A 71,273-nucleotide genomic window follows, 5' to 3' on the forward strand; every position below is an offset into this window, starting at 1 on the left:
AAATAATAGTATTAATAAGAGTAAAAGGAAAATCAGATTTGTTTAGTTGAAACAGTATTTCATATGTGAAATATACACGAATATTTTGTAAATAAAAACTAGCCATCAGATGTCTTTATACTTGTGAACCTGACCTTTGGCGATAATTTTTTAACGACAAGTCAATGTTTTGGCCTATTTACTAAATAAACTTCTGAAGCAAAGTTCCTTGTTTTGTAATGGAATGATGAACTTAATGGTAAATTCTGTCAGATATCTTTGTGGTGAATGCATCTGATTAACGTAATAAATGCAGTCCATTCAGAAGCAATCGCAATTAGTAAATTAAATTTAAAAATAAAGATATGTACATGGAAAAAGAAAAAAGAAATCAAGCTTTTTTTTTCCTTTTTTTTTTTTTTTTTGCTGTTAAATTGAATGCAGCCATTGACAAGACCTGCACACTTGATAGATAATTCTGCAGGCGTTTGCCACATTTTGACATAATACATTACTAGGAAACTTCCAGAAAACGGATCTATTTTGTCTGGAGTAACAATAATTAGCATTTGGAGTTAAGATTAGAATCTCTAGGTCTTTGTCTATTGTAACTATTTTACTTAATTTAGGTCTTAGGGTAGCTAATTCAGATACCCCGCTTCTTATTCTCCCACACTCAAGGACTGAGCCATCTTGGTGCTCCCTCCCTTTATATATATATTTTTAAAATAGCTCTATTGATATAAAAGCATGTACCTGAAAATTTACCCATTTTAAGCGTACAGTTTAATGACTTTTAGTAGATTTTCCAAGTAATGCAACTATCACCAACATTCAGTTTCAGAACATTCCATCCCCCAAGTGTCTTGCCACTCCTGCCTCAGGCAACGGATAATCTACTTTTGTTTCTATAGATTTGCCTTTTGAACATTTCCTGTAAATTGAATTATATGTTATTTGATTCTCCCTTTAAAAGACCCAGTCTTGGGGCGCCTGGGAGGCTTTAAGCCTCTGCCTTCGCTCAGGTCATGATCTCAGGGTCCTGGGATGGAGCCCCATGGCGGGCTCTCTGTTCAGCAGGGAGCCTGCTTCTTCCTCTCTCTCTGCCTGCCTCTCTGCCTACTTGTGATCTCTCTCTCTTTCTGTCGAATAAATAAATAAAATCTTAAAAAAAAAAAAAGAAAGAAGAAGAAGAAGACCCAGTCATCTCTACGTAATTTGAATGGAGCTCAGCCTTTTACCCTCAGTAAATAGTTTCTGAATAAAATGAGTCTTTGCTACTTTAATGTCTGGCTTTGTTTATCTTTGACAGTCATCCCACCCTTAATGCACACAAATATTGTAATCACTATAAGGGTGCCAACTGGGGAAGGAGTGCTACTGGCATCTAGTGGGGAGAGGCCAGGGATGCTGCTAAACATCCTTTTACACACAGGACTGTCAATTACTCAGCCCCAAATGTCAAAATGCTGACGTTGAAAAACTCTGCTCTTGACAAGCAGAACTCAAAGTTTTGAAGATTAGAAGCAAGAATTAAAAAAAAAAAAAAAAAAAAAAGCAAAACTTCTACTAGGGTGTCACGGGAATAATAAAGGAAGGGTCGACTCCTATTTCCATGGTTTGATTCCCATGCCCATGAATCCTGACTGTGGGAGAAACAGCACCTTTTTTTTTGTTTTTTTTGAATATTTTATTTACTTATTTGAGAGAGCGAGAGAATGAGATAGAGAGAGGATGAGTGGAGAAAGGTCAGTGGGAGAAGCAGACTCCCTGCTGAGCAGGGAGCCCTGTGTGGGACTTGTGGATCCTGGGACTCCTGGATCATGACCTGACCCGAAGGCAGTCACTCAACCAACTGAGCCACCACGTGCCCCATAGCACCATATTATTGGTGGCTGATTTATAGCATATGTTCACAAAACATGTGCTTTGGATCTAGCTAGTACAGAAACTGGTACTCAAGAGACCATTCCGCCATCTTATTATGCCAGTTGCTTTTTGTGCGATAAATTATATATAATATAAAATTTGCCAATTTAACCATTTTGATGTGACAGTTCAGTGGCATTAACTACAGTCACACTGCTGTGCAACTATCACGGTCAACTTCCAAAATTTTTCATTGCTCATAACAGAAACTGTAACCATCAGGCAATAACTCCCTCCCATCTCCCAGTCTCCTAGTACTTTTGAAAGCCTCTAATCTATTATCTGTCTCTCTGATTTGCCCATTCCAAATACCTCATATAAGCGGAAATACAGTATTTATGTTTTTGAGCTCAGCTTATTTCACTTAGCATACTGTGTTCAAGGTTCATCATGTTGTAGCATGTGTCTGAATTTCATTCCTATGACTGAATAATATTCTATTGTATGTATCTACTACATTTGATTTATCCAATACTTGGGATGTTTCCACCTACTGGCTCTTGTGACTAATGCTGCAATGAATAGGAGTATGCACATATCTGTCTCAATCCCAGTTTTCAACTCTCTAGGGTATATACCCAGGAGTAGAATTGCTGGGTCATGTGATAATTCTATGCTTAGGCCAGCTGCTTTATAATGATAGGGGCATCACTTATCTATTGCATAGCAAATTATCCCTAAACTTTGGGGTTTAAAACATAAATGAGGGGTACCTGGGTGGTTCGGGCAGTTGAGCGTTTGCCTTTGACTCAGGTCATGATCTCAGGGTCTTGGGATCAAGCCCCAGGTTGGGCTCCTTGCCCAGCAGGGAGTCTGCTTCTCCCTATCTCTCTCTCCTGTGTGTGCGCTTTCTCTCTCTCTCTCTATCTCATAAATAAATAAAATCTTAAAAAAAAAAAAAAAACAGTAAATGAGACAGGGACCTTGAGAAAAAGCCCCTAGATACCTGGAACTCTCCTGGGTGGTTGTTATTACTTCTCTTGTAGACCAACCTGTAGGATGTTACCGCTTTTTCCTGCAGAACAAAGCACCGGCAAAAGAAACAAGCCTAAACCAGGTTCAGACTAGCCTGAGATAAAATTGGCAGTGAACTTTCCTTTCACTGATTTTTTTCCCTTATTATTACGCTAAAACACACACCCAGAGGTGGAGAAAACATGCAAATGAAACATAGGATAGAGGAAGAAGCAAAGTTTTGTCAACTGGGCCCCTGTCCCCAATTCTCTGGAATTCCCTGTCTCTACGTGCTTAAACATCACTCCTTTCCCGCCTTAGCCCCTTTAAAAGTTTCCCTGGTTATTATTCAGAGAGCAAGAGACCATTTTATTTGACCCCTTTGTCATGACTGTGTCTCCCTTCAGCTGCAGCTGTTGCCCTTACAGCAAAGCCTTGCCTGTGTTTTTAAATTTTGGGTCCAGCCTCATTTCTACCGTTGCTGGGTCCAAAGAACTGAGTCTAGTAACATAAACATTTATCTTCTTATTTATTTATTATGGATCAGGAATCCTGGAGCTACTTATCTGAGTGGTTCCGTCCCAGAGTCTCTTATGAGGCTGGAGTGGTGCTGGCGCATCAGCTTCCAAGGTGGCCCACTCAAACGGTCGGCTTTTCCCAGACTGCAGGAGTGTTTTCTGAGATGGTGATTGACTTCCCTTCGGGTAGGCGATTCAAGAGAGGAAGGCAGAAACTGCAGTGCTTTTTACCACCTAGTCTCAGAAGTTGGACACCATCTAACACTGTGTATTTTGGAAGTAACCGGATCTAATTCACATTTAAGGAGAGGGGAATACGCTCCATCTTTTGATGGGGTAAAGAATTTGTTAAAGAATTGTGAATACATTTTAAGACTACCATACCATCTGGGGTGCCTGGGTGGCTCAGTGGGTTAAGCCGCTGCCTTCGGTTCGGGTCATGATCTCAGGGTCCTGGGATCGAGTCCCACATCGGGCTCTCTGCTCGGCAGGGAGCCTGCTTCCCTCTCTCTCTCTCTGCACCAGCCTCTCTACCTACCTGTGATCTCTCTCTGTGAAATAAATAAATAAAATCTTAAAAAAAAAAAAAGAGTACCATACCATCTATTGAATTTTTAATGTCATATCATATTTTTAACTTTTGAAAGCTCTACTTGGCTCTTTTCCACTCCTTTTTATTTTATTTTTTAAAAAGATTTTATTTATTTATTTGACAGACAAGAGATCACAAGTAGGCAGAGAGGCAGGCAGAGAGAGAGGGGGAAGCAGGCTCCCTGCTGAGCAGAGAGCCCAATGCGGGGCTCGATTCCAGGACCCTGAGATCATGACCTGAGCCGAGGGCAGAGGCTTAACCCACTGAGCCACCTAGGCGCCCCTCTTTTCCACTCCTTAATGTCACTTTTTATAGTTCCCCTTTTATCAGGTTTTGGTGTATAATAAGCTTCTTTTAAAACATGGTAGCTTAAAACAACTATTTAGCTTACAATGTTGGTCACCAGTTTGGACTGGGATCATCTGGGAGGTTCTTCAGTTCTTCACTGGTCTCCATTGTGTGTCTGTGGTCAGCTGCGGGTTGACTTGGCAGCTTTGCTTTTAGGGCTTTGCTAGCTGTAGACTGGGTGCTGCTGTTCTCCTCCAGTTGTCTTATCCTCCACATGTCTCTCCCTTCTGTTCAGCAAGGTGGCCTGGGCTTGTTGTTCTGGAGAAGGCAGGAGTTCAAGAGAGAGCAGACACACACACGGCCTCTTAGGGCTCCAGCTTGGCATTGGCAAGGTTTTTCTGCTCCAGTCTATTAGCAAAAGTAGGTTATGAATTCAACTCGGATGAAAGAGGTGGTGAAATAGATCCCACCACTTGTTGGGAAGGGCTACAAAGTCATATTGCAAAGGATGTGAGTATAGGAAAAGGTAGAGAATTGGGCCCATTTTTTGAGATTTTATTTATTTATTTATTTATTTATAACACAGAGAGACACAGCGAGAGAGGGAACAGAAGCAGGGGGTTTGGGAGAGGGAGAAACAGGCTTCCTGTTGAGCAGGGAGCCCAATTCTGGGCTCTATCCCAGGAGCCTGGGGTCATGACCTGAGCTGAAGGCAGCCGCTTAAGGACTGAGCCACCCAGGGACCATTTTTTAGAATCAATCTGTAAAAGCACTCTAATGGTCTTAAGCGTACCTTGCTTCAAGCCTATCCACTCCTTGCTTGCTGATTTAAGTCCCTTAGTCTATAGCAGAACCAGCCTTTCCTTGAGATTTGCAGATGGTTGACAGATGTTTCAAAGACCATCTTCCCTGTCCAGGTGAAGCTGGAGGGCTTTAATGGGGAAGGCATGGGAAAGAGAGAGGAGCACCTGCAGAAGCAGGTGCCCAGGTGCTTAGTCATACGTTGAAATGACCCTGAATAGAACTGGGGGCATCAGCAGCAGCTGTTTTCAAATATAGTAGGCCTTATCTTCTAGGAAAGTTTGGAAGACCAGTGATCTGTCCTGTAAGAAATCTATCACAAACATACTTTGCCTTTTATAGTCTTTATCTAAAAAGGATAGTATCTGATGCCTTTGCAGGTCAGTTTTTCTTGCTACATTTGCTGCTTTTTACCTACCATTTTAATTTTTCCCCACAGACTGGTTATCTTTTGCTGTATACTGGACTTTTTAAAAATGAAAACGTATGTATGATAATAATCTGAGTTCTGTAGTATAGTACTTTCCTCCAAATGAGGTAATACCTTAATTCATTTCAATTTTCTTCTCAATTTTTAGTAATGACTGATGTACAAGAAAGGATTGCCTATAATATAAACAACAGGAGAAAGTACAACTTCTCTTCGCTTGTCTGGGAAGTGGACCCTGATTCGTGCCGGGAATCAAACAGTCGTTCACTAGTAGAAGCCCGTCGGGTTCGATGTCTAGCGTTTGAGGCTTTCATGATTCCCACAACTTTCACTCTTCCACAGGCATTAGAATAAGCAAAACTCAACGCTTCCTTTTCCCAAATGCGTGCTCTGTTTTCCGGCCTTGATACTATTCTCTCCACACGGAATGCCCACTTACCCCTAATGACAGTGAAAGAACTCTCAAGGACTGACTCCCAAGGATTCAGGTTAAAAATTCCAACTAATATGTTAGCTAACATCAAAATGCACACCAAAAAAACACAAACAATCAACAAAAACCCCAATTACCCTGGCGCCTGCGCAGAGCCACGGGGAAGGAGAGAGCAGACCTGCGCGGGGGCGGGGCGGCGCATGCGCGAGGCGACCTGCGGCCGGAGCCCGGAGCTCGGTCCCTCCTCCTCATGCGGTGGTTGTTACTCTAGCTGCGGGGCCCTCGCGAGGGTGATGGATTTTGAGAATCTTTTCTCCAAACCCCCCAACCCGGCCCTGGGTAAAAAACCGACCACGGACTTTGATGAAAGGTGATTCCCCCCATCTTTTCATGCTTTGATCGCAGGGGCCCTAGTCGGATTCCGCCTTTTGGTTCCATTCGGAGGCAGCCCGGGCCGCGTGTGGGCCACGCCGCTGGGTCGTGCGGGGAGTGCGTGGGCGAGCGTGTGGGGTCAGCCTGGCTGGCGCGGGGGTCGGACGTGGAGAGGTCGCTCTGGAGCCGCGGGAACGGTAGCCGGCAATGGGGCTCGGTTCGTAAGACGCCACGGCCAGAGGTGCCGGGACCCTGCTTCAGGGGACCCGCGGGGTCCAGGGAGCGATCGCAGGAGGCTCCCCTTTCCCTGCGCTCCTGACCCTGGAGACTCGGTTGGAAACCTCCATATGTTCCCACATGACTCTTCCTTCCACCGGACCGTCAGCTCGTAGGGGACAGATCATTTGTCATTTCTCACTGACACATGTTAAACACCTTTGTTTGTTTGTTTGTTCAAGAAAAACCCGAAACCCTAAGTTTATTAAGCAATGAGGGTAAATAGTAAATAATTTGCCTTTAGTTCATTTTGCATCAGAAGACCCTAAAGACCACATAAAGCAGCAAACATCGTTTGGATGTAACGTTTCCTTTAGGTTGAGAAAGGGACTGACTCTACTAGCCAAATGGTGCTAATTTATTAATCTCATTTAGAGAGGTGTATAGTGTAATTTATTTACACCCAGATATTCATTTACTTTTTTTCTGTTTGAAGTGCTAAAAACCAACTTCTAAACCTGTGTGTTTTCCCCAGTTTCCTTAAGCTGAAACGGAGACACACAGCCTTTTGTTCCTTTATTTCATTCGTTCTCTTAATCTGGTTGATTTTTACTTCCTGATATCGCTCAGATTTGTTCACTTATACCTTAATTGAAACTATTACCTTAATTCAGGCTGCCATCAAAAGTTTTACTTAAGTGCTTTACGTGAAATACGTCATTTAATCTTAACCTTGAAGAAAAGGTACTGTCCTTGTTTTTGCAGATGAAAAAAATTGAGGCACAGAGAGGAACATAACTTGCCAAGATCGCACAATTTAAGTGGCAAAGCTAGGACCAAGTTACCCATGATTTGATTTCTTTGTTTCTAAGGCAAGATAACTAACATAAAATAAGATCTATAAATACTGAAAAGAGAGAAAGAAATTAATAACTTACAGATGATATGATCCACCTACAAAGGAAAACAAGAGGAACGTTAATAAACTATTAAAATCCATAGGAGAATTCAGCAAGTTGAATGAATCATCACAAGACAATAGCCGCATGTTAGAAAACAATAGCATCTATCAATTTGAAAATGGGTGGGACAGAACATTCTATTCATAAAAACTGTACTAAACTACATAAAAGACACTTCTGAATTTTTGCCCAAATGTTAGATGTGGAATGGTATTGAAGTATGAAGAGCATCTGTGAACAGTTCCTTGTTCATATCCTTTGCTGTTTTTCTCTCCATTGGTCCTTCTCTTTAAAATTTTAGGAACTCTTATCAGCAGATATTTTACTTCATATTTGTTATTTGCCTTTTGACTGTGTTTATGGCATTATTTTCATTGCATAAAGGATTTTTTTGTTTGTTTTAAATAAGGTTACAGGAATCAATCTTTTATGGTTTTGAGTTTTTTCTTAGTAATTTTATGAGGGGATTACTTGTTTTTTTTTTTTTTTAAGATTTTATTTATTTATTTGACAGACAGAGATCACAAGTAGGCAGAGAAGCAGGCAGAGGGAGAAGAGGAAGCAGGCTCCCTGCTGAGCAGAGAGCCCATCCTGGGGCTTGAACCCAGACCCTGAGATCATGACCTGAGCCGAAGACAGAGGCTTTAACCCACTGAGCCACCCAGGCACCCCGGGGATTACTTATTTCTTGAGCACCTGCTATTATCCTAGGCCCTGGGGCTATAGCAATAAATAAACAAAAGAGATAAAAATCTCCATATTCATGAGATTTTATACCCCCCTCCCTCAGACAATGCATAAATAGATAGTATTTTGGGTGATAATAAATACCATGGAGAAAATGAAAGCTGGGTAGCAGGGAGGGAAGAGAGGATGGGATGGCAGGGAGAATGTAGATATTTTATTTTATTTTTTAAAAGATTTTATTTCTTTGACAGAGAAAGACTTCACAAGTAGGCAGAGCAGCAGGCAGAGAGAGGGGGAAGCAGACTCTGCTGAGCAGAGAGCCCAGTGCGGAGCTTGATCCCAGGACCCTGAGATCATGACCTGAGCCCAAGGCAGAGGCTTAGCCCGCTGCCATTGGCACTTATACCTACATTCAGGATACCTGGGTGGTATAATGAATGTAGGTATTTTAAAGAAGGTAGTTAAAGCCTTTGTAATATCACTGGTAAGTAATACTTGAGTAGGGGAGTGAGGCAGGTTGGTTTCTAGCAGAGAGAATATAAAGGTCCATATAAAGGTCTTGAGGTGGAGTGAGTGTGGGTGTGATTGGGTGATGGGAACAAAGTGGTCAGAGTGACAGCTGGAGTGGAGTTCAAGGAGCAGGACTTGAAGAGAAGTAGGACTTAAGAGGTACTGGGGGATATGGTCAGGGAGGCAGATCATGTAGGGACTTGTAGGTGCCGTAAGGACTTCCGCTTTTACCCTGAATGAGATGAAAGGCTATTAGAAGGTTTGCAACAAGAGTGACATTTTAGCAGGGTCATTGTGGTTGTGTTGAGAGTAGAATGTAACAGGGCAAGAGTAGTTTGGATCATAGTATTAGTAGTAAGAAGTGGTCAAATAAGGATATATTTTGAAGGTAAACTGGACTTTTCACAGATTGGATGGGGATATGGAAGGAGTATACATTACTACAAGGCTTGGGGTCAGTATCATTAGAAGGACGATTTGCTATTTAAAATAACAGGAGAGGGGCACCCTGGTGGCTCAGTTGGTTGAGCGTCTGCCTTTGGCTCAGGTCATGATCCCAGGATGAGTCCCGGGTCCTGAGTCCCGTGTCCAGAGTCTGATGTCAGGCTCCCTGCTCAGCAGGGACTCTGCTTCTCCCTCTCCCTCTGCCATTCCCCCCACTCATGCATGTATATATACACATATACATACATATATACACATATACATATACACACACACACACACACACACACACACACATATATATATATATATTTTTTTTTTTGGCAGGGTAGGAGGCTTTCTTTTTTCTTTTTTCTTACATATATTTAAAGGTTAGAAGATCCTTGACCAGTTTAGTGTTCCTCATGTACGTACCTATGCTTAACATACTATATTAAAATCGCTTTATTTTTTTTCTCCCAAGCACATAGAAAGTTCTCAGAAGGCAGGGACAAGGTCTTTTTCATTGTTGTATCCCAGGATTTAAGGCCTACAGCCTGGTATATGGTGGATACTCTGTATCTGTTGAATGAATGCAGTGATGAATGAATGGTGATTTATATAGCTCCTGTTACTAGACCATGAAGGTTATGTAATCTAAAATTTCAGCTTTCTGATTTACTTAGAAGCACATGTTGACATGTACTGCTCATCCTAAATTTGTATATTATTCCTTGGAGTATTTAGAGTAGAATTTGAGTTTGGAATTTCTTTGAGGGCAAGTAAAAGATAAGCCAAAGCCATTCATTTTAATGCTATGGTATGAACCATTTTCAGATTGAAAAAACTTCTTATGTTTATTTGATATTTTTGCTGCAGAATCGATGATGGAATAGATGATGCAGAAATTGAGGAAACACAAGAAGAGAAAAGAAAAACACAAGAGAAAATAAAATGGGAAGTAAAACTGGAATGTGAGCAAATACCCAAAAAAGTAAGATTAAGTTGGCATATTGAAAAAAATGGAGAGGAGTGGGTGTGAGAAATTTGTTAGAGGTCCTGTTTGTCCCAGTTTAGTCAGCATTGGAGACCTAGTTGGCTTATATCAAGGAAACCTAATAACACTTCAGAAAATTTATCATTCAGTCATTTAACATGAACTGTTTTAGTGTATTGCTTTTATTTTGATTTCCCCTGTTTCTGAAATGGGTTGTAAATGGTTTCAAAAACTTCTCTTTGCAAATTAGGTCGTAATTTTTAAGGATTTTGATTTGGTAATAACTTAACTAACCTTACTGATTTACAGCTTAAAGCTTATGTTACTTTGTTAGGACTGCTCTAACAAAGGACTGCAAATTAGTGACTTATACAACAGAAGTTGTCTTGCGTTTCTGGAGACTGGAAGCCTGAGATCAAAGTGTTGGCAGAGTTGGCTTCTTCTGAGGGCTGTGAGGGAGAATCTGTTTCATGCTCCTCCGGGAGTTTCTGGTGGTTTGCTGGCAATCTTTGGTGTTCCTTGGCATGGCTTCCAGAAGCATCACCTTGATCTTTACCTTCATATTTGAATTGTGTTCTCTCTATGTTCATATGTCTGTGTCTAAATATACCTTTTTTATAAGGACACCGGTCATAATGGATTACAGCTTACCCTAATGACCTCATCTTAACCAACTACACATGTAATGGCCCTATTTCCCGATAAGGCCACATAGTAAGGTAATAACTGTTATGAGTTCATCAGGAGAATTTGGGGAGGACACAGTCAACCCATAACAGCCAATATCTGCTCCTCTCTTGCCTCTCTTTGAACTTTTTTTTAATTGTGAAAAAAATTTTTTTTAAGATTTTATTTATTTGTCAGAGAGAGAGAGCGCGCGCACAAGTGTGGGGGAGCAGCAGGCAGAGGGAGAAGCAGACTTCCTCCTGAGCAAGGAGCCCTGATGCGGAACTCGATCCCCGGACTCTGGGATCGTGATCTGAGCCAGAGGCAGCCACTTAACCAAGTGAGCCACCCAGGCGCCCCTTTTATTGTGGATTTTAACACACCACAAAATGATGGGTTTGAATTGGCAGTGAGACTCAAAAGACACAAATAGGCTTTAATGTGATCCTCTTACACTTAGCTTCATAAAAGTGTACAGGACAGAAAGTACAGGAGATATGGCATCCTCATCTCCTCAGCAAGCCTCTCATCTACCCAAGTATATCACTTCTTTTACCCTTTAGGGCATGTATGGCTGTTGTGGACTAGAGCCAGGGTCTCAACCCTGAAAATCTGTGGCCTGGATTTTCCTCCATTTTTTTTTAAAGGTTTATTTATTTGTGAGAAAGAGCACATACACGTGTGAGAGAGCATATGAGTGGGGAAAGGGGCAGAGAGAGAAAACTCAAACAGGCTCTACGTTCAGCACGGAGCCCTACTCGGAGCTTGATCTCACGACCCCGAGATCATGACCCAAGCCGAAACCAAGAGCCTCACACTCAACCGACTAAGCCACCCATGCGTATTTTTTTTTTATACTGTTTTAGTCCTTCATGCCCAGTTAAAGGTCCCTACCTACAGGAGATAGGTAGGCGGAACACGCTACGGTTACTTAAAATAGATTCCAATAAACAGTTCTGTGACTAGGTGGACACCTGCATTATTCCTAAGTAGGCTTGCTTCGGCCCAGGCTCTTTACTCACAAGTTGTAAAACATCAATGTGCAGTATCACAGCTGACTAAAAAGAGAACACCCAGGGAGAGACTTCACTAATTCAAGAAAGAACATTGCCCGCAAAGCCTCTAATGCCTTTTTTCTTGGTTGTTAATCCTTTGTTTCCTCCTAGAAGTAACTAGAATCCTAACTTGCATTCTAATCACTTCCTTGCCCTTCTTTACAGTTTTAGTTTTACTACAAATGCTGTCAGCCTTAAAAATACAGTTCTTCCTTGCCAATTTTTACACTTTATAGAAATAGAATAGTATTGTATGTGTTCTTTCTGTTGACTTTTTCCCAACATTATAAGATTCATAGATGTATACTTGTCTGTTTATTTTCTAAGCTGGATAGTATTCCATTATTGAATATACTAGATTTCATTGTTGGTCGACATTTGGTCTGATTTCCATTTTTTTTTTTTAATTTTATTTATTTATTTGACAGAGAGAAATCACAAGTAGACTGAGAGGCAGGCAGAGAGAGAGAGAGGGAAGCAGGCTCCCTGCCGAGCAGAGAGCCCGATGCAGGACTCGATCCCAGGACGCTGAGATCATGACCTGAGCCGAAGGCAGTGGCTTAACCCACTGAGCCACCCAGGCGCCCCTGATTTCCATTTTTGGAGGTTATGGGTAGTGCTGCTGCGTTCTTTCGCTTGTATCCTGTTGCCCATGCACTCTATAGTTACCGAAGTGTAAAACTGCTGGGTCTTAGAGTATAAGCATCTTTACCTTTACCTTAATGCCAAACTGTCCTCCAATCCAAAGTGGTTCTACCAATTTTATTCCCAGAGGTGGTGTATGAGGGACTATATTTCTGCTGCTCCTCACTTGGTATTGTCATCCATCGTATTTTTCACCATCTGATGAAGTAGCTCATTGTAACTAAGTTTGCATTTTCTTGATTACTGTTGGGATGAAGCATCTTTTCATATGCTGGTCCATTTGGATTTCCCTTTTTTAAGTGCCTGTTCAGATGTTTTTGTCTTATAATTATTGGTTTGTCTGTGTTTTTTCTTTCCTCGATTTGTAGTTCTTTATTTTGGATCATAAGGGTTTTTTTCCTTTTATTGTGGGTTATGTGTTGCAAATATCTGCTCATTTTGTGGCTTTACACAATGGTATAATTTTTCATTAAAAGTTCATAATGTTCATATATTCAAATTTATTTAATGTTCTTTATGGTTAGTGTTTTATTCAAATATCCCAAGATAATAAAAATCTTTTACTATGATGTCTTCCAAAAGATTTATTGTTTTCTTTTCACATTTAAGTTTGCAGCCATCTGTAATTGATTTTTCCATTTGTAACTGTGAAGTAGGGGTGACAAATTTTGTTTTATTTTATTCCATTTTTTTCATGTTATCATATCCAGTTGTTCCAGCACCATTCACTGGGGGAAAGAATTGTCTTTCCCCACACTGGTCTGCAGTGTCACCATTGTAAAATCAAGTGCTCACGTTTGATGGGTTTGTTTCTGGAATCAGTTTGCCTTCTTTTTCTTTTTTTTTTTAATTTGACAGAGATCACAAGTGGGCAGAGAGGTAGGCAGAGAGAGAGGGGGAAGCAGGCTCCCTGCCAAGCAGAGAGCACAATTTGAGCAGAGAGCACAATGCGGGGCTTGATCCCAGGACCATGGGATCATGACCTGAGCCGAAGGCAGAGGCTTTAACCCACTGAGCCACCCAGGTACCCCAGGGATTCCATTTGCTTCTGCTGGTTTATCTGTTTAGCTCTCCCCCAAGACCTCACTATGTTAATTGTTGCAGCTTTATAATAAGTTTGGATGTCAGGCAACCAAATCCTCTCCCCTTGTTTTTCTTCCTTAAATGTCTTGGGTATTTTTTTAACCCTTTGTATTTCTTTTTTTTTCCCCCCTCTTTTTATTTTTATTTGCATTTATTCCATGCAGAATTTTCTCCCTGGCCATAAGTTTTTGTTTCTTTAGTCTCTTCTGGAATATCTTTTTCTTCTGTGCAAACTTCTCTTCTGGTTTAGGAACAATGTGCTCTTTTTCAGTAAGGATCATCTCGATGAGGCAGGGAGAGCTCATTATACGGGTTAATCTGATTGTGAGCCCTCTACACCTTAGCATCTTAGGGGCTTTGCTCACCTGGCTGTACTCAATGACCAGAAGGGGAATCGATATATAAACCCTTAAGTTCAGCATTACTCTCTGCATTTTTTTTTTGTAAGATTTTACTTATTTATTTGACAGACAGAGATCACAGGTAGGCAGAGAAGCAGGCAGAGAGGAGGAAGCAGGTTCCCTGCTGAGCAGAGAGCCCAACGCGAGGCTCAATCCCAGGACTTTGGTATCATGACCTGAGCTGAAGGCAGAGGCTTTAACCCACTGAGCCACCCATGCGCCCCAACTCTCTGAGTTTTTAAGCAGTAAAAATTCAGCACTCTTCTTGGGCTGTCGACCTTGTGTCCAGCCCGCTGTTCGGCCTGGGCACACCTCCCAACTCCACCACTGTAGTGATGGAATGGTACTGCTTATGCAAAGTGATATCTTTTAGATAGTTGGTGGCTTTTCAGATATGCATGCTCTGGATGGCCTGGGCAGTTTCATGTGCGTTCTTAAAGTGAACAGAAAGATTTGAACCGTTTGATTTGCATGATTTTTTGGGGTTTTCTAGGTCAAACAAAGAGCGAACCATTTTCAGAGGTCACCTCAGGCCAGTTGGGGAAGAGAGGCCTTTAGCATTTTTTTTTTTTTAAGATTTTATTTATTTATTTGACAGAGAGAGAGATCACAAGCAGGCAGAGAGAGGAGGAAGCAGGCTCTCCGCAGAGCAGAGAGCCCAATGCGGGGCTCGATCCCATGATGCTGGGATCATGACCTGAGCCGAAGGCAGAGGCTTTAACCCACTGAGCCACCCAGGCGCCCCGGCCTTTTGCATTTCTATATGAATTTTAGAATGTTTGTCAAGTTCCTTGGAAAATCCTAGTCAGATCTTCATTGGGAATACATTTAATCTACAGATCATTCGGAAGAGAATTGACATCTTTAGAATATTGAATTGTCTAATCTTTCTCTCAACAGTGTTTTGTAATTTTCTTTGTAGATATTTTACATCTTCTATACTTTTTGTTAGGCTTATTGCTAGGTGTTTGATGAGGCTATTATAAATTACATCTTTTTTTAAGCATCATTTTCTTATTGTGGGTTTCTCATAATTTAACTATTCAAGAGTTCTTTCTTGTTCTTTGTTTTGATGTTAGAGATTTCTGGCATCTTTTTCATATATAATGTCTTGAATGTCTTTATGGTCTGTTTTGCAGCTACTCAACTCTGCTTTTGTAATGTGAAAGCAGCTAGTACAGTATGTAAATGAATGAGTATGGCTGTGTTCCATTAAATTTTCTTTATGGATACTGAAGTTTGAATTTTGTATAACTTTCATTGTCATGAAATGTTATTCTCTTTGTGTTTTTTCCTCCAACCATTTAAAAAAATCTGAGGACCATTCTTAGCTTGCTGACCATTACAGAAACAGGTGGTAAGATGGATTTGGCCTTGGGATCATAGTTTAATGACACCTGCTCTAAAGTTTTGTGATATGTTTTTGTGTTCCCTCATTGTCCCTTGATTTAAGAAAGGCTGGAAGAGTTGATGGATGGCCTTTGCTTATGTGTTAGTGGGTCTGTGTCTATAGGCTTTTCCTCCAGATGGGAAGCCTGATTGGGCATTCAGTACATGGGTGGGCTGTGCAGATAGGATAGGTAAGTTTCCTCCAGCATAGTAGTTCTTTTTTTTGCCCCCAGTATAGTAGTTCTTAACCTTCATTGTGCTCTGTACTCCTTTTGGTAGCCTAGTGAAGCCCATGGATCCCTTCTCAAAATCATGTTTTTTTTTACTGAATAAAATGAAATACATTGGATTACAAAGAAAATTTAATTTATTGAAATACAGTTATCAAAAAAAAGTAGAAAGAATAATATGTTCTTCATTAATACACTAAGTAATTAGAAGTTCCAGCAGTAGGTCTAATTGTAACTTTGACATAGTGGTGAACATAAAAGATATTTTGAGATTTGCAACAACTGTCATGTGATATATGAAAGTACTAGTGACAATGGCAGATACTGTTGATACTACTGTTTGTTCCCTATGTTCAGGACAGCAGAATGCTAAATGTCAACTTAGAGGTTGATGTAAATAATGTGTGGGTTTTACCCTCATTCATTGTTCATTGAATTTTGCCCATAGACCCATGTGAGGAATTTCTTCTTCAAAGCAGGGTAGAACTTCTGTTGTACATTGAGGGGATAGAGTACATTGAGGGGATAGAGTATATTTCTGGTAGGGGTTGCTCCCAAGTGCCAGAATGTGGAGGACTTCACGGTGGGGTCTTAGTACCCGCACAAGAAGATCTGGCTTTATCAGACATTTTATTCAATTTCTTTATTTTCTTTTTTGCCTGGGATAAATTTCTCTTTGAATGTATTCTGGTGAGGGATGGGAAAGAATTTGTTATAATAGCTTTGTCTGTTTTTATTGTAGCATCTTCATCCATCCTAGTTTGTAGGCCATTTCTCACACTCCAACTGAAGTCCAGCATCCCAATTATAACTTGCTTTTTGTTTTTCAAAAACTTGCCAAGAATTTGTTAGACTTTTCTTAATTACTGATGAATGTACTTCATGTGCTCCCCCCCCCCCACTAATATTATGGAACTATTTTTATATTTCTGTACTTTTATTTCTGTGGAGTCTCAGGAGGCCATACTATTCAATAAATTCTCCTGAATTAGAAATATTTTCCTTAAAAAAGAACTTTATTTAGTCTCCTTCATTAAAGGGAAAAAAGTTTAGTATATTTATATGTTTTCTAAATTTTATAGAGAACAACAAATATCAAAGTAATGAGTTTAGTGCTAGCTGCATGAAGAAAAGTATTAAAGCAGTCATTTGTATTTTGTGTCTTCATTGCCCTCTGAAAAGAATAATATGAATTTGTAATACTCATGTCTACTGTATAATAAAACAACATAGTTGATGATTGTCCTGGTTTTGTTTATGTTGCCATGTCATCTCACCTCTTCATTTATACAAATCAGACATGTTATCACCTCTTAAAGGGGTATTTTGTGTGTAAGGGAGCACCTACTCATTTGGATCATTGTGATATTGTGATTCAGATGTACTGAATAGAATTTCATCTCTGTATTTTCCTAAGCCAAATTTTGTGGGAGCTGTTGCATAATTGAGTGATTCTCCCTGTGCCCACTAAATAAAATCAAAGGCCAGAAACAGGGTAAACATAATAATCATCACAGGAATTAGCCAACTTTTTCATAAAGGACCAGGTATCTTTCATAAAAGACCAGTGCATCTTGTTGACTTTGTGAGCTGTATTGACTCTGTCATGAATAAACAGGTATAGATAACAGGGACGTGAATGAGTGGGTGTGACTGTATTCCAGCAAAACTTTGATTAACAAAAACAGGAGGCCAGGCTGACATCTGCAGACCCCTGGCCAGATGTTATGTTTACAAGTTTGTTCTTTGGTATTGGTTTTAAAAGGTGCCCTTTTGGGGTGCCTGGGTGGCTCAGTGGGTTAAGCCTCTGCCTTCAGCTCAGGTCATAGTCTCAGGATCCTGGGATTGAGCCCCACATTGGGCTCTTTGCTCAGTGGGGAGTCTGCTTCCCCCTCTCCCTCTGCCTGCCTCTCTGCCTACTTGAGCTCTCTCTCTCTCTCTCTGTCTGTCAAATAAATAATTAAAATCTTAAAAACAAAACAAAACAGTGCTCTTTCTTGAAAACTTAGAGACAGGGAACTTGGTGGCCTGGTATTTTTGGATTGGTTAAAAGTCTTGTCTGATGTAATGAAGATGAGGTAGTAGTGTACATTGGGGCCCTTGTCAGGTTAGGAAACTATCTCCATTTATCTCAGACAGGGAGCAAATTCATTTCATAGGTCTATGATCAGTCCTCTGGTATACAACTCCTAGCTTTGAAGTTAACATCAAAAGTAAGCCATAAAATTGGACTACCTGGTATATTTTATAATAGTGATTCTTCTGGTTTGTTTTTTGTTTGTTTTGAGTCTACTGCCTTCATCAGTTAAGTGGAAGTAGATAAGAGTCCAGACCCCAGAGCACGGTCTGGAGCAGGATCATTGGCCAGTTTAATGGTAGACATGTTATCTCTTCCTGACATCAAAATAGGAGCCTTGTAGCTCTTGGACTTTTCTTTATAAGCCTTTTAATTAAAATGTGTCATACATACTAACTGTAATTATATAACTTGATACACTTGTGTCACCAGGTGTAGACCTGTATACCAGCGTTTGGACGTTCTTGTACACAAAATACTTTAAGTTGTCTGCTGTGATCATCTCAGGCTGACTCAGGGTCAGCTGCCATACCCAGCTTCCTGTTCCTGTGGGCACCTGTGCTCGCTTCTGTTGCCTTGGGGTTGCTGCACCAAAAGAGTTAGAAAACTCTTTCTGAAAGTAAAGTTAACTTGATTACAGAGAACTGGGCAGTTCTTTGTTCCTTGTCATCTGTGTGAGCCACCAACGCTGTGAGTTACAGGAAAAATAATGGGCTTTGCTATCAGTGATGTATTTTAGTATAGTGGATTTTCAGTTGGGCCATTAGAGTTTACTTACTCTTTTATGAAGTGTTGAGTTATTGAATTAAACCATTTGAAAGCATAGTTGATACAGAGGGAGAAATAAAACATGAAGTATAATACTGTAGTTCAGTCAAATAAATTATATTAAATAATTAAGATTTGGGGGTTTACTCTTTTAATTCAGTAAAGCATTACTGAATTCAGAATTTCCATCAATTTTTTTTCAAGGATGGATATGTTCTGTTGGTTTTTGTTTTGTTTTTAGTTCTGGAACATTTAAAAAATGTAAGAGTGGAAACAATAGTATACGAACCCCTATATATCATCACCCAACCTCAGCAATGATCAGTTCATGGCCAGTCTTTATTTCTTCTTTATAACCAAATTGTTTTGAATCATGCCAGCTTTTTAAAATTGGAAATTTGATTTTTACTTAGTTTAGGCACTTTGGGAACTCCACAACATCCCCGAAGAATTTGCAATATAGAAAATCAAGAAGTAAGGACTATGATGTGTATAGTGATAATGAAACCTGCAGTCAGGAATCAGAAGATAATTTTGCTAAAGAACTTCAGCAGTATATACAAGCTAAAGAAATGGCAAATGCTGCTCAATCCTTACCATTTCCTGAAGAATCAGTGAAGAAAGAGGGAGTGAAGGATACCCAGAAAGGTAAGGGTGAAACTATTTTGTCATTTGAAGTTTATATAGACAATCAGTCACAGTTGTCCGTAAGTGGACTGGGGTTTGGGGAGGGGGAGAGTTTCTTCTGCATTTTATTTCAAAGTAAGATCATGCTTTCCTTAGGTATTTACGCCAGATGTGAGCTTGCACGGCCTGAGATGCCCACTCCACCCCCCAAGCCTGGCTGTTCAGTGTACAAATGCAGAGTTTACAGGAGGGTTATCAAAGCCCATGACTGCTTTGAAAGGGAGAAGGCTAAATCCGTGGCCTCTGCATATATGAAGGACAAGATGTGCCTGTTTATATTGCTCTCAGTTTAGAGAGGAATTGACTTAATGTCTGATACTGTGGTGTGTCAGACTATATATTCTTTTAGATTACTAAAATAAAATATATTCTTTTAGATGACTAAAATGAAATTTAGTCGTAGGTATGAGGACAAATGACAGCTACGGAAGACATTAATCTCCGTTTTACTGCCTTTTTTGGGGGGGGATTCTCTTATTTTATTTTCTAACGTAATCTGTGCACTCAGTGTGGGGCTTAAACTCACAATCCCTGGATCGAGAGTTGCACGCTCTACTGACTGAGCCAGCCGGGCTAAATCCGTGGCCTCTGCATATATGAGAACATTGTTTGTATGTAGAAGGTTTTCAGTGAAAACCCTGACAGTATTATATAAGGTAATTTTAAACATTTGAAGCTTTTGCTGCTAGAGTGCTATGGCAATTCCTAGTTAGCTCCATAACACTCTGAACCCTTCAAAAGGATCTGGCTTATGGCAAGCAAGAGTCAGACGCTTAAGCAACTAAGCCACCCAGGCGCCCCTATAGAGTGTACCTTAGAGTAACCTGCTGTTGTGCCTTCATGTTCTCATAAATTAAAATTAAACTTTTAACACTTAGTGTCTAAGATTTAAACACATAAGATTAATTTTCTTGTTTTCAGCTGTTAAACAAAATAATAAAAACCCAAAAGCTGCCCAGAAGAATGGTAAACAGAAGAAAATGAAGCGAAAACGGGCTGGCGCGGACCAGAAAGGATCCAACGCTTCCTTGCAGAACAGAAGCTCACAGGAACAGGTCGGTACAAGAGTGCAGGCGTGCGGAGGACACTTACTTGCTGCAGAGTTTTTAATCTTACACCACCATGACGAGCCACAGAACAAGGGTTCTCTGATGGTGAAAAATCTCCTCACCGTCAGTGGGCTCTCCCATGTTCTTCGCTGTCACTGTCACAGCTGCCTTCCCTCTCGCTCACCCTGGGTTAAGCCTTGGTGTTGTCCCTGTTTACTTCAGTACGTGCATATGATTCCCTTGATTTTAGACTGTTGTACTGTCAATGACTGGAAAAACAGGGGAAGCAGGGAGAAGATAAAGAGCCCAAGGGAGCACTTCAAAAGTCACAGAGTCTTATAGAGTTTCTACTGTTGCGGTTCCTGTGGACATGAAAAAGGAGTATTTCTGAGCGTTGACCTTATAAAACACCCCAACCCTCCTGGTATTTTGATTTTGTTCTTTAGAACTTCCTCTTCCTTATGTGGTCCATATACACTATGGAGTATTAATGCCTCCATCAGCAAGGATGAATACCCAGCTTTTGTAGCAACATGGAAGGGACTGGAAGAGATTATGCTGAGTGAAATAAGTCAAGCAGAGAGAGTCAATTATCATACGGTTTCACTTATTTGTGGAGCATAACAAATAACATGGAGGACAAGGGGAGATGGAGAAGAGAAGGGAGTTGAGGGAAATTGGAAGGGGAGGTGAACCATGAGAGACTATGGACTCTGAAAAACAACCTGAGGGTCTTGAAGGGGCGGGGGGTGGGAGGTTGGGGGAACCAGGTGGTGGGTATTAGGGAGGGCACGGATTGCATGGAGCACTGGGTGTGGTGCAAAAACAATGAATACTGTTACGCTGAAAAGAAATAAAAAATTAAAAAAAAAAAAAGAACTTCCTCTATCTTGGTCTGCGGATGTTTTCAGGATAGGACAATAAGGACTCTGCTTTTCTGAGAGCTCCTAAACTAACCTTTTTTCTTAGGCTTGGTCCAGAAGACAAGAGTTAGGGGTGATAAAATATTAGATCAAATATAATAGAAAAACATATTTATGTAAAAATCTTGCCTTGCTTCCATATTTTACAAATGAGGAATCTGAAGCCCTAGGAGTTCAGGTAACTGCTCAGAGTCACACAGGGCCAGGCCACAGCTGGAACTTTATTTCCTGACCCCATCAGTATTCCCTGTGATTCTTTTGGTTTACATTGACTCAAATGATCATTCAGCAGACAGCTTTCCTACATGAGGAATGGATTATAAGCATGGTTAGAGTTTAATAACAAAGTCAGATAAAACCAAGGATTTACACTGACCCATCTTTATTAGACACAATTTTGATGGTGTTAAGTGGAAATTTGACTTTATTACAAAGCAGATCACATAAATGTAGTTAGGTCCCTTCTTTGCACATACTATCGTAAATGTAGTTAGGTCCCTTCTTTGCACATACTATCGTAAAACCATTCGTAATTCGTAAAACCATTCAGAAATTTGGTATTGTAAGAGCTATAAACTACACACAAGTTAACACACTAAAAATAGTTTATATTTCTGAAAAGCTAGAATGTATTATGAAATTCCCCTTTTTTTTATATAAAAGTCACCTTTTGTTTTTATATCTCTTTTGCCATCTTTGAGGTTTTATTTTTAGTAATGTTTGTTAACTTGAGCTGGTTATTATTCCCTCCTCTCACTCAGAGATCATCTCATTGGAATTAAAGAGCACGCTGCTTTTGGTTCACCTTACAGTTTCCAGTTTTGTCTCCATTGTTAAGAGCCTTATTCCTAGACTTCGTTAAATTTTTTTATCTGATTTTTTAAAAAGATTTTATTTATTTATTTGAGAGAATGAGAGAGAGAAAAGAGAGAGGGTTAGGGGGAGAAGCAGACTCCCTGCTGAGCAGGGAGCCCAGTGGAGGACTTGATTCTGGGACTCCAGGATCATGACCTGAGCTGAAGGCAGTCCCTTTACCAACTGAGCCACCCAGGCGCCCTTTTTTTAATCTGATTTTTAAAAATGAGGGCGGGGCATCTGGGTGGCTCAGTGGGTTAAGCCTCTGCCTTCGGCTCAGTTCATGGTCTCAGGGTCCTGGGATTGAGCCCCACATCGGGGTCTGTGCTCAGGAGGGAGCCTGCTTCCCCCTTTCTCTCTGCCTGCCTCTCTGCCTTCTTGTGATCTCACTCTCTCTCTCTTTCTGTCTGTCAAATAAATAAATAAAATCTTTAAAAAAAAATAAGGGCAGAGTATAATAAAATATTTGAATTGCACACACACTAATATTCAGTGCTGGAATGCTGTTATAATTGGCAGAATATTTATTTTTTCAACTGATGTGTAAAACTTCAATTCTTTCAAATAAAGAGTCACTTCGTAATGTTTTAAAGGTGGTTAAAATGATTTTGTGCAATGGAATAAAATATTTAAATTTCTATTTCTCACATTTAGTTGTTTGTTTTTGTTTTCAAAGGATGATAAACCTAAGGAGAAGCGGCCGCGTGTGAGAATGAGTCAGGGATTCATCAACCAACATACAGTGGAACGGAAGGGGAAACAAATTTGTAAATATTTTCTTGAAAGGAAATGTATTAAGGTATAAAAAGCTATGTAAGCAAAAATATACTAAAATGTGAAGTATAACAAAAATGTGCTAAAGCCAACTCCCATTTCCATTGGATAGTCTAAAAGCATACCTGTACATTTTTATAACTGTTTCCTTCTGGAAGATTCAACTAGAATACTTTATTGAAATATTCCTCTATGTTTTAGAAAGATACTTTTTAAAAAATGCTTTGAGTTAAAAATGTTTAGGTCTTAAGATTTTAAGCAGGTATGTGTGGTATGGTTATAAGATAGCTCTTTACGAATTAGACTGTAGTAAAAAAAAAAGTTTTATACTTTAGTGTTTCTGAGACTTTCTGGAATCATTTGCTTATCTTAAGCTTAGTAATAATTGAATGACTTAACTTTGAGAATGTTAATGGCTTTTCCTTGTTCTGTTTTGGCTCAGGGAGACCAGTGTAAATTTGATCATGATGCCGAGATAGAGAAGAAAAAGGAAATGTGTAAATTTTATGTACAAGGATATTGTACCAGAGGTGAAAACTGCCTATATTTGCATAATATCCTTTATCACAAAATATAATAACTACTTTTTCTAAATATTTACATGAACATTTTAAATACATGTAATTTTCAATGAAACCCATGTTTTAGCTATGGTAAAATTATGTTATCCAAGCCCAACTCAGTATCAGAGTGGTTAACTGTGTAGGTTGTTTTTTTTTTCCCAAAGAAAGAAAAGATGGATTCTTTAGCAATTCTCTCAAATCAAGATCATTCACCTGGGTATAGGATAACAGCAGGTTCATGAGACCTATTCAGCCCCCAGAAAGACTGTCAGAATTTCTGCTGTGACATTAACTAATTATATTTATATTCACGTAAGTTACTTTGTTATTGTTGTTGTTCTTTAATGATCTTATTTTTAAGTAGTCTCTGCAACCAATGTGGGACTCAAATTTACAACTCTGCAATCAAGGGTTGCATGCTCTATGACTGAGCCTGCTAGGTGCCCTCATCTAAACTACTTCAAAAAAAGGAGGAGGAGGAATTACATAATTTGGGAGTACTTATTTTCTATATATTCTATACCAAATAGAGGTTAATTGTCTCTTAGTTTGGAAAATAACCCTAACTCTCAGTGCAAATGGTACAGACATGTTGTGAAAACATGGAACATAAACCTTTTAGGGTAATAGCACCTTTGGGCACCACAAAAGTTGTTTTCCATCAGTCATTCAATACAAGGAATCTCAATACTAACTTGAGCGTTTTTTCCTAGAAAATAATATTGAAGTTGTTTAATTGATCCTATTTTAAACAAGCCTTATATCTGAAGGATTCAGATTTGTGAGGCCTATCATTGTTATTGACTTTAATTTCCCCACCCCAAAAGAATGCTTTAAAGTATTTGAAATACACAGCCTTTTCTTAAATCGGTGAAATATGCTGGTAGTTTATTGTGAAAATGGATATGAAGGAAAAGCATCCTGTGATAGCCATTAAACTGAATTTATATAGTTATTCTAAAATTAGATGTTTCATGTAATGCAGTTAGTATTCTACTGTCTCATATTTTAAATAGAGATTTTAGTGTTTCTACTATTAGGAAAGACCTTTATAGAGGGCAAATAAAGTCAGTAAATTAATAACAAAATATTTTAATTGGATTAAACATGTTCTCTTCCTTAACATTTGGATTACATGAATATCCTTGCAAGTTTTACCATACAGGAACAAAGTGTTATCAGGGTGAATATTGCAAGTTTTCACATTCTCCACTGACTCCTGAAACACAAGAATTGTTGGCCAAAGTAAGTACAATTTTAATTTTTGTTTTTCTTTTTTAAAGAGAATGTTTGAACTAAAGACTAACTTTGAACTAAGAATTTTGAAAATACACTCTTCTTTAAGGTTACCATAGGGGATGTATTAGGACTGACAGTCTTAGAATTTAATTCCATATAGAAAATTAATATTCATATATATATATATATATATATATATATATTTTGTAGCTTAAAGGAAAATTTATACTTACTGCTGGTGAGAACATTCCAGTTTATACTAATACAAGCAATAAGTATAAATTGAATATTCTTAAAACCTTCAATGTAGTTAGCAACCTTGGTAGCCAAGCTAACCAAAGGAAAACAAAATAAATAGGAGAACTAGTACTCCTGTTACAATCTTAGAAGGAAAGCAAAGAATCACTGGATGGTAAATATTTCTAGAGTTACACATACTCAAGTAGTTATTTCAAAAGTTTTCTTTACCAGGCGCCTGGGTGGCTCAGTCGGTTAGGCATCTGCCTTCAGCTTGCCGTGATCCCACAGTCCTGGAATTGTTGGGCTCTCTGCTCAGTGTGGGAGCCTGCCACTTTTTTCTTTGCCCACCTCTCATGCTCGCTCGCTCTCTCTGTCTCTCTTTATCTCTCACTCATATACATAAAATCGTTAAAAATTTCTTTTTCTTCAAATACTCTTTCAGGGCACCTGGGTTTCTCAGTGGGTTAAGCCTCTGCCTTCGGCTCAGGTCATGATCTCAGGTTCCTGGGATTGAGTCCCTCATTGGGCTCTCTGCTCAGCAGGAAGCCTGCTTCCCCACCCCCTCTCTCTCTACCTGCCTCTCTGCCTACTTGTGATCTGTCTGATTTATAAATAAATCTTTAAACAAACAAAAAAACCTTTTTCAATGAGGAAAAATAACTGAAAAATAAGTCATTTATATTCTTTCATTTGCTATGTGTTAATTGGAATTAGTGTCTTCAAAATTAAATTGAAATATAGGGGAAAATAAAAGATTCTCCTAGAACCAAGCCATACCATCTTGTGGCAGAAAGTTCTCTTGAGTAATACAGATATTAGAAAGTCAAATGTACTTATTTCTGGATATTTTTAGGTTGTAAAAATGAAGGCTTACCCTGGAATTAAAAGTCATACCAAATATTTTGTTGTTACTATGAAATATATATGAAAAAAAGATAGATATAAAAGTTGTCTTTCAGGCCTCATTGTAAACATTAAGTGATTACTAGGATAAATAGTGTTGGACTCACTAGACAGTTCTAAGAGCATTATGATGTACCTGAATTAGACATTGATGCATAAAAATGATTGTGTGATTTTTTTTTCATATTAGGTTTTGGATACTGAAAAGAAGTCATCATGAAAATAAAAGGCATAAAAAAGGTAAATTTAGCTTTTAGCACATTTCCTTTTTGTTCTCTGAAACATCTGTAGAAATTGGCTTGGAAACATAGGACTTTTCAATTTTCTAAAATAGAAATCTTTTTCTTTATCTTCCCCTGCTAACAAATTATAAAATATTTGCTACCTATGCATGGATATTTATGTCCATGTCCTTGGGCCTACTTCCCTCTCTTAGTTTGTCACTATCTTTTGTAGTTTTATCCTCCTCTTTTGTTTCTCTGTAGACTTAGCAAGTGTGTGTGATCCGTGAAATAGTGTATTTGGTTTTGTGTTTGGATTTTATTTTAACAATAAATATTCTATGTACTCATTTATGTATTTATGTGACTTGCTATTTTCACTCATCATTACACTTCTTTTTTGGTGGGGGGTGGAGAGAGAGAGAGGGAGGGCAAGCCAGGGAGCAGGGGAGAGGGGCAGAGGAAGAGGGAGAGAGAATCTCAAGCAGGCTCCATGCCCAACTTGGAGCCGGATGCAGGGCTTGATCTCATAACCCTGAGATTATGACCTGAGGTGAAATCAAGAGTCAGATGCAGAACCAGCTGAGCCACCTAAGTGCCCCTCAACATTTTGTTTCTAGATTCATACATGTGGATACACATAGCTCTTATTCATTAATTTATACTTTCATATAGCATTTCATTCTATGAATATGTTAAAATTTATTTGGTCATTCATCTACTGATGGGCACTTAGGTTATTTTCAATTTTTTAAATATAAGGTACTGTTTTGTTTTTTTTTTAATTTTTTTTTAAAGATTTTATTTATTTATTTGACAGACAGAGATCACTAGTAGGCAGAGAGGCAGGCAGAGAGAGAGAGGAAGGGAAACAGGCTCCCTGCTGAGCAGAGAGCCCGATGCGGGGCTCGATCTCAGTACCCTAGGATCATGACCTGAGCTGAAGGCAGTGGCCTAACCGACTGAGCCACCCAGGCGTCCCATCTCATTCATATTTTTAAACTTGATTTTTCTATTTGAATAAAAAACTTTGCTGATTTCTCTTTTAAAGTTGATAATCTGAGTAAGGTTTTCTGGACTTTTTTGTAGACATACATCTGCATATAATGATTTTTATTCCTTCTGCAGTTCTTATTTATTTTTATTTTTCTTGTCTTGTTGACTAGGCCTTATAGTACAAGATTTAAGAACAGCTGTGTTGAAGTGTACATTATATATAATGCACTCATTTTAAGTGTACACCTCAGTTATGTTAAGTATATTCACACTGTTTTGCATCCAGTCTTCAGAACCTTTTCATCTTGCAAATGAAATTCTGAACCCATTTAACAGTAACTACCCATTCCCTCCCTCCCCCAAGCCCTTGGCAACCACCATTCTTCTTTATGTCTCTGATTTTGATGACACCAGATACCTCATGTAAGTGGGATCCTAGAATATTTGTCTTTTTTGTGACTGGCTGATTTCCCTTAACAGTATCTTCAAGGTTCATTAATGCAGCATGTGTCAGGATGTCCATCCTTTTTCAGGCTGAGTAATATTCCATTACTCAGTAATATATTATTCCTATTACTCATATTGCATACTGAGTAATATTCCATATTTAAAATGTATCTCCACATTTTGCTGAACCATTCATCTGTTGATGGTTACTTGGAGTGCTTCCGTGTTTTAACTGTTGTGAATAATGCTGTTATGAACATGACGTACAAATATCTTTTTGAAACTCTCCTTTCAATTTTGGGTGTATGTGCGGAAGTAGAATTGTTGGGCCATGTGTTAATTCTGTTCTTAATTTTTTTGAGGAACCACCATACTGTTTCCCATAGTAGCTTTACCATTTACATTCCCACCACAAGTACACAGGATTCCTATTTCCCCACGTTCTCACCAACACTTGTTACTTTCTTTTTCTTTTTTTATTTGATAGTAGCCATTCTAATGGGTATGAGGTAGTAGGCATCTCATTGTAGTTACAATTTGCATTTTCCTAATGATTAATGATGTTGAGCATCTTTTCATGTGCTTATTGGCCATTTGTGTATCATCTTTGGAGAAATTCAAAGACTGTTCAAGTCCTTTGCACAATTTTGAATAGGGTTTTTGTTGTTTTAGAGAGTTCTCTAAATATTCGGGATTTTAATCACTTATGATAACATGACTTGCAAATATTTTCTCCCATTTTGTAAGTTGCCTTTTCACTCTGTTGATAGTGTTTTTTGATGTACAAGATTTTTAAATTTTCATGAAATCCAGTTTGTCTTTTTTTTTCTTGTGCTGTTTCTGCCTTTGGTCTCATATTCAGGAAATCACTGCTGAACCCAATGTTGTCAAACTTTTATCCTGTCTCTTTTTCCTAAGAGTTTTATAGTTCTAGCTCTTAGTTTAAGTCTTTAATTCATTTTGAGTTATTGGATGAAGAGATATAGGAGATAGAAGAGAGAAAACTTTTTAAGTCTTTGATTTTTAAGTCTAATTCATTTTGGGTTTAGGAAGTGTTACAACTTCATTCTTTTGCATTTAGATACTCAGTTTTGCCAGTCCCATTTGTTGAAAAGACTGTCATTTCCCCATTGAATGACTTTGGCATCCTTGTCAAAAATTATTTGACTGTGTGTGGGAAGGTTTATTTCTGAGCTCTGTATTCTATTCCATTGGTTTTATATATGTTTGTTTTTATGCCAGTACCATATTATTTGATTATTATAGATTTATAGTCAGTTTTGAAATTTAGAAGTGTGAACCTCAACTTTGTTCTTTTTTAAGATTATTTTTGGCTATTTGAGGCCTGTTGAGATTCCATATGAATTTTAGGGTGGACTTTTGTTTCTGCCAAAAGTGTTACGATTTTGATAGTGAATGCACTGATGCCATAGATCACTTTGGGCACTATTGACAACTATATTAAGTCTTTCCGATTCATGAACATGGGGTGCCTTTGCATTTATTTATGTTTTTATCTTCTTTCAGAAATGTTTTGTAGTTTTCATTGTACAAGCCTTTCACCATCTTGGTTAAATTTCCTAAGAATTTTATTCTCTTTGAGGTATAGTGAATGGAATTGTCTTCTTGACTTCCTTTTCAGATTGTGTGTAATTTGTGTACAGAAATAGAACTGATTCTTATGTGTTGACTTTATATCCTTCTGGTTTGTTGAATTCGTTTATTAGTTCTTTTTTTTTTTAAGATTTTATTTATTTATTTGATGGACAGAGATCACAAGTGGACAGAGAAAGAGGAGGAAGCAGGCTCCCTGCTGAGCAGAGAGCCTGATGAGGGACTCGATCCCAGAACCCTGGGATCCTGACCTGAGCCAAAGGCAGAGGCTTTAACCCACTGAGCTACCCAGGCGCCTCTTGTTTATTAGTTCTAACAAAAAGTATTTTTGTGGAAGCTTTAAGGTTTCCTACTTATAGCTCATAGATTATACATGTAAATTATAGATATATAGATAAATGTTTTCTTAACATGATAAAATATATTATACCTTAATAAGAAAGTAAGCGTCATACTTAATGGGGAAACAATGGAGGCATTTCTACTAGAAGTGTTTATGTCCAGTGGGACTGTCTAGTTTCTGAAAGTTGAATAGAATTTCCCTCTGAAAACATCTATATGTGGTGCTGGTTTCATTTAAGAATGTCCTTGATGAAACAGTAAAGATTATTAATGTTAAACCTCAGTTATTGGTATGTCTTGTCGATATTATGTATAGTGAAATGGAAAGACGTATAAAGTATTTCTACCTACTGAGTGGTATTCTCAAGGAAAAACATTTGTGTGCTTTTATCTTAATTGCAAGCTGAATTAGCTGTATTTTTTCATGAATACTCAAAATCAACTAAGGGGCAGACTTTTTTTTTTCAGATGTAGACGTTCAGCAGGTACTTTTTCACAAATGAATGCAATTACCCCATTACTTCAAGGAAAGTAACTGAAAATATTCGTTATCAATGATAGAATTCTCGCTTTTGAGCAAAAATTATAATTTGGAACATTTGATCTATCTCTCTGAGCGTGATTGCTTTCCTATACTTTTTGTCAGAGTGGTTGGTAATATTAAAGACTATGATATTTTAAAATGTGGTGTTTTAAATAATGTATAATGAAACATTTGAAAGGTATGCATAAATTAGTAAGCTAATATTTCCAAATAAATAATGCACGGTGTTTCAAAATTATGCATGGGTTAAACATCCATCCAACCTACAATATAAATTATTGTGTTTTAATAACAGTACAAAAATTTCCTTCTTGGGGCACCTGGGTGGCTCAGTGGGTTAAAGCCTCTGCCTTCGGTTCAGGTCATGATCCCAGGGTCCTGGGATCGAGCCCTGCATCGGGCTCTCTGCTTGGCAAGGAGCCTGCTTTCTCCTCTCTTTCTGCCTGCCTCTCTGCCTACTTGTGATCTCTGTCAAATAAATAAATAAAATCTTTAAAAAATAATAATAATAGAATACCACCTTTAAAAAAAATTTCCTTCTTGTGGTTTCAGATTTATATTGTAACTGGAAATTTGGTTGCATTTGCTTTTAGTATGTGTTTGCTCACCACTTTATTTTTTAGCTTTTCTGAATAAGTTTTAGCTTTTCTCATGTGGAGTATATAATATGGTTGGGTTTTGTTCTGTGAGCCAAATATAAAATCCTTTACTTCCTTTGATAAGTGAATAATTCACATTTATTGAAATGACTGAACGTTTGGGTTCGTTTCTCTCATTTTATAGTATAGTTGCTGTGTAAATTATGTTACATTTGTGTGTTTTCCCAATATGATGCATTTTCTTGTTTTTCTCTTTTATGTATTTTGCTTTTCTTCATCTCCTTTTTATCCTTTTGTTCTTTTTACACTTTTATCCAATAAATCTTACTAAGTTTCCATTAAAATCTCTGCTGTCTTGTAATATAGTTTACATTTTTTATATGATCTCTTTTTTGTATCATTTCTGAGGTCAACTCTTGTTTCATTACTGGCATTTTTTTGTTCAATTTTTGTCTTAGTTTTTGAATTTTAATTCAGGATATTTAATTCAGTTTGGATTTTTGTGTTACAGTTTACTGCTGCTGCATGGCTGCATGGGGAAGGGAGTAGGGGTGGATAAGTTGGTAATTTTCACTGGCTGATGTGTTTTGTTGTTGGGTTTTTTTTTTTTTTCTGTAGTTTTGTATAGATGAAGAATACTTATGCCTACACCCGTTCAAGACTGTTGATTTGGAGTGGTTTACAAGAGTCCTCATTTAAAGCGCCCTCTTGTGTTGGTATGATGTTGTGCACCTTCTTTAATGGACGGTGTGGAGGGGACAGAATCTAGTGTACGAGTGAGGGAATTAGTCTTCACCAAGATACTCCAGCCGGTGGAACAAGAGGGGAGCATATATGGCAGAGATGCTGGCTGGTAGGTCAACTTTGTGGTACTGAATTGCAGAAGTCTTTTCTGATTGAGTTTTGTTAATAAAATAGAAAGAAAGGTTAACCTGAGTTAGGATGGATGAAGAGATACAGGAGATCGAAGAGAGAAAACTGTTAAGTTTCTCTAAGAAGACACTGGGATAATAAGGTAGATGATGACTATAGTTAGATCTTTTCATGTTGTTAAATACATTTGCAACATATTTTTAATGGTTGCTCATAATTTTGTTTTATGTCTTAAATTATGGTTTTGTGATTTTTTTTTTTAAACCACTTTCCTGTTTTTTCCAATATCTTACTATTGTAAATAAAATGGAACAATGCCTCTTGCTATGCCATTCCTATACTTGGAGTTCTTAACTTTTTTTGTTGTTAAGGCATGAGAATGGTTATTTTTTCATTGGTTCATAAACTGTAGTGAAATTGTACACTTGTGTAAAATGTAAATTTTAGAAGTGTGATGATATGTTTAACATGATAGTCAAAAGCAAAATTCTCCAAGCACAAATCACGAAATCCTAAATATGCACTTTTATATAGTGGTACTGATTATTATTAGAACAATACTGGAAGACTGAAACTGTCATCATCATATTGTTTTATTGGTGGGAAGACTAATAGCATCACTGACTTGCTGTATATAGAGTATACCAAAGGTAGCAAATTTTTAGCAAAGTTCTATTTGAAAATATGAGTCAGTTACTTTGCTTGTAACGTAATCCTGCTAAAGCAGGAAAGAGAATTGTGGGTACTTCCAGCAGAGGTTTATCAGACAAGGCCTAGGAAAGGAAGAAACCAGGATAGTTCTGGGCCATTAGCATTGGCAGTCTATGAGCTAGGAGGGAGTCCTGTCTTCATGCCCCAAGGTTGCTTGGTTCACTCCCTGGCAGTGGCTAGGGAGAAGGTAAGATGATGCACTAGAAGCTGCCAGAGGAAGTGACAGAGGAGAGAGGCTGAGTTGATATTTCAGAAGGATCCATTACAAAAGTCTTCAATAATTTAATGAAATTGTGCAAAGGAGCGATTATATTACTTGTAGAATGGATACTTTCTAGTTTTTAAACATCACATACAATTCAGAGGATTTCCAGATCCTGTCATAGCTCACAATTTTAGAAGGGCAATTTTATAGCAAACCTGTATGTAAATTAACATTGGTCAGCAATAAGCTAGCACTTGTGCATACTTATCATCTGTGGGCACTGTGCTATTTTATTTAAACTGTTTAACTTTCTTATTTAAGCCATATTACTCTATGAGATAGATAATGGGGTCAAAGGCATAGAAAAGAGAATAAATAGGAACATTTACCTTCTATTTTTTCTATTTCCATGAACCTTGAAAATACTTATATTTGATCTTCTATGACAGTTTAACAATTTATTTCTGTTAGGGTCCGTAATCAAAGGAGCAAGACTGATACAAAGCTAAGGTCAAGCAAAGCTTTATTTTGCGCCAAGCATCGAGAATCAAACCAACTGGTCAGGACCATCTCTTACATAGAGGCGACCCCTCCCAGCCTCACAGACTAACTTTTATAGAAGTGGTTGAGCCTGACTATACAGAGGTGGCTGTTAGGGTCCGTAATCAAAGGAGCGAGACTGATACAAAGTGAAGGTCAAGCAAAGCTTTATTTCGTGCCAAGCATCGAGAATCATACTGACCCGTCAGGGCCGTCTCTTGCAAAGAGGCGACCCCTCCCAGCCTCACAGACTAACTTTTCTAGAGGTAGTTTAGCCAGGCTATACACAGGTGGCCAATTGAATTTCAATTCACCCTAGTGGATATATGCATGCCCCACTGATTGGATGTCTTTTATCCAGCCTGCCCCGCCCACACTCAGGTGACCAGTTGAGTTTCAATTCACCCTAGTTGATATACATGTACCCCACTGATTGGATGTCTTTTATCCCGCCTGCCCCGCCCTTGTATCTAGGCTTTGCAAGCAAATTCCTCTGGGAGGGGCAGGGTCAATACAAGTTCACCGCAACAAAATGGCACCCTCTGGCCAACCAGGCCCTTACAGTGGCCAATGAGATTGAAATAGAGAAAACTGCACAGTCATGCTAGGTCAGCAACACACAGAGAAAAGTGCACAGTCATGCCAGGTCACACATGGGTGGCCAATTGAATTTCAATTTACCCTGGTAGATATATGCGTCCCTTCCTGATTGAATGTTTCCACCTGGCCTGACCCACCCTTGTATCTGGGCTTTGCAAGTAAGTTCCTCTCGGAGGGGCAGGGCCAATCTAAGTTCACTGCATAAATACAAAATGGCTCCCTCTGGCTAAGTAGGCCCTTACAATTTCCTTATAATGTTACCTCATGTACAGTTCAATACTGGTGAGGTATAAATGTTTACCTGTAAAGTTCATGTATGAGAAAAAGATAATTTTATATTCCAAGTGACACTACCCATCTCACTTGTAAATTTAGGAGACCAAGCAGAGGTTTGAGGGATTGAGAAGTCAGAGAAGTTTAAAAAAAGCTCTTATTTTACAACTCCTTGATGAGGCAAACATATTTGTGTCAGTGAAATCTCTTAACTTCGTTAAATCAAGTTGAGGAGAGACCTCAATGTGTTCTCCCCAGTGTGCCCTTCATAGCTAAGGCAGCCATTAGGCTGTGAGTGTCTTACATCCGGGTTATCATTGCATCCTAAGGCGCATTCTCCTGCGCCCATTTTCCACTTTTGGCTCTCCAGTTCACTCTCTTTTCCTCAGTGAGAGCCCATTTCCCAGTGTCCTGCTTCAACCATGTCCCCCCGCCCCGAGCAGTACCCAATCAAGATCCATTTGTCCACCAGCCTTCAGTGCCCTGCGGTATGTCCATCTCAGCCGTACCATGTTTAGTTCCTGCTACCTTGTGCTCCTCGCTGCTGCGCCTCTTGGTTTCTTTCTATGAGGGAAATGTCCCTGACCCTTGATGCAGCTCTAGGCGGTTACATGAGCACTAAAACCAGAATCACTAAAAAAAAAAAAAAAAATCTGGACCAGAAGAAATGTAAGACCATTGTGATAGGAAAATCTGTACATGGGTTTCTGCATCATTTGGCCAGCGTGGTTATCTTGACTATATTAAATTTATCTCTGATCTTTTTTAGAGCCGAAACAAAAAGGAGGACGTAGTATCTTTTTAACTTCTCATTATCAGAAAGGAGGTGGGATATAAAACACCTCTCTTTACAATTCATGTAAACAGGGCGCCTGGGTGGCTCAGTTGGTTGGACGACTGCCTTCGGCTCAGGTCATGATCCTGGAGTCCTAGGATCGAGTCCCGCATCGGGCTCCCAGCATCATGGGGAGTCTGCTTCTCCCTCTGACCTTCTCATCGCTCATGTTCTCTCTCTCAAATAAATATAATTCATGTAAACAGTTCTTATGTGGGTCTATTTCATGAGTAGAATGAACACAATTTTCATTTCTAAGATTCTGGGTGGCAGGTTTCATATAACTTTTTTTTGTGGTCAGTTGCTGAAAGCCACAAGACAGTAAAACTCAATTTTTTTCAGTTGGTAAGATAATAGAAGTCGAGTTTGTAGTCTTTTGGTGTTTTGATTTGATCTCATTGTAGAACTTAAGGAATTCAGACACAGAGGTATTAAATGACTTGCTGGTTGTCTCAGTAGGCTTCCTGACTTCCAGCACAAGTGTCTCACTCCATTGACTGGTTTTGCCAAGCATAGCCACTGGAGGGTTGCTTTCAAAGATTTCTTCTGAGCTCTTGCTTGTTGAGGTCAAAATATTATGACTTGGTGATCTGGCCTACAGAATATGGGGCTCATACTGACAATTAGAAGCATACGTTTGGGGTTTAAGGAGATCAGAATATCTCAGGTTAAACACCTGCTGAATGCTAGGATTATACATGTGAAATCTTTTTTAATAACTTATAATCCTGTACTGGGGATTATTATAGCAATAGTCATTGTTATTATTATTTACAGACAGGAAACCATATTTGTAAGAAGGCATTATCTGCCTTGAGTCTCCATAGCTTATCTGCTTTTCCTTTCCTCCTCCATTTTATCATCTTGCCTTGTAGATGGTGGGCTCTGACTTAAACCCTTAAGGTTGTATCAACAAAGATCTAAAGTTGTGGTTCTCAACCTTGACTTAGCATTGGAATCTTTTTAAAGGGAAATTTAAAAAACACTCACACACACAAACACAAAACAGTGATGCCTGGGGCCTACTCTCAGAAATTCTGATTTTCTTTTGGCAGTGGAGGGGGCAGGGTATAGGGAGGCCTGGGGTGCAGACATGAGATTTTTGGTAGCTCCTAGGTGATTCGAAAGCATAGCCAAGGTTGAAAACCACTGGTCTCAACAACTAATGGAAGTGCCCATCCTTGCCAGTAGCTGGTTTAGGCTTGAAATATGAATCCTTGTCCTTAGTGTACACTTACGGGAAAGTTAACCTCTCTTGAGACACACGAGGTTAGACATTGCCATGTCTAAATGTGACACCAGGACAGATGGAGCTATCTTACGACCTCAAGGGGAGCTAGCTTACCAGCTGAAGGTGACAGAGAAGGAAGCTGGGTCCTTAATAACAACTGACCCATGGAATTTCTCAGTCTTAGAAGATATCAACCTTCACATTTCGTGTTATACTACATGAGAAATACATTTTCTTTACTCTATAAGCCATTTTGATTTGAGTTCCCTGTTACCTGCAGCCAAAGGCAAGCTGATAAATGTGAGTCAAGAATCAAACCTCCATTCATCTGTCCAAAGTTCATGTTTCTCCCTGACAACCTTCTTCACTGGAGACAGTGTTCCTTCAGGCATGGAGCAGTAACTGGGAAGCAAGAGGTAAATTTAAAGGAAAGGAGAAAATGTATATTTTGGGTCTGGAGGGATAAGATGCCCAACTCAATTCAAAGTGGGGTTGATTCCCATAAAATTTGTAACACTCTCCACATGATTTAAAAATAAAGTAAGAAAAAAGGGTGTATCTTTAGTTGCTATGTGTCATTCTTGGATATGTGTTTATTTTCATAGTTAATATCTCTGTATTTGGAATGTATTTTATAGTTGATGGAATATCACATTTTACTCAGCAGGTTATTTTTTCTTACTGGTGCATAAAAAATGATGGATCTTACTGATAAGTTAGTGACATTTAGATTTGATTGAATGTAATTTTTAAATTGAATTTATGTATGTATTATAGTCAAAAGTTTACTGTAAGATAAACTTATGAAATTTATTTTGGATTAATAAATTATTAAAACAAGTTTTTTTAATGAAAAAGAGTGGTTCCCTGTCTCTGAACTTCCCCTCCCCTCTTTGTGGTAGTCAGAATTTAAGATGGCTCCCAAGATTCTTTGCTTCTGGTGTACATGACCTGTTTAACCGCTACCCTCTGGTCATTACCGTGTGACGGATTTCACTCCGATGATTATCTTACATTATGGGTCAAAGATGAAGTGGTTTTACTTCTGAAATGATTGAAGTCTTAAATCAGTTGGTTTGGAGTTTAATCAAAAGGGAGATATTCCCAGGTGAGCCTAAGCTATAATCGTATGAACACTTAAAAGTGACTGGGTGCTTCCTGAAGCCAAAGATTAGAAGGGAGCTTCTCCTCCTGGCCTCGAAGAAATTGGTTGCCATGTTGTGAGAGAGCCATGTGTCTAGAGCCGAGAACAATGCTTGAATGGTGCAGAAGAAGCGAGAACTCAGTCTTTATAAAACCCCAAGTTACTGAAATCTGGCAACCAGAATGAATGAATTTGGAAGAGGTTTTCCGGGCTCATTTTGTACATTTTCACCCCAGCCTTCAAATCCACCATTTCTCTAAGGAGCTCCGATCCTTCTAATGGAGACTAGTATTTATAATCTAGGATGTAGGCGCTGTGTATGATTCTTGCTATGGCGTCTGGTCAGATGAAGACAGGCCCTGAGAACACAGATCGAAAAGTGATAGTCTGGTGGGGAATGGGGCTTCTGAGGAGCCCAGAATCTGGCCTACCCACTCTGGGGACCACTAGAGTTAGGGCTCTGGTTTTTGCAGTGTTGTGGGGCCCATTGGTCTTCAAGGCGACTGTGGGACTGGGGAGAGGAGAACGACATGAGGGCAAGTCACGGCCACAAGGCATTTTACCAAGATTCAGCTGTTTTTCTTGAGTAAATTCTCTCTCTCGTAAGCCTTTAATTTCCAGAATTCTGAAAATATTGGTTTTGACTGTTTTTGCCATTTCTCTCATGCCTTTTATGGAGCGGTGGATTTTCAGAGATCCTTAGTCTGCCATTCCGGAAGTAGAAACTGTGGTTCACTTTTAAGTATTGTTTGACATCATCATACCTTCTGTCCCCCCACCCGCTCCTGTCTGCACTTTAGAGATATTTATTTGTGACTGGTATGAAGACTGAATGTATGCCAGCTTCTAGTCCTTTTATTTCAGAACTTCCCTTTCTGCCTTGCCATCCAGGGACAACTCTTTCTGGCAGATGCTCCTTGTTCCTAAGTATCTGGGACCTTCTCTCCTGTTCCAGATTTGTAACTACCTTTTTTAGGAGTTCCACAGAAGTGGTCTTATTTACCAATTCACATAAGCCCTAGATAAATACAAGTTTTCTATCCCAGCTGTGTCCTATGCAAAAATACTTCAAATTTATTTGCCTGCGTGTGTTGCTTGGCAGGTATATTCGTTACATAATAATATAAACTAGACTTTAATCTTGGACTTCCTGAGCAAATCTGTGCTTCGGCCCTGTATCTGCTGACACACCAGCTCTTTTCAGCTTTCTGTAGGCCCATGGACTGCAAGCCAATTTAAACTTCCTCGCGTAGCTGGACTCTGTTAGGTGAACCCGGAATCAACAGAAATGCTCCTTATTTCAGCCAAACGCGCATAAAACAGTCATTTCAGTCCATGAAGAGGGAAAACCTGGTCCCTGTGAATTCCTAATTGTCTCAGAGGCTGAATGCCTGTCCTTGTGCAGCCGTGAAGGGTTCTATGTTCCCCCCAAGCTGGGGAGATGATGTGCGTGGCCCCTCCGGAAACAGAAACCTGCCCAGCCTCCCTTGGCCCCTGCCACTCCTGCCTGCCAAGCTGCAGGGCTCTGTTCTTTGAGATGCTCTCCAGCTAAAACTGGACCAGGAAAGAGAAGAGAGTCACCCTAATTTTTGAAATGGGATGTGCAGCGACCCCTGCCCCAATCTGGGGGCCAAAAGGCAAGACAGAAGAGGGTGCCCTGTAACAAGTCGGGGGACGCTGCTGGTACCCATGGCTGCTATTTTGTTGAAGCTCAACAGGACACCAGAGCTGTGCCCAGCGTGGTGTGGGAGCTGCATGAAGGATTGTGACACAGGCCTCCTGGGCCCACCCTCCGAACAGCAAGCCTCCTTTCTTCAGCCCCCAGGTCCAATCCCAGGATTGGAAAATAGGGGCTTAGGACCTCAGTCATGCCTGCGGGTGTCATTCTCCTTGCTGACAAAGAGAGGCCTGGCCCACATCTCTGTGGTTAGGGGACAGCTTTAGTGAGTGCCGGGCACAGCGCCCTTCATCTTCGACTCTCTTCTGGGCTCAGCATCCTTGCACTCCTTTTTCCTGATATTCTGGAAGCAACACAAGGGCATCCAATATGTCTGTCTTGTTCAAGGCTGTGACTGCAAGGATCAGGCACATAGAAGTCCCTCACTCAGTATTCATTAAATCATTATCAAAATTTCTTTTTCTTTTTTTTTTTTTTTTTTTTAAGAGAAAGCATGCAAGCAGGGGCTGAAAAGTCTGGGGCACATGTAAGGGAGGCTGGGCTAAGCTATGAGGTTCACTTGGTTAGGTGTAGTAGACGCATGTTCAACTCAGGAAATTTCCAACCTATAAGGGGTCAGAATATAGGGCCATGAGCCCATCATAATTCAGGGACGATCTGTATAATTCACATGCACACGTGAGGGGCCTTGGAGGCTTTGCAGCTCCTCCTGAGCTGCCTCCCTTCTTATTTCCAGACTCAGGACTCTTAACTAGTGCTGTCCCCAAATCCTTGCTACACCCAACCAAGTTCTGCACGCCGGGGATCCTGGGGCCCTGGTAGAGAGCACTGGTTGCTCGAGTTGGGAGTTGATGCCCATCAGAGACCACCCAGGACCCACTTAGAGTCAACAACGACATGCTTATTATTTGCTGTAGTGCGGGAGAGGTTGCAGTTCAGGGGGCTGGGGGCCATCTCAACAGAAGGGAGTTAGATAATTCGAGTTCTTGAGACTAGAGTGAGTCGGGATGGTCTTGGCAGTCATGGGTCAGATTTTGTCAACTAGAGAGCTGCTGGCAGGGTCGGTGGTCTTGTCTGTGAGTGAACAAGTGTGAGGAGTTTACACCGGGACACTCTGTGACGTGCGTGCCCTGAAGGGAGGCGGGTTGTGGGGTGTGTGAGGCCTAGAGCTTTGCGTTTTGTCACATTGAGGTTTCTGTTTCAGTTCCCTGGTTCTGCTCCACAGCCTGGCTGACAGAGCAGTTTTTCACTCTTTCTCAAGGGGAGAGTGTGACAAATCCTATGAGAGGGCACACTAGGCAGGGACATGCCTATCTGACCACCATGTCCCCACCAGCCCTGAGAGGGACATCTGCATACAGCGGTGCTCGTGGAGACTGCCTGGGAGATGGCTCGGCTTCCGGGAGGGCCCTGCCTGGCCTCGGAGGAGTTTCTGTGGCATTCCCATCCATGTGTGTTTTGCCTCACTTTTGAGCTAGATTATAAATTGTATCTTCTGTTTGTATAAGAAACGGGAGGCACCTGGGTAGCTCAGTTGGTTAAGCATCTGACTCTTGATTTGGGCTCAGGCCATGATCTCAAGGTCCTGGGATCGAGCCCCACTTTGGACTCCGTGCTCAGCGGGGCATCTGCTTGAGATTCTCTCTCTCCCTCTGCCCCTCCCTCTGTGCGCGCGCTCTCTCTCTGAATAAATAAATAAAATATTTTAAAAAAGAAAAAGAGGAAAAGGAAACGGAGGCCATGTGTTCTGGGTCTTAGGGCACAAGTTGACTGTAATCGAGTCCCCACCACCACCACCCTGCCGCCTTGCTCTCTAATGTCACTTCATGTTCGTGAAAGCAGAGACTCTCACAGAAGTGTTCGTTCACGGGCAGGCCACAGAGGGGGCTCCTATGGCTGTGCTGTGGGAGTAAGAGCCGCACCCCTTCTGCTGTGGGAACCCTGCTGGAGAGGGGAGAAGGGAGGGGAAGGAGGAGCAGATCCTGAAGGGAGAAGGGCTTTGATTTTGTTTCCAGCCTCTAGGCTAATCTAGGGTTAGGATTAAGAGTCCAAATTCCTTCCTTATCCCTGGAGTCAATGACTCTCTTTATGAAATATGCTGATTGAGCCCTCTGTTTCGGCTGGTCCTGCGGAAAGAAGTAGAATTATCTCATTACTAGTTACAATATGAGCCAATTTCTCTTTCAATAAAAGAAAGAAAGGGTACAATGTTTGAAAATCAGCCTCTGCCCTATCCCCGCTGTGACTTTGTACTCCTGGCAAATGGCCTTCTTCTGGGACCTTAGCAACAGTTGTTACTTTTTCGGAGATAAAATCTTTATCTAAAGTGTATCTTTCTCACTTTATCACTACTGTCATCTTTATCACTATGCAGTGAGCCAAGATTATTGACAAAGACAAGGATGGCGGGGCCAGGATGTGCACTTCTAAAGAGAAGTCTGTGCCTGGCGGTTGGTGGCTGTCCATGATGCCCGGGATTGCCCGGGTTCGAGATGAGCCTCCCCCCAGCAGGTGAGGTGACTGACCCTCAGCAGCTGCTCCGGAGGGGAGACTGGAATCCTGGGTGTATTTGTTTCCTCGGGCTGCGGTACCAGAGCACCCCAAACCGGGGGCCTTAAGACAACAGCAATGTATTTTCTCATCATTCTGGAAGCTGCAAGTCAGAAGCCAAGGTGGGGGCAGGACCACACTCCCTCTGAAGGCTTTATGGCCTGATCTTGCCCTGACTCTGTCTTCTGGTGGTCCCTGGTAATCCTCGGCATTTCTTAGCTGTGACAGTGTAAATCCAACCGCTGCCTCTGTCTTCTCTCCCTGTGTTTGTGCCTCGGTTTTCTCTTCTTATAAGGATACTTGTTATTGGATTAAGGCCCACCCTCATTTTCATTTGACTACTTGCATCTGTGAAAACCCTACTTAAAAGCAAGGGTCCCATTCACAGGTACCAGGTGTCAGGATTGAACATATCTTTTCAGGAGGACACAATTCAACCAACAACCCGAAGCCTACTCTGCTCCAAGGCAAGAGGTTGTGGTAAAGCTGGGTTTGGCTTTTCTGACCTCCTAATACTCTTCCATGGTGCTGGGAAGCCCACCTCAACCTTTGAGACCTACAATTCTAGCCCAGTTTTGCAATTATGATATTGGTCATGATATTAGTCATGTGTCTCTCTGTTCATTTGTTGTAAAGCAGGTAGAAGGAGTTGAATTTATTCCATTCCTCCCTCTACAGCATAATCTCATCATCAGTGATGGAGGGATTCTTTCACGTTTATTTTTTCCCCTTTCTGCACTGACCCAGTGAGGCTATGAACAAGTCAGTTATGTGGGGGTCAGAAACAATCCTAAAATCTCCATGATTTAAAACTACAAGGATGATATGACGCTCATGCTGTTCATGTCGTAGGTCAGCAGTTCGCTGTACTGCTCGGGCACCTGATCTGAAAGGACAGCCTCCACCTGAGTGGGGGCAGACGCCATATTGGAGGCTTGAGGACTTGGAGTTTCCAACTGGCACAGCCCAGTCTTTGGCCCTGAAGAGACGTGCACCACCACTTGGCCAGGACTGGTCCCACCTCCAGCCACAGTGGAGCCACCCCCCACCCCCAGAGTTGGGAGAATAGGAAAGATCTCACCAAATTCACCAGTGTCTGCCAGGAACGCAATTTCTCTTATTCTGTGGACTGTCCATCACGTTGTCCACAGGTTTCCATTAAGAATTTCCATCTGTAGGAAGCCCTCACTCCTGTTCCCTTCCTGTTCCTCTAATAATTCCCTTCCCAATCTATTGTCTCAGGGCCCTGCCCTTTACATGCTGAATTAAAGCCGGTTTACGGCAGAAACAGGTGGTCCCTCATGATTTAAGGTTCTGCAGTTATCAGCTGGTGGACAAGTATTGAGCACCTTCTGTGAGCAGGCAGATGCTGAGGCTGCGTCCTCGGGAGTGCAGAGGAGATGCCTGATCTCATAGAGCTGGGAGTCAGGCCAGTTAGATCCAGGCTGTACTGGGCTACAAACAATAAGAACTCCCCTCTCCAACCCACTGACACCACAACCACATTATATCATATAACAGGAAGTCCAGAGGTGGGAAAGGTTCAGGCGTATTTAAATGAAACTGGAACCCCAGCTCATTTCCCTTGGCTCTGCTTTTAGCCAGGAGGCTTCTTCCTTATACTCTCTTGTTGTCCAAAAGGAAAAAAAAAAAAAAAAAAAAAAAAAACAAAGCCTTCCAGCAGTAGCTGTGATGATGTATTTCCTCCCGTTCAGTGGAAAGGAGACCTTTCCAACCATACTGTAAGAAAGCCCTGCCCTTCACTCTGCCTGGGACAATCCCTGGATATATAGCACGAGTGTCAGCCTAGGTCTCTGACACTCTTCAGCCAAGGATGATACTGTGTTGCCTTAGAGCTGGAGGGTGGGGGGTGCAGTGGCCCCCTTCCCCTAATACACAGCCTGGAATAAGGAGTGTAATTGTTGGCTAGTGCTGCCAGAGCAGAGGACTGAACACGGGGTGATGTAACAACAAAACGATTTCCTCACAATTCTGGGGGCTACAAGTCTGAATGAACCTGTCAACAAGGTTGAGTTCTTCCAAGGCCTCACTCCTCGGCTTGTAGATGTGCGTCTTCTTCCTTTGTCCTCATATGGTCTTCCTTCTGTGTGTGTCTCTTCCCTAATCTCTTTTTATTTTTTTAAAAATATTCATTTTTGAGAGAGAGAGAGAAAGAGAGAGAACACACCCGTGCGAGTGAGCACATGCGCGCATGAGCTCACGGGCAGGGGGTGGAGGAAAGGGAGAGGGAGGCCCCCCTGCTGCGAATGGAGCCTGATGCAGGGCTCCCTCCCAAGACCCTGGGATCATGACCTGAACTGAAGTTAGATGCTTAACCGACTGAGCCACCCAGGGGCCCCTAATGACCTCACTTTAACTAAATTACCTCTTTAAAGACCATCTCTTCAAAAGTATTAGGGATTAGGACTTCAACATAGGAATCTGGGGGGAGGTGCAGACAGAGTTCAGCCCACAACAACAAGAGAAGGTCGTCTGAACAAAAAAGGCTTCTTTTCGGAAGGTAGAAAGGGAAAATGGATACTGGTTAGGCAACCAACAGGATCTGAGCTATGGAGAGAGGGAAAAAACTGGGTAACCAGTGATGTCAGATAGTGAAAAATACTTGGAAAGAAAATGCAGCAGAGTCAGGCAATCGAGAGGGACTGCAGAGGGTGAGCAGCGTTGGCGAGGGTGGCTGGGATGGCGTTTCCGAAGACGGGATGTTGGAGCGATGCCAAGTGGAAGGCTGAGCGAGGAGAACTGCAGGGAGGAAGCAGCACATCCAAAGGCCCCCAGGCAGGAATGAACTTGGCAGAGTCAAGGCACAGGGAGGAGGCTGGTGCATTTAAAAGCATCATGAGCAGTGGTCCAGGAGGTCAGCAGGGGCCAGACCACTCGGGACTCTGGGTATTTGGGGTTACATTCTACGATCCAGCTGCCTTTGGGGAGACACCTCGGTGATGATGTTGAATTTCCACATGGCCAAATAACCACGGAGATACATCTGTCCTGTGGGCAGACTCTAAACCACCTAAACCCAGCACTGGAGTGAGAATGACACCCCCCACCCCCCACCGCACGCCCCAGGGCAGTGTTCTCATCTCCAGCATTCAAGGCCTGGCATGAGGCCAAGTCTGCCACCTCCTACTGGCCAAAGGCAGAAATGGAGAAATTTGTACCTGAATTTCTAACCTAGGATGGGGCAATGGGTGAGGAACAAACTCTTCCTGTGATGGCCCTTGGCACCTTTGGTGGTGAGGACGGATGCGTCCAAGAAGCAAAGATCTTGTCTTCAGAAGCATATCTGACAACTCGGAAAGGGAAGGGAGGCGAGCCATTGTACAGCGTCCCTGTGTGACTGTTGCATAAGCAAGATGGACATACCACAGGGCCGGTTTTCCCCCTAAAAAGTATATGTAAAGATATTCCTGGAGATAAAGAACTAGATTGCTAAAATCTAGAGGGTGGTCTGATTCCGAAAATTCTTTTAGCTCAAACCCGCTTTTCACCAAGTCATACACTCTCATTTCTAAGTTAGCAGACATTTCCGTGGCTTTGCCAGTGCTGGATTTTGTTGGGGATCCTCCTTGTGAGAGTGGGTATGGCGAGCTGTGGCTCACTTCCCACTTGAGTTCCATTAACAAGAAACATTTTAAGGACCTCTTTTCCACCAACTGGTCCCAACCCTTCTAGTGGTTTCCTTCCCCCCATCTCTGCCCTTGGCCAGCTTGTAGCACCATGCATGTTAGACTTTCTATCCCTTCTACCATCGTGAATGGTTCGCCTTGTGAGAGTGAAGATCTGATCTCCCAGGCACCTGGGTGGCTCAGTCATTAAGCATCTGCCTTTGGCTCAGGTCATGATCCCGGGGTCCTGGGATCGAGTCTCACGTTGGGCTCCCTGCTCAGTGGGAAGCCTGTTTCTCCCTCTCCCACTTCCCCTGCTTGTGTTCCTTCTCTCGCTGTGTCGCTCTCTGTTAAATAAATTAATAAAACCTTAAAAAAAAAAAAAAAAAAAAGATCTGATCTCCCAACATAAGTCCTATCTCAGGCAGGGGTCACCTGTTTGAAAAGGACAGCCAAAGGGAGTTGAGCAAAGGAGGACAGGAAGGCCGCAGGGCTATCGGATAAAACCCACAGGCCGGAAGCCAGATTTCATGAGGCACCGGAACCTGAAACAGGAAATTAGAAATGGCCTTAAGATCCTTAAAACTTCTCAATTCAACTCAACCTGATTCTGACACTGAGGACTCAGTGGTCCATCTCCATTTCCCTTAACTCAGTGCCTGCCTGTGACTACTTCAACAAACAGTGTGGCTGAGGTGACCCCATGTGACCTCTGAGGCTGGATCACAAAGGTCATGCATACCTCGTTTTCTGGAACACACACGCTAGGAATCCCAAACCACTGTGTCAGAAGTCTGATTATCCTGAGACCACCACGCTCTTGAGAAACCTGAGCCACGTGAGAAGCCCTGGAATGGCTGTTCTGGTCGTCAGTCCCCGTCTTCACGTTTCCCGGCCAGGTCAGACATGCGAGGGAGTGAGTGACCCTTAGGTCACCGCAGCCCTGGCCCTGGAGTCTTCCTAGCAGAGGGAGGTGCAGACTTCGTGGAGCGAACACAGACCATCCCCCTACACTCTATCTGAATTCCCGACCCACAGAATCCATGAGCATAGTTCTATAATGGGATATCTCATACTTCAGTGATAACGAGAACACGGAATTAGGCTCCAAGTCCCCACGGTCTCATTTCCTCTCTTTCCATGTCAGCATCATTGTTCTCTGTGTAGATGCCTTTCTTTTGTGCCCGTAAGCCAATGTGGTCATCCTAGGCCTTGCTTTACATCACTCCTTCATTCAGACACTCGAGATGCCGGGTCATAATTGCAAACACACAATTACAGTGACTGCAACATCTGGGCCCCCTGGGTGATCTGTGTGGGTTTGTGTGTGCATTTACTATATCCTGTCCCCCTCTCGGGGTGCTTTGGTTTTCAGAGCGCTCACCCCTCTTTGCAATTACGTACTTTCCTTGTTTTCGCGTGTATTATCTTCTCACTGCTGAAACATAAGCCCCCCAAATCAGGATCTCTGTCAGTCTTGTCAACTCTTTTGTCCTAGGCAACTAAAACAGTGCCTGCAAAAGAGTAGACATTCAGGAATATTTATGCAGCTTATAAACACCCATAGATTTTCACATGTATGAGATAAATTTCACATGGACAAGATGCCATCACGACAGTCCACCTCTCTATCCCTGCAGAGTGAGCGTGGTAAAAGCTGAGACAGCGGCTGGTGGCAAGTGACCCACTCTGGTCTGGCCTCTTCATGACTGACCTTGAGGCACACACTCGGATTCCCAGGAAACCCATCAAGTTTCCTATGACTCTGCAGTGATATTCCATCCTCGGCTTATTTTCCTTTTTGTTTGCCAGTGTTGGAGATGCTACATTTTAAAAAACATGACTTTTGAACGTTATCCAAAAACTCAGCTAACTTTCCATCTCTCATGAGTCAGGGATCCACTTGGGCCAGTGCCTCATCTCTTTCTGGTGCCTCTTGATGGCTAGGAGCTCAGGTCAGGCAAGGGAACTAATTGTGGAATACCCCTACATTCAAGCCTCTCTGCCCTTCCAAAGGAGGGTCTGGTGGGTGTGCAGAAGTGAGAAATAGGACACCACTGGGGCCGTCTTTGATTCAGGAGTAGGAACTCCTATACACTGTTGCAGATAGAAAGTAGCATAAATCCTCACGGAGGATCATGGACCTCAGCAATACAAAGGCAAAAAGACAAATGTATATTGCCACAATACTTTTAATAGCAAAGGATTGGAAACAACCCCAATGACAGTCAGGGGTGACTGGTTGAATAAACAATGGTATGTATGACTTCAAAATGGAGCATTTAATAGAACATTCTATCTGGTTCTATGGAATGATATTCAACATACTGTTACAGGAAAAAAAGCAAGACCAAGGAAAGTATGAAATAGTGTGCTATCATTTATCATGTGTGTGTGTATCTTTTTTTTTATTTAATGGAAGGGTGAAATGGAAGAAAAATTATCTAAGGCAGAAGGAAGAATAGGTAGAGGGGACTGGGTCAGAATACAGATTTCTCTGAATGTTGCTCATTTCGTGGATATGACTTTGGAGCCATGTAAATAGTTTACATGATTATAAAAAAATTAAAATGAAAAGAGCAAGGTCTAAAAATTTAAGCAAAATAAAGTGAATAACCATAACCCCGATTCAAGTTTGGAACATAACCACTATTCCAAGTTATTTTAAAATGGTAATCTGACTGAACATCTCTAATGGCAAAAACCCTAAGGACAAAAAGAACTGCAAAAGAAAATTTTAACTGTTCTCAGTAATTATTTTTTATGACAGTTTGGGCATCGTTACTCTGATGGTTTAAAACAATATGTAATTATTTTGGTGATTGTTGAGAAAGAGGTTTTTAGAATGAGTGAAAAAAGAGCAGATGTAAAAATCAATAAGGTTACATTAAAAATCCTGCAGTCCTGAGTCGAATTGGAAGTACCTTTATAAACTCATGTAGTTAAAAAAACAAACAAAACTCATAGTGCATTATTTCCTAGTTCTGTCCACTAACACCAAGAAACAGTGACCAAACCACTACCAATGAGCACTCCTACCACCCAGATTTTCCCCACTAAGAGGAACCAGGGATCCCTGGGAATCACTGGATAACTGAGTCATAAAACACCCAAGATGAGCTTAAAACATCCTGTCATACAAGATAACTACAAAATGTCAAAGACCAACTAGGGTCACGTCAAAAGGAATCAGCCAATTAATGTAATTCCCAAGAGCCAAAGACGCGATAATTTGAGTAACAGTAAACAACTGCAGTGGATTAAAACACACTTGAAATATTTTTAAATCAAGAGTGTACGGTATGCTCAAAGAAAAGAAAACAACTCTTGCTGGACAGTTTGGAAGGATGCCAGAAAACCATCTTGGAAACTGATGAAGGGGACAAAGTCAAGAATTTTTGCTGCCTTCCTCTACAAATCAAACTTCAGGGTGACCAAATGAATAATTGATAGAAGTTTGTTTCTCTTTATAAAGTATGCCAGCTAACAAAGAAGAGACATCAGCACTAGAATAGTGTTTGCAACCCCTGAAGAGGTTATGGGTCTATGATAATCACGAATGGCTGCTATCACCAGAAAAGAGAGGCAACTAGAGATTATGTGGCTCCCCGCAGAAGTACCTGTCACCTCCAATAAAGTAGTTTTGTACAAATAAACACAACTGGACTCTGACTAAATCTCTCGATAAACTACTGATGTGTAAGAAATGGGACAGAGGAACATGTTAAAAGACACTGCAGAGATGCACCCAGCAAGACCCAGGCTTTGAGAAATTCTCCAGGATACACCATCCAGTACTGATCTCTAACAAGCCTCCGGGTGATCCCAGTATGTGCTAACCGGTGAGAGCCGATGCTACATTTAAAGGAGACTCAAGAGGCATGACCACAAATTACAGAGCATGGACCTAACTCAGACAAAAACTCCTGAGCTACTCAGAAGTTTTGAACAATGACTGAGTTGTTGGATGTATTAAGGAATTACTGCCAATTAAAAAAAAAGATTTTATTTATTTATTTGAGAGAGAGAGCATGAGAAGGGGGAGGGTCAGAGAGAGAAGCAGATTCCCCATGGAGTTGGGATCCTGATACGGGACTCGATCCCAGGACTCTGGGATCATGACCTGAGCTGAAGGCCGACGCTCAACCAACTGAGCCACCCAGGTGCCCCAAATCATTGCTAATTTTTAAAGCATGATTGGTATGGAGGTGAAGCTTTTTCAGAAGTCCTTTTGGTTTAGAGATACACGTAGAAATGTCTAGTGTTGAGATGACATGATGTCCAAGATCTGCTTCAGAATCATCACGGGCTGGGGTGAGAGAAGAGGTGGGGAAGGTTGGCTGTGTGTTAGTTGTTGAAGCTGGTGGTTTGGACGTGGGAGTCACCATACTATCCTCTACTTCTGTACACGTTTGTAACTATGCCTGATTAACAAGTTTTACAAGCCCCCTGCCAATGATAGGAAGCTCTCTTCTTACCTGGAAAGGGGTACAACTCCTGGCTACCCTTTGTTAACTCCTCCCTCCTCTGGCCTAGTGCACACCACAGCTAGGAAAGGACAGGGGAGAAGGTGGTTTCCCCAGGGGAAAGTGAGTGGCGGAGAGAGAGCAGACACAGGGTACTGCCCATGGAGGAAGGGCCCAGGCATCATCCACAAGAGGGCGTCCCACACCACCAGGCATTGATACTTTGGTGCTGCAGGGACTGGGCTGGATGTCGGATTTCATCAACAGGAAGCAGCTTTGATGAAGGCAGGTCTTGGCGATGTAAACCACTGGTTTAGGCTGGGCCTGTCTGGCATCCCAGTTATCGTCAGACACCAGTCTAAGCGGGGAATGTGCTCTGTAGCTCCCCAAGTCACTCCTTGCCTGCTGGGAGGTGAGAGGCTTGCCCTTTGAAACCAGTCCTGCTCCTGGCAGGAAGAATGTACCACTGTAATACTGTACTTTCAGGGTCACAGCCATGCCCTTGGACTGCCCTCCCTGATGTTCTGCACAGGGGACCGGATGGCACGCGGGCTTCTAACCTGAGTCACAGCACCGCTTGAAAATGTAAGGCTGTGGCTAATAGTTTGAAGATAATCTTGTAACAACCCATTAAGGCAGATTTGCAGACCCTCATTCTGTTGTTGGGAGAGACTGCAGCCGAGCTACAGGAGAAGAAACATGTCAAAAGCAGCTCTTGACTGTGTCTCACCCTTTGAAAAAAATAAGACAAGGATAGGGGATAGGTTTTTCCCGGAAAACGTCTTGGTATATGGCTTGGTCACTAAACGGGTGATGCACTTCCTCTGGCTCCATCTCATACCAAGACAAATACAGGGAATTTTAAAATAAAATGTCTGATGAAACGTCACCTAGATTAGCATGTATTTGGATACTGAAATCTCCTCTCAGTTTATCTGCCTCGTAAGCTTTTACGTGAACAGTCTCTTCCCCCTGTCCCAGCCAGTGCTGGCCTTCCTCAGTCAGCTGGAAGGCACTGCCCCTTGGCTCCTACATCAGGAGTAGGAGGCCCCAGAATCAATGTAAATTCCAGCCTTTTCTTAAGCTCATCACAGCCATGTGTGGCTTTACCAATCTCCCATTTGGCCCAGCCAAGTTTCTATTGTTGGCTCAATCCCAAGGTTGCCTCCGTGGTTTCTTTTTCGTGCATTTATCTCAGTGGGTCCTGCCTAGATCAGAAGAAAGCCAGGTATCCCTTCCTAGAAGGTCCTGAGCTAACTCATGTGCTGGGACAGGCCAGGTGGGCATGGAGGAGCAACAGACTTTATTTCTTCAGTTGCGAGACCAGGCCACATTCTGAGATACGATTTCTCAAAGAGGAATTCATTCCAGCAGAACTTAGGCTTTAATGTTGTTTCCTTGGTCTAGAAGAATCAGTGTGGGCATTCCAGGCCCTGGCATGGCTTTCTGATGAAAAGGCTGGCCGGCGTGTCGCAGAAGGAATGCAGACAAGAACGTTGTGCTGGGCTGTGGCAGAAGACCCACTTCCCATGCCGCACGAGCACGGCAGGACTGGTCCTCAGCACACCAGAACCGCTTCGTAACATGGCGTGACTCTAACCATACAGAGGACTGACAGGCCTCTCAGACACATACCGTAACACATAGTCCCTCCCCCACTGGTTCAAACTTCCAATGCCATTCAGCCAGCATTTTGAAAAACTGCCCACTTCTCTGTGAAGACTGGAGAAAGTTAGTGCATAATCTATGGGAAGAGCTTAAAGCAGAAAAATAAAAAACAAAAAACCATCATGGCAGCAGCGTGGGTCCGGTAGCTGCCCTTCTCTGCCGCTCCCCAGAAGAGTGTGCGGCACTGCCCGAGAAGCCAGGGGGCATGGGCAGGGAGGCAGGTGGGCGAGGACAAGGCAGGACAAGGAGAGACAGCTGTCGCAGTCAGGGCCCACAGCCGGGTCTCTGAGGAAGCAAAAGGAGCCCAGGTCTCCGCACTGCAGTGACCCCCCCCCCCTTCCCTGCCCCAACTGCCTTAGAAGTCATAAGGGGACACAAAGATGGTGACCTTGGACACGTGGTTGGCTTGGAAGGAGCGGTCCAGGTATTCCGACATGTCAACATCCACCTCTAGCGTCTGCGGCCCCTCCAGGGTTTGGACCAGGATCAGCTCCCCTGTCTGCCGGTCTGAGCGCTGCATCACGAAGTGGCCCCGGCTGTTCCCGCCCACGATCCCAAAGCGTAGGCTGTTGGGTCCAGGTCGGCCAGGGGCCGAAGCCGTGGCCATGCGGAAGAGCGTGATGGGCGTCTTCAGGTTGGAGGGCAGAGAGAGGTAATGGAAGGAGATGGTCTTGGGCAAGTGGCGGCAGGGTCGGCTGTCCATGGGGCAGGGGTTTCGCTCACACTGGCTGGAACGGAGAGGCCAAAAGGGAGGGAGTCAGTCTTGGGGAGACGTGGGAGGGCCTGCTCTGACCTGGCTTGTCTGTCCCACTGCCTTCCTGCAGAGGCCTCCAGGGTGACCTTTCCCAGCCACAGTCCCTCAGCACAGAGGCTCAGAGGGTAGTGGGTGGCAGGTGTGGCCCGGCAAGAGGTGCTCCCCTGACCCACTTCTATACGTACACATGTACACATGTATTTATACATGCTGTTTCTGGAGTTTTTACAGATAAGTAAAGCTGGGAAGATAAAGCAGGTGCCCCTTCTGCCTGTGCCAAGACCTCTGTCTGTTATGGCAGAACCCCAGCAGGTAGCGGCCAACACCTTGGAATGCAGTGCTCAGTGCAAGGTGAACTTTGCAAACACCCAGCGTTGATTCTTAAAGAGGAAACCCTGTCTTTCCTAACCATTTGGAATCAGGATTTTGTGGAAGTGCTTCTGGTATTTCTCTACCTTAAACAACACACAGATACAATTTAGCATGTTTCATGACTCATATAATCACAGTTAAGTAGATCAAATATCCCATCTGGCCGATGATCATGGATGTCCCCAGAGGCTATGACGTGGAGTCCCTTCACTGAGTGACTTCGCCACTAACTTTCTTGATGCTTCTACTCTGCCATCGCTCAAAAAGCAATTGAGGTATCTGAGCTTGGGAAGTTAACTCATCCTAAAGACAATGCTAAGGTTCTTGTGATCTCTTTTTCCAAAGAAAATACATGTACTTTGTGATAGTTATAGTTACTCTCCTGAGAGGCCTATCTCCCACCTTTTGAAAACAACCACCACAAACCATCAGGTGCTGAGGTTACCAGAAATCAAACCTAAACCAATGGAAAAGTCGATCAATATAATACAAAGTATACGGGGCGTGCGGTGTGACTGGAACTGACCAGTTAGTGGGCATGAGAGCCTGAGATGATCCTCTCCCGAACCTGTAATATGTACCTGCCTCCCGGTCACCACAGTGCTCTTGCGGCCAGTGTCGCCCCACCCCCACAGAGCTGTACCTGCATGGCTGTAATCCCATCATCCTCCACGACAGCAGAGGAACACTTGGAACAGGAGCTCCTAGCAGGGCAGACTGGGTTCCCACTGCACAGAGCAGCAATGCATTAAATGCAATCACCAAAGGGGAATGGAAGCTCCCAGAAGCCAGACTCCCAGCTCCCTGCCTTCCTCTTTCCTTGGATCTGACTGTATCTTCTCCTAAGAACCTTCGAATCTGCCCCAGCCCTCCGGGAGGCACCCAGGACGTCGGCACCCAGCCGTGAGCGGCCCCGGCTCTACTCACAACGGAGAGGTCTTCACGTAGCTCACGTTGCCACTGCCTTCGGGGCACTCCGGGCTGACGCACTGGAAGCCTCCACCGGTGTTGATGCACATGGTCCCCCGGGGACACACGAGCTGCGGGCTCACACACTCATCGACATCTGAAATAAGGGACAGCCAGGAAGAGTGAAGATCCCCTGGCGTCCCTTTCTGTCACAGGGCCACATGAAAAACCCAGACAGGCGCTGGAGTGTGGTGGGCTTTCTCAATACCCAGTACTTATTTTTCAAACGGGAAACCCTGTCATCGTTCACTATCTGAAATCCAGATCTTGAGGAAGGGCTGCAAAACCATGCTGGGGAGCTCTCCTCCCCGGGATCCTGTGCTTCCACGGGGTAGACAGGTGACAGAGAAGCACAGGAGAGTGACCAGTCCCAGGTCACGAAGCTTCTCTCCGAGCTGCCTCCTCCTCAGCCTCAGGGCCCCGGAGTCTTCCCTCAATGTCTATTTTCAGGCCCTTTAAGAGTCAAGTCTTCTGGAAAGCCTTTCTCCTCAGCCTCAACCCTACCCCAAATGCAGATATCCTCACTCTCCTTTGAATGAAGTCTGCTGCCACCTTTGCCCCAGCTGGAGGCTGTTTCTTCCCAATCTGCAGAGTTCTACCTGGACCTTCTTGAACACTTATGGATAGAGGGACGGATGGATGGAGGGATGGATGGTTGGGAAGGGGAGGGCGGGATGGATGGTTGGGAAGATGAATGGATGGACGGAGGGATAGAGGGAGGGCTGTGTGGACGGATGGAGGTGTCCTCTCCGGTCCCACGTTACCCATTCCTCTGACCTTCGCAGCAGAATCCCATCAGGATGTCACCAGGGAGCCACCTCTTCTCTCACATTCTACCTGGGCCCACGGAGGAGCCCTCTGTCTTCTCTTCTGCTCCTTCTCCCCGCTGTCTGGGACCAGCCAGGCTCTCTCTCGAGCCCTGCAGCCCCCTGCCTCCGCAGCAGCATCACTCACCCTCACAGCTCTTCCCATCAGCCAGTGTCCGGTACCCGCTGGGGCAGGCACAGCGGTAGGAGCCCGGGGTATTCACGCAGGTGTGCATGCAGAGCCGGGGGCGTCCCTCCTGCCTGTAGAGTTCGCATTCATTCACATCTGGGGACAGAAGTGCCCAGTGTGACCAGGAGCCCTGTGGTGGACATCCGCCAACCATGACCCAGGTTGGCTGTGCCACAGTTCCTGGAGGCGATGGCCACTGTGGGTAAGTGGCTGGGCCTGGGTGGCGGGGCTAGGCAAGCCCTATTCCCAGCAGAATGCCCAGAAGAACAAGCATGCTCCCCTTCCTCCGCAGCCAAGGGCCCAGAAAGCTGTGGGGAGGGCTGAGAGGTACATGGTAGATCCTAGCTGGGTTCCTCTGTCTGAGGCTGAAGACTAACAGGGGACCCTGTAGAGGCTGGCACATCAGGCGGGCAGCCCAGACTACCCAGCCTGCACCCAGCCCCACCTGAACTGGTCTCATCTCTGGGGTTAGAGGAAGAGGGCCTCATGTCTGCTGCTGTAAAATGAGGCAGTTCCACCAGCTGGGCAATTCTGTCTGGGCCCACTTGGCTTGAGCTGTTGTTCTCAGAAGGCACTTTGGTAACCAGGAGAGGTTAGCTAAAGTTGGCTGGGTCCCTAAACCTAAGTGGAAGAGGGGGGCCAGGGAATGGAGTCCTGGAGCCCCGCATAGCGCAGGGGGCCTGCCTAGCCAGCCCTAAGACAAGACTCAAGCTCCTTTCTGCCACCTGTCCCTGTGTCCCTGTGCCACTGCAGCCGGGATGGGGGGGGGGGCTCCAGGCTCTTCTAGGTGGGTGTGGTGGTTGGCACTGCACTGTGGCTGGGTTCTGAGATGGGGGCCAGCCTGGGCACCCCCAACTGCTTTCTCCATGATCTTGATTTCTTAGGATCGCCTCTGATGTCCATGTCTCAGCAACCGTGAGGGTGACGCTTACCTAGAATGCAACGTGGACCAGGCTTTCTGAGACTTTGCCCGCCACCCCCGCCCGCTCGCTGGGGCGCCGATAGCAGGAGGGAGGCGAGTGGGAGCCCTGTCCTCTCCTGGGTCCTCCCCTGCCCCACCCCCCTCTGCCCCCCCCCCCCCCCCGGTAGAGCCCGGGGCCTACCCTGGCAGACGCTGTCGCCGGCCGCGGCGCCGCTCAGGTGGAACCCGGCCTCGCAGCTGCAGTGCTGCGTCCGCTCCACCTGCGCACAGCGCGGCGCTCGGCTGAAGGCGGAGTCGCCGGCTATGGTGTCGTCGGGGGCGGCTGCGGGGAGAAGACACCCTCAGTGCCCGGCCCTGGCGCCCGGCCGCGGGCCCGACCTCGGGCAGGGGCCCGGTGGAGAACAAGACGGGGGCGCGGGCCCCTTCTCAGAGCTTACTCTGGAGTAGGGAAGGAAAGACAAGTAAATCACCAGAAACCCGGGGTCGCTCAGGGCCGTCCAGAGGGACAGGAGCAGGGGGAGCGCAACCCCAGAGCCCCTTGCAGGGCCCGCAGGCCGCGCGACTGCCCCCAGCAGTGCCGCGGGCGTGTTCAGTTCACGGTTTCCCTTCAAAAGGCTTAAAGGTGATCCCTGGAACTTGAAACTATGGAATGTAGTGGGGGTGGGGGGTGGGGCGGGAAGGGGTATTTTTTGTTATTGTAATTTTAAAAAATATATTTATTTGAGAGAAAGAGCCCTACACGAGGTGAGGGGCGTGCGAGAGTGAGAAGCCGACTCCCCTCTGAGCAAGTCGTCCCTTGCAGTGTTGGATCCCAGGACCCCGAGATCATGACCTGAGTCAAAGTCAGACGCTTAACTGAGTGAGCCACCCAGGCGCCCCTATTGTAATTTTTATACTTTTCTAAAGTATCCAAGCCTTTTGTCTTCAAACCAGGAACATCAATTTTTTTTTTAAAGATTTTATATATTTAATTGAGAGAGAGAGCGAACGAGCGTGTGCACACCAGTGAGGACAGGGGTCAAGGGACAAGCAGACTCCCCTCTGAACGCTGAGCTGGATGTGGGGCTCGAACCCAGGACCCTGAGATCACGACCTGAGCTAAAGTCAGATGCGCAACCCACTGAGCCATCCAGGTGCCCTAGGAACATTAATTTTCTAATACGAAAAAGAAATTTCAAAGTTTTCAACGTATTTAGAGCTCTCATACGTTTAGGGGAGATGGTAAAGGAATTGGTGGCAAAAGTAATGATGCAGAAGAGGACACCCGAGGAGACACTGTGTGATTCCACCTAAGCAAGGTTCTCAGAGTAGCTAAATTCATAGAGTGGGAAAGCAGAATGGTTGTGGGGGCGGGGGGAGGCGGGGGAAGGAGGAAATGGGGAATTACTGTTTTAAGGGCAGAGTTCCAGTTTTGCAAGATGAAAAAGTGGAGGCGGACGGACAGTTGCACAACAGTGTAAATGTACTTAATGCCTCTGGCTTGTACCCTTAAAATGATTAGAATGGTAAATTTTATGTTATGTATATTCCACTACTATGGCAGGGGTGATAAAGGTGAATGGATTTAAAAAAGGATTCCGAGAGGGCGCCTGGGTGGCTCAGTGGGTGAAGCCACTGCCTTTGGCTCAGGTCATGATCTCAGGGTCCTGGGATCGAGTCCCACATCAGGCTCTCTGCTCAGCAGGGAGCCTGCTTCCTCCTCTCTCTCTTTCAGCCTGCCTCTCTGCCTACTTATGATCTCTCTCTGTCAAATAAATAAATAAAATCCTTTAAAAAAAAAAAAAAAAAAAAGGATTCCGAGAGAGGCTCCCCTTTCGAACTGGGCAGACCTGGGCAGAGCTGATGGGAAGGAAAGCTCCAGGCTGGGGGACCAGGACTTGGCCGGGTTGATCGGGTTGATCATGGAGACCATGAGGACATCATCTGGCCTCAGTTGCACCTACTCACTCCCTATGCCCCTGGGGAGGTTTTTGTTGTGGGGATACTTGATATGTAAAGCGCCCCCTGGACCCGAGGAGCAGATGCCTAGGTCCTGACAGCAGAAACCCTGACACAGAGGGTTTGGAACGTTCAGGGTCCAGTACCAGCTCATTCGGGTTGAAGGAGGGCCCACGTCTTGTTCCTTTCTGCTTGTAGGTAGAAGGCGAGGCAGTGGAGCTGTCAAGAAGGCCACAGAGAGGCCACAGAGAGCAGCCCCCCTAAGCGGGGGGGTGGGGTGGGGGGTGGGGGGCAGCGGGGCGCTGCATTCTGAGAGAGCTCCCAGCAAGGCTGACTCAGCTGAACGGAACCAAGACAGTTCAGCAGCAGATCTCTGGGGGCAGCGGTGCAAACTGGCCTTGGGTTGGGGCTGGCGCAAGAAAGGCAAGTACTGACAGAGCCCCCATTCTCTGCATCCTGCTGTTAACCGCCCATCCCTCTTCCCACACGGAGATTACACAGAGAAATCCAGACAACCAGACAGGACACTCCAGGGTTTTCTGGCAAGGAAAAAGGACGTATTTAGGATCTGACTTTTTTATATAGGAAGCACTAGTTACAGCATAGTGTGGGAACCTTCACAGATTACTTATCAGACGGTCTAGCCCTCTGCGAAACAGCCACTTTGTGCCCTCTAGACCTTCTGGCTAGGGCTGTATTGGGACTCGAGATGTAGATAATAAACTGACCACCAGGGGCGCCTGCATGGCTCAGTCGGTTAACCATCCGCCCTTGGCCCAGGCCCTGATCTCAGGTTGGTAAGGTTGAGCCCTGCATCTCCCTCTGCCGGCTCATGCTCTCTCTCTCTCAAATAAATAACAATAAATAAATAAATAAATAAATAAATAAATAAATAAAAATAAAAAAACTTTTTTTTTAAAATAAGCTCACCACCAGTCAAATGTCTAGTTGCACAGTTCTGCGGGTACTTGGGCTTGTATCAGTAACTACTGACTTTGCAGAGTGTGATGCGAGCATTGGAAAGGAAGAGCCATTCTGCTGATCTGCAGAGAAGTTACGGACCAAATGAAGGTGGAACAAGGAAGCCTCTCGGGCCGATTTACCAGTCTGGGGAGCTTCCACACTGGGAGGGGTCAGTCCCTCTACCTGCATTTTCTTCCATAAAAAGCATCAAAACGCTGGTTACACAAAAGGGCCAAATTCCATCCCAGATAACCACCTCGGGGAACTGGAGGGATCAAGGGTCAAAAAGCCTTCTCTCCAGGTGCGAAACTGAGCTCCTGTCACATCTGCATTTGGTGACCCATGACCAGGGAGCTCCTCTCTCGGCAGCGGAACATCCTCACCCAGCCCCACAGCAGCCACGTACCTGTCTGGGCCAGGTGCTGACAGCGGCTCCCAGTCCTCCCTGGAGGACACATGCATTTGTACTGGTTGACTCCTTCTACACAGGTCCCCCCATTCTGACAAGGCTGGCTGGAGCATTCGCTGATGTCTAGGAAAAGAAATCATTTCCAGATACAAATAGGTGAGTTCTGATTCTAACCCAAACCGAAGCTGAGTTACCTTTCTTCACACGGCAGGATGACTTTGGTTTCTACTCGCTTGCTTGGCCCTTGCCACTGCCCCAAGCCGCAAGAGCTGGGAGGGGGCTGAGGGCACTGAGCCGCCGTCCACCCACCACTCCGCAAGCCATGGAGCCTCTGGCACACACTGTGCTCTCTCTTGGAGCTCTGCCTGCAGGAGCTGGCCTGTCATCCAGCCATGTGCCCCCGGAGGCCCCATTCCCTAATTTATAGGGTAGGCTGCCCCATGTGCCCACAATTTCTTTGAGTCAAACCAGACTGTCCCCCACAACTCTGCCCTTAGCAGCTGACACCCAGGAAGAACACCTTTTTATTTTATTTTTTTAAAGATTTTATTTATTTTTTTAGAGCACATCTGGGGGAGGGGCAGAGGGGGAGGGGCAGAGGGGGAGGAAGAGAGAGAATCCCCCAAAGACTCCACGCCCAGGGCAGAGCCCGATGTGGGGCTCGCTCCTAAGACCTTGAGGTCATGACTGGAGCTGAAATCAAGAGTTGGACCTGAACCAACTGAGCCACCCGGGCACTCCAGGAGGAACGCCTTTTGAATTAGAACCCAATTCAGGGGAGCTATAAGAAGGAGAGATGAGGGTCCATCACAGTTTCCAGAGAAAGGGTAAACGAAGTCTCTCCAAGTTCCTACCCAGGAGCCCTCCCGTGCTCATTTCCTGTGTCCCAAGGAAGTCCTTCTTTGACTCTCGGACACTTCTTGAATGGTGGAAAAGGAAATAGTCCTTGCTCGTACACGTGGCAGTCCTGTGGGAAAGCTATATATAGAAAGAGATTATATATTTTAAAAATTTAATAGGCTCCTCTCTGTGTGGTAGGATTCCAGGCAATTTTTCTTTATTTACACATTTTTGTACTCTTCTGTTTTTCTGCAACGGAGCTTTTCCACAATAAATTTTCTAATTAGAGAAAAAAAATTTTTTTAAACCCTCGGGCCACATCTGCTTGTTATGAATCCTTAAGCTTCCCCCCCCCCAAGTCCAGCCTTAATGCACAGAGCACAGGCCCTTTCTTCCAAAGAGAGAAGCCTGTTGGTTCACTGACTTGACCACAGCATCTCGGGAAAGGAAGCTGGAAACCTCTTCTTGCTGGCATAGGAGCATCCTTTCCTGCTGTATCTATCACGAGGTAGAAAGGTGCTTTGCTTCTGATGAGAACAGCAGCCTTGCTGTGGGTGGGTTGGCTGGGACTTCGGCGTCCTCAGCGCCGGGATGCTATATAGACTGTTGTATGGTTTCTGTTAGTCATGAAAGGACCCAGACCATCCAAATGCTGCTTATCCCTGGGGAAGGAGCCTTTTCAGCTTCTCAGTAACCTCAGCCTGGTTGTGCTCTCTCCATCTGTTCTGTTCTCAGATGACCGGTTTCCAGGAATGTGTCTGGAATGACACCGTACCCAAATGCCACAGAGCGTGGAATTTCTGTTTCTGCCCATTGTCCAGCCCCAGCATTGCTCACCTGCAGAGTCTGAGAGTGGGCAGACCACGAGGCCATGACATGGTGAGCCGAGAGCCAAAGAGGTTGAACACAAGTAGCTTTCAGTCTGGCCTCAGTGGGAGCCACACCATTGTCTCTCCCGTCTGGGCTTCCAGTGGAAGGGACTGGGCCTGGCTCTCTGGGGGGTGGGGGGTGGGGGGTGGGTGGGAAGGGGGGTTTTGGGGGGAGTGTCACTTGCTCAACAGAGAAATGCACAGGTGCCCCAGGACCTTGGGCTCTGTCTCCCTGACTGGACCTTGTTGCCCAAGATTTTCGTCTCTAGACAGGCTCCCCACAGACTCTTATCTCAGTGCGCTGTGAAAGGCAGCCATTCCATGGCCTGACGGGCAGTCCTGGTGCCCCATCTGCGTCCTGACTGAAGTCCAGTTGTTACCCTCACATCTGTCCCAGGCTGTGCGATTTAGCTAAGTGCAGGGTAACTTCAGAGCTGTAAAGAGGGCGGAAGCTGAGGAGAGGCTGCCGAACTGAAATCCTGGCAAATGATTCTGTTTTAATCGGCTGTTCAGTGAGCGCTTACTGTCTCCCGGGAGCTGAGCTGAGTGTTTCACACGGACAATCTGCTTTTTTTCCCTTTTAGTTCTAATCCTTTCCTACATTCTGTCATCTCGTTTCAGATTTTCCATTTCTCCAATCACCTCATCGCTGAGGCTTTCTAATTTTTATTTATGCTGTCCTTTCATAGTTTTTATCTTTTCCAAATTTCTTTCTGCTTGTTTGGAAATATTAAGTAATAGGTTTTCATCTGTTTCATGGTCATTTTCTGGCATTTCCTCATTGTCTGTAGACACTTTTTATTCTTTTTTTTTTCTTATAATAGTTTGTACGAGATTTGACAGGTTTTCCTCGATGGCCGGTCCAGCTTCCCAACGTGGTTGTTTTTAGTCTGGCTCAGGATTTCCCCTCATCAGCCCCCTTTGTGCTCCTCTTCTGCTTTCCCCTGGGCTGTCTCCTGCACTTGCACCAAATTTCTTCCCTGGGCTCCCTTTGGATCTTCCTCCCATTATAATCTCCTCAATACCGGACTTTGTCCTGGAAAGTCTCAAGAGATCCTATGGGCCAGGAGCACGCGCTCCAGCAACTGAGACTTCCTGTTGAAAAGCTGTGGCCTGTCCTTGAGAAAACTGGCCCAAGGAAAGCCAGAACTGGAGCAGATCCTATTAAGATGATTAGATTTCAAAGAAAAAGAAAAAAAAAAATCCTTTGGGCATCCAGGCAAAAAGACCGAGATCCTAATGATGACAACAGCAGGATCAGCCGTGACAGAAGACATGGAGACATATTTCACGTACTCAGGGAAAAAAGATGTGAGCAGAGTTGGTGTCCAACCAAACTGGGGTCCGGTGGGGAGGTGGCCCATTTTCTGAAAGGGCAAGAACTCAGGTAATTGCTCCCAGTCCCTCTGGAGGAATAGGCTGGAGAGATGTCCATATGGGGACAGCAGTAGTCTCCCCGACGGCATCACAAGGAGGGCTTCCTGGCAGCGGTGTCTACCGCCACCTGACCCAAACAAAACAAAAATCTCCCTTGGATCTGATCAAGGCTCTGGAATTAGCTACCAGTTTATAAGAAATTCAGAGACCAGAAAGGTCTACACTTGGAGTTATACGATAAGTAAGTACTGGGGACATGGTGTGCAGCATGGGGATGGGTTGGTATCTAGGGAAGCTGTTAAGAGAGTAGATCCTCAATTCTGGGGAAAAACTGTTTCCCTTCTTTTTCTTTTGGTACGTCTGTGTGAGAGGATGGATGTGAGCTAAACTTGGCCTAGTCATCATTTCACAATAAATGGAGGTTCGTGTCATTATGCTGCTCACTTTAAACTTAACACAGTGCTGGATGTCATTTACATGTCAGTGAAACTTAAAGAAAAAGAAAGAGATCAGAAGATCGCACTCAGTGACCCTTAAGGGATGTGGTTGGCAAAATCATGGCTGTGGGAATCAAACCATATTCTTCAATAAATAAAATGCAAAGATTGAGGTGGGGTGGTGGGAGGAAGGATGAGGAGGAGGAGACTGTATAGATTTTTATAAAAAAGGCATATAAGAGACTGGCACTTGGATGGCTTGGTCTGTTGAGCCTCTGAGTCAATTTTGGCTCAGGTTGTGATTTCAGGGTTGTGGGATCAAGCCCTGAGTCTGGGTCTGTGTTGGGCATGGAACCTGCTTAAGAGTCTCTCTCTCCCTCTGCCCCTTCTCCCCTAATAGAAATAAAATAAAAAAATTAAAAAAAAAAAAAAGACAAACTAGGGGCACATGGGTGACTCAGTTGGTTAAGTGTTTGCCTTCGGCTCAGGTCATGATCTCAGGGTCCTGGGACTGAAACCCAAATCGGGATCTCTGCTCAGTGGGAAGCCTGCTTCTTCCTCTCCTCTCCCCCTACTTGTGTTCCCTCTCCCGCCGTGTCTCTCTCTGTCAAACAAATAAATAAAATCTTAAAAAAAAAAAAAAAGATTGCTTGCCTTGGCATTATTTATGATTGAGAAAACCTGGACACAACAAAGGGATAGTTCAGTAAAATGTAGAATAGCCTTGGGGACACTCAGGTGGCTCAGTCAGTTAAGCGTCTATCTTCGACTCAGGTCGTGAACTCAGGGTCCTGGGATCGAGTCCCAAATTGGGCTTCTAGTTCAGCAGGGAGCTTGCTTCTCCCTCTCTCTGTGCATTCTCTCCCTCTCTCTCTAATAAATAAAATCTTTTTTTTTTTTAAGTGTAGAATAGCCCTCAGGAGCATGTGCTTCATAATCATTAAAGGTTATGCTTAAAAGAAAGCGTTAATGAAGATTTCCTTGTGGTAAGATCTATACACAGATGCCCAGAGAGAAGTCTGGAAGGAAATTCAGTTTCTTAAACATAATCGCTCATGCATTCATTCGATCATTCAGCGAGTTAGCCAGCCAGTCGTGCAGTAACTACTAAGGGGCTAGCAGAGGAAGCTTTTTCTACTCAAATCCTTTTTTTCAAGTTCTCTGAGGAAGGACCTTGTATGCAAAATGCCTTTTCGGAGCCCTCCATCCAGAGTCACAGCCCTGCTTTTCCAGTTTCCCGGGGTGCTCCAGCCTCCGCGGGCCCCTCCTGTCTCCCACGTCCTCCCTTCCCATCTGACTTCTCTGTGCCCTTCAAGTTGGGGCCACTTGTTTTCTATCTCTCCCCTCTCCTCACCGCTGCTCTTATGTGCATTTCAGTCCTGTCAGTAGGCCAGTAACTCCCAAGTGTGGGTGTCTCTCCTGTCCTCCCACTGTCCACCTGACTTCTCTGTTGGAAAAGGCAGTCTCAGGCCTGCAGTCTGAGGAGCCCCATTGGGCCGAAGAAGAATGAGCCTTGGGCCTGGACCGCTGCCTTGACATGGGGCCAAGAGCCCATGCCGCCTGTGCAGGGCTTACCCCCTCCTGGGGGAAGGGGCGGTCTCCTGTCCCTGATTCATGCTCTACGAGCGTTCTTCTGTTCTGCTCATGTGTGGATGTCCATAACCCTCAGCTTTCAATCTTTCAGCTCCATGAGAAGGGGCTGGAGTGTCCTTCCCTGCAGCACAAGGGGTCCCCCCACCCAGGAATTGCCCTGTGTCAGCTGCTGGCCTCCCTAACTGGCCCCCACTGCTGAGGGTGACCTTGCTCTGTCTCTTCCCTCCGTGAGCCGAGGGTTCCATCCAGTGTCTGACCATGCTGTGTTTTCCTGGGTAATGCCAGGACTAAGATGCCGTGGGCAGAAGTGCCCAGAGTCCTCACTGGGACCGGTGACATGGTGTTCTGCTCGTTGCCCTCCATGGGTGGGATTAATGGGGCTCTGTTCCGATGTCCTACAGACGTTCTAACGTAACATGTCCAAAATGGAGTTCTGGTCAACCGCCCTCACACAGCTTGCTTGAAAACAAGCCTACACTCATTGCTCAGTCTTCACGGGCTCTATAAATGACACCACGTACCCCGACATTCAAGCAGAGTCGGGGATCCCTGACTTCTCCTCCACGCATGCGGCCCGCGTGGGATGATGGTAAATTCCATCCGTTCTGTCTCTGGGTGTGCTTTCACTCTCTGCCATCTCTCTCCACTGGACTTCTGTCGCCCCTAAGTGGTTTCTCAGCTCCCTTCCCGTCCCCTCCAGCGCACTTTCCACACAGCAGCAACACACACGTCCGATTCCACACCTCTCTCCGTACACCTGTCTGTTGTGCTCCAGCTCCGATCCCGCCTCCCGCCCGGTCTCTGAGGCTGCACGAGCTGGCCTGTGTGTCTCCCCACCGCTCCTTGGTCAGGCTCACCTCGCACCTGCCCCAGCAGGAAGGCTCTATGCTTTCTCTTTTTGTTTCCGCAAGCATGCCAAGTTCTCCCCTTCCTTAGGGCCTCTGCACATGTTACTCCGCTTCCTGGGACAGCATCTTCCCCCTGTCATGCACCCCACCCCACTCATCATGGGATGATGGACCCCGCAAGCCCTTCCACATCTCTGCATCCCATGACCGCCTCAGAGAGGCCCTCCCATGTTCCTGCCCCCACCATATAGATTCTCAGCTCCTGCTTAGATCCCTTCAAGGCACGGATCCCAAACCCCTAATTTTTGACTTGCGCATTTGCCTGTCTGTTTTGCTTGTTTCCATCTTAGCAGGTGAGCCCCATGAGGTTGGGCGTGTCTCTGAGATTTGGCATGAATCTCCAGCACCTGGCACAATCTTTTGTGCATAGCTGGTGCTCAATGAAAACTGGCTGAATGAATGAATAAAGGTCACAAAAAGAGGGGAGGAGGGGATGACTGCCAAAAACAAGTCTTTTTTCCCAGCATGGGAGTAAGGGAAAAAGTTATTTATTTCTCTCAAGTTTTTTCTTTGGTTACCAATGTTGTTAAAGGCCTGTGGCGATGGTTCTCCCAATGCAGAAAGCTTCAGCTCTTCAAAACATGCCCTTCAAAGAAAGGCAAAGAGGGAAATAATCCAGGGAGCCAAATGGCTGTTTTCCATTTTGGAGCTCTGGAGCCTACCTCTGCCCACAGGGCTTTCTAATGGCAGGATTATGTGAAACTTCCTTTTATGCCAAGTTGGGTTCATCACCTTCTTTCTGAGCAGCTGGCTGGGGATGGGGTGAGGGGTTGAATTGCTGCTAGAGCTTTCACTGGCACTGACATTTTGGGTCTTGAAACAAATCCCCTGTGATTAAGAAGATTCTTTTCCCTCTGTGGTCACGACACAATGACCACAAGACGGCGGATATGGAAAATGAAGCGGAGGCATGCATAGCTAAGATTCTAGGCTTCTCTGAGATGTGTATGCATGTGCGTGAGTGTGCGTGTGCATGTGTGTGTGTGTAGGTCACTGGATTGTTGAACCCCAGCTCATGTCCTGCCCACACTGCTAACACTGTTACAGGAGGTCACCCCATAGCACATTGAAGCTCTCCTTCTCCCTCCTGACAGGTTTGGGTGGCATCCCTTTGAGGCTTTTACTGGAGATAACATCCATTAGTTGAATAAGTCCCTGCTGGGGACAGAGGTGTCCACACAGGCACCATCCACGAACCTGGGGAGAGGTCCTATGCTCGTATCTGTTTGAGCCCACCTCAGGGTGAACTCTCATGCTTTGCTTACACTTAAACAGATGACAAATACCTATCTGAGCTCTCCTTGTTCCCTGAGCCCGTCTCTCCTGGAGTTTAGATAGTGAATGTGGTCCCAGTTAAAGTCCAGGGTGGGCTGCACCAAGCAGTCCTCAGGCAGGGGGGTCAGGGAAGAAGGACACATGGCTAGGAAGGAGGCAGAGGGGGAGGGGAAACAAAGAGCAAATGCAAATGTGGAAGGAGGTGATAAGTTCAGGGGCGAGAGTCAGGAAGTGCACCACGTTGGACAACGAGGAAGGCTAGGAGACTTGCTGGCTGCACTTGGCCTTGGTCCTCCGGGAAAAGTCTGCTCTCCACATCTCAGGAAAGGAGAGTGCCCAGTGGGGCTGGGTGCCCTGATCTTCGAACTAAGCTGGCCCTCCCAAAATGTCCATTGGGGTGGAGGTGAGAGTGTGCAGGTCAGTCATCTGGCTGGGGTGGACACAGGCTCAGTCGGGACACAGCCCTACTCTTGGCTTGCTGCAGGTTCGCATTCTGATTGGTGAGGGCCCAAAGTGCATCAGGGCTTCAAAATTTTCAATATCTTCTCCTTCTGGCAGTGCCAAGAACCAGCAGAGGGGTGTTTCTCCAGAATTAGTTAACGTCAGAATCACATTGAAAATATAGATTGCCAAAGTCTCACCTACAGAGATCTCACCCAACACAATAGGTCTTTTGAGGCCTAAGTGCCTGCATTTTACAAGCTTTCTCGGTGACTCTGGAGGACCCAAAAATTGGAAAACCATGGCACACAAATCACGATGGGGTAGGACCCTCTTTTCCATGGAGGGGTCCTGCGGCAGGGAGGCAAGGCGCCAAAAGACACCTAATGCACGCATGAATAGACACCTAAGGCATGCCTGCTCCCGAGGGAGGCTGGCCCAGGATCCTCTGGGGGTGGGGGGCGTCCTAGTGAGCTGCTCAGATGGAGCTGGGCTGCGGGGAGCCTTTTGGGTTCCTAGCCTTATCAAGCCCCTATGCGTTCCTTTAATCAAGCCATTCCTTGCGACTATGTTCCCTAGCGTCTGATGTTTCTTACTCATTTACCTAAAAAGGCATTCTTTCAGCTCTCTCCTCTGGTGAACTCATGTTTTCACTGAAACCACATCATGCTCACTGTAAATGCCTATCACGACTGAGGACAGACTACACGGACAATACCCGAGCAAGCCAGAAAACAGCACACGGGCAACGCGTGTTTGTGCGCACAGCACTGCTGGGGGAAGGGGTTGGGGCAGCCGGGCTGAAGAGCAGCGCGGCAGTGCTCGATTCAGAGGAAGTGAGCATGTGGCCAGCTGCCCTCAACTCCAAACCCAGAGAGACAGCCCCGGTGACAAAGAGGGGAGAGCAGAAGACCTTGCTGGCGCCATTTATGGTGGTGGGGAGTTGGCTGCCATCTGGGCAGCCGTGATCTGGGGCATGGCCAAGTAGGCTGCAGGGGACACCCCAGAAAGGATGATGCAGCCATCCGAGCACCTGAGTGCTGTGAGAAAGAAATCAACTGGGGTCCGTAACTCAATCTGTAATTTAAAAAATACAGACACCCAAAGCAATGACCATGAAATGCCATTGTGTTTCCACCTCGGCTGCCATAGCTTGTCCACCTGTAAGGTGATTAGCCTGGATGGAGGCTTTTCAGGGTCAAGGGTAAATCCAGATACTGGCATTTCCCCTGGTGTGCTTGCCAGCTACGCAGCTTATATTTCTCTGCTGGTTCGCAGCTAGGTCTGAGAGCTGGTTATCAGCAATCAACCTTCAAACCTTTGTTTTTCCCAGGAGATGGGGAATGGAGGTCTAAATCCATGAATGTGGTTCTGGCTGCTGGGTCTCCACATGTCAAGCCACACTGTCTGTCTTTAGAGATGACAGGGGGCAGAAGGAGAGGGAGAGAGAGAATCTTAAGCAGGCCCCATGCTCAGTGTGGAGCCCAATGTAGGGCTTAATCTCACAACCCTGAATATCTTGACCTGAGCCAGAATCAAGAGTTGAACACTTAACTGACTGAGCCACCCAGGCGCCCCAGATGATATATTTTCTAATGTTCCGTTATGTTTCCAAGTTCCTTATGCTCTCAAATCCTCTCTACGCCACTCTTGACAACATGCTTATTTACGTAACATTTGCATTTCCCTTTCAATTCCTGGGCTAAAATCATGAACATTCTGCCCCAGCAGGCCATCCTGTGAGCCCTGCTCTGAACATGACCGGCATCCATGACTTTCTGACCACAGACTTTTGAAAAGCCTCTTTTGGTAGAGAATGCTAAGTCTGATTTTCCTCCACATCAAGAAAGCACAGTTGTTGAACCAAGCACAGACAGAAGAGAAACCTTTTCATGTCTACTCCCCATCCCCGAGGTCTCTCCTGGATCCTGTCTACACCAAGTCCCAGAGCAGACACAAAAGACACCCGGGAATGTCTTGAACCCTACAGGCCATCAGTGCTCTTGCAAACTACCGCCCCAGAACATTAGGAAGATCATATCACCAGTATCTGGAGGGAGGTGTCTAGGAGCACAGACTCTGGGGTCAGAGTGTCTGGGAGTGAATCAGCTTAGCCTGCTCCCCCTGCTGGATGCTCCTCCACCTCTCCATGCCTCGATTTCCCCACATGCAGAACAAGACGAAATTGATGAGAGGGTTTGGCAGAGACTGTGCAGGCCGGTCCAGGCCTGGCCCGGAGGTGAGTCAACGGACATGTGGGCCACTATTCTGCAGCCGAGGAATGGCGGAGGAATCAAGCAGAACATGTCCTGTGGAATGACCCTTTTTATCCAGCAGAGAAGGAGGGTCTGTACCTCTACAGTGGGGCTGCTCCCCCCTCCAGGTGCCGTTGGGAAGACACACCATGCTGCTGGGCCCAACCAGCCGGAACCCAGGGTTGCAGGTAAAATGGACTTCGTGATCCACCAAGTACTTGCTTCCAAACTTTCTGCCGTCTGGGGGGGCATTCAGAGCAGGGCAGGACACTGCAAGGACAAAACAAAGGACCATGGTCACTTAACATATCTCTCAGTTCCAAGGCTTCTCATGTGTATGTGCTTCTGTGACGAGTGCCTTTTCCAGGCTGTGCACAGGGCTGGACACTTTTTTGTTTTTTGAAGATTTCATTTATTTATTTGACACAGAGAGAGAGATTGAAAGAGAGGCAGTGAGAGTGGGAACACAAGCAAGGGGATGGGGAGAGGAAGAAGCAGGTTTCCCACAGAGCAGGGAGCCCAACCCGGGGCTTGACCCCAGGACCCCAGGATCATGACCTGAGCCAAAGGCAGATGCTTAACAACTGAGCCACCCAGGAGCCCCAGGGCTGGATATTTTTAATGCTATGACTCACTGAATCCTCCAAGCACTCGTGGGCATGGGTGATACGTGCCCACTAGTGCAAGCAGAGCTGGCGTCTCAAGAGACACCGAGGGTTGGGTGCAGGGTTCTGGCAGTGTGGGAGGGTCAGAGTTGGGACACCCCCCCCCCGACCCCAGTTGCAGCTGGCCCACCCACTCTTGCCTCCCAGGAGCTCTAGCCCTCCTGGGTTTCTTAGGCCTTCTGAACAGGCCGGGGTCAAGTCCGCCTCTAGGCCTTGGCTAATGCTCTTTTCTTGGCCTGGAATATTCTTTCCCCAGAACATCCTCTCTCTGGCTCCTTCTCACTCTTCAGGTCTCAACTCAATTGCTACCACCTCTCAGAGTGTTCTCTGGTCCCCTCACTTATTTAAAACATCCTCAGGCCATCTCTATCCCCTTGAACCTTGCTTTCTTCTTAGCATATGTAATTATTGGAGTTGTCTTCTCAATGTATTTGTTTCTACACATGTTGTCAGTGTTCTCCCTCCAAAGGCAGCGCAAGAAGGTAGGGACCTCACGTGGCCTTGCATCGCTGATGAGGCCCTAGCACCAGCCCTGAGCCTGGCACACAGTGAGTGGCTGATAAATAATTCTTGAACAAATGAACGAATGAAACATTTCTTTATTGAGCGGTTACCATGTGCCAGGCAGTAGATTAGGTGCTTGGGATAGTGAACAAAACAGCAAAACTCAGCTCTCAGGAAGCCCCCTTCTAACAGGGATGCCCACCAATGACCAAGATTCTCCATAAGCAGATGGCAGAACGTGCTAAGAGGTGGTAAGTGTCATACAGAAGATACGGTAGGGAGTGGTGTTGGGAATGCCAGGGGAGGGGGCCCATTTTAAGTGTGGTGGTCAGGGTAGGCTTCATGGGGGCAGAGTTGAAGAAATGAAGGCATAAGCCTGCAGATATCTGGAAAGGGCAGAGGGAACAAGCTGGTGCAAAGGCCCTGTGGTAGGAGTGTGCCTGGCAGGTCTGAGGAATGTCAAGGGCAACACAATGGCTGCAGTAGAGACTAGCTGGAAAGCAGTTGGGGATGAAGTCAGAGAGGCATCAGGGAGCCTGCAAGGGTGTGAGCCAGGGCAGGAAATGGCCAACTTCCATGGGAACGGCAGCAGCGGGCTGCAGCCTGAGCGTGAAGTGTCAGGTGTAAGGCAGGAAGAAGAGGAGGCAGAAGCCGGAGATGAAGGTAGTGTGGACCAGGGCGGGAGCTGGGAGCAGAGATGGGGTGAGGGGGAGGCTGAAACACTGGCTGTGCCACAAAGGCAGAAACGAGTGGATTTCCTGAAGGCATGCTGCTGGCTGCGGGGGACAGACGGCCTCCCCACTCCTCCTCTCCCTGCGGCTGGCTGCCTCCCACAACCAGCATTCGTTGTGTCAAAGTCCCAAAGGTGGGACAGGTGGATTTGCATTTTGTTTAGTTGGCAATTCAGAGCCACTTCTAAAACGCCTTTTGGGTTTTTTGTTTAAGATTTTATTTATTTGGGGCGCCTGGGTGGCTCAGTGGGTTGAGCCGCTGCCTTCAGCTCAGGTCATGATCTCAGGGTGCTGGGATCGAGTCCGGCATCGGACTCTCTGCTCAGCAGGGAGCCTGCTTCCTCCTCTCTCTCTCTGCCTGCCTCTCTGCCTACTTGTGATCTCTCTCTGTCAAATAAATAAATAAATAATCTTAAAAAAAAAAAAAAGATTTTACTTATTTATTTGAGAAAGAGAGAGAGCACAAGTGAGAAAGAGCCCACGAGTGGGTGGTCAGGAGTGAGGGGAGTTGGGGTGAGAGGAGCAGCAGAGGCAGAGGGAGAAGCAGGCTTTCCCCTGAGCAGGGAGCCTGATGCAGGGCTCGATCCCAGGACCCTGAGATCATGACCTGAGCCAAAGGCAGATGCTTAACCGACTGAGCCACCCAGGTGCCCCTACAATGCTTTAAGGTTAAGTTCCAAGTGTCATTTTGAAAATGCTCTTGGGTTTTAGACTGATGGGAAAGAGGTGACGGTTGCAGCGAGCTGCAGTGAGTGACGGGAGAATCACTCACTGTCGACCATGAGGGGACCGTCTGCCCAGACGGTGATCAGGAGGCACCCTGGACCCTGACGGGCTACCCCTGTCCCAGGCAGGCTGGCCTGTGCGGATGGGCATGAGCTGGTTACCAGGGGACCACTGCCACACCCCTTTCCTTTAGTAAACCTGCAACAGGGCACGCAGTGATAAACACTCTGTGAGATGGAAGCGACTGTGGGCTCACGTCCCCGTGCGGACCTTCTCCCAGGCTGCGGCCTCAGTCCCTGCAAATAGCTTCATACCTCTTTTCCAATAGCAACTACTTTATTGTGCAGAAAGGGATTTTGGATGCTCAGGATGGCGGGCGTGGGGGAGGTGCTACGGGGAGGGGGTAGTGTCTCTCTGGGGAATGAAAAATCTTTAAAATCTTCCAAAAAGAAATTCTACCTGCTGGAGCAACTCACAGGTGAATCATAACCTGAGTAAAGGCAACAGCACTGGGCACACAGTAGGTGC

The 71,273-nt window shown here is 44.4% G+C and overlaps 2 protein-coding genes across 4 annotated transcripts in view; one reads left to right on the forward strand and one right to left on the reverse strand.

Annotated features, from left to right (window-relative positions):
• The first annotated feature begins 6,120 nt into the window (after window positions 1-6,120).
• Window positions 6,121-36,511, forward strand: ZC3H8 (zinc finger CCCH-type containing 8). 3 transcript variants are annotated; one of them, XR_009357347.1, is made up of 10 exons: window positions 6,121-6,294; window positions 9,974-10,088; window positions 18,819-19,053; window positions 20,014-20,147; window positions 22,596-22,718; window positions 23,136-23,247; window positions 24,392-24,501; window positions 25,829-25,878; window positions 31,020-31,254; window positions 35,950-36,511. XR_009357347.1 is itself a non-coding variant. In XM_059188375.1 (9 exons), exons 1-8 carry the CDS (start codon window positions 6,125-6,127, stop codon window positions 25,856-25,858), a joined length of 1,029 nt encoding a protein of 342 aa, XP_059044358.1. In that variant the 5' UTR covers window positions 6,121-6,124; the 3' UTR covers window positions 25,859-25,878; window positions 35,950-36,511. The 3 variants fall into 3 exon arrangements, 2 of the variants coding, with proteins under 2 accessions (XP_059044358.1, XP_059044357.1); XM_059188375.1 differs by lacking the exon at window positions 31,020-31,254; XM_059188374.1 differs by lacking the exon at window positions 35,950-36,511 and having other exon boundaries at window positions 31,020-31,606.
• Window positions 36,512-46,843: 10,332 nt separating this feature from the next.
• Window positions 46,844-71,273, reverse strand: part of FBLN7 (fibulin 7) — a 49,945-nt gene continuing 25,515 nt past the window's right edge. The window contains exons 3-8 of the mRNA XM_059188376.1: window positions 68,219-68,389; window positions 58,122-58,247; window positions 54,996-55,136; window positions 53,851-53,988; window positions 52,855-52,993; window positions 46,844-51,529 (exon numbers count right to left, since the gene is read on the reverse strand). Coding sequence (XP_059044359.1) covers window positions 51,157-51,529; window positions 52,855-52,993; window positions 53,851-53,988; window positions 54,996-55,136; window positions 58,122-58,247; window positions 68,219-68,389 — 1,088 coding nt within the window. The 3' untranslated portion in view covers window positions 46,844-51,156. The remainder of the gene's footprint in view (window positions 51,530-52,854; window positions 52,994-53,850; window positions 53,989-54,995; window positions 55,137-58,121; window positions 58,248-68,218; window positions 68,390-71,273) is intronic.

Source organism: Mustela lutreola, chromosome 9, assembly GCF_030435805.1.
Source record: "Mustela lutreola isolate mMusLut2 chromosome 9, mMusLut2.pri, whole genome shotgun sequence".
NCBI classification, from domain to species: Eukaryota; Metazoa; Chordata; class Mammalia; order Carnivora; family Mustelidae; genus Mustela; species Mustela lutreola.

Coding starts and splice junctions, on each gene's coding strand:
- ZC3H8 (XM_059188375.1), top strand. CDS start 6,125: ATGCGCGAGGCGACCTGCGGCCGGAGCCCGGAGCTCGGTCCCTCCTCC. Junction 10,089..18,818: donor GTGAGCAAATACCCAAAAAA/GTAAGATTAAGT, acceptor ATTTTTACTTAG/TTTAGGCACTTTGGGAACTC. Junction 19,054..20,013: donor AGTGAAGGATACCCAGAAAG/GTAAGGGTGAAA, acceptor TCTTGTTTTCAG/CTGTTAAACAAAATAATAAA.